Raw genomic sequence first — 72089 nt, forward strand, 5'->3', positions numbered from 1 at the left:
AATAAAATAATTGAACCCTAATATAGTCTATATTTAGCTTTGATCTAAATAAAGTTGAAATATTATGTATTAAAACATTCATCATAATTAACATAATTGACAAATTTTGTGTTTTATATTTAGCAATATAGAGTTGGATTCACAAGGGGGGACTTGGCTGAGTGCTGCAGCACCTAACCTCTAGGCACCCCTGCCACTAAATGGAATCCACAGTCCTGATTTAGGCACTCCGGCTTCTTATACAATGCATAGGGAGAGAAAGTTACTTGAAAAGGGATTCAGAGAATCCATCAAATTGAGCAAGGAGCCACATGAGCTAGTTAGTAGGAATGCCATGCCACGGAGGGGGATGTGGCTTATGATCCATCCACCCAAAAGACTCAGGCATAGGGTGACATAGTCCCATTTTGGCTGGGTCAGTCCCCTTTTTAATCCTTGACCTAGATGTCCTGACTTTTTCTTGCCAACTGATGAATGCCCAATTTTGCCAAAAAAGTGGGGTGTGCCCCCATAGAGGGCGTAGAGGAACATTGGGGGGGAGTGGCAACATGAGGTACCAGGTGGTGGGGCTTGGGCTGTCACCCCCGGATGGCATGGGACTAGGGCGGTCAGCCCCAGCTCCAGCCCTGGGCAGCATGGGGCTCGGGTGGTCAGCTTGAGCAGTCAGGCCTGGGCGGTGTGGGGCTTGGACGAGCAGCGTTGCCAGGTGGCCAGGGTCAGCCCCACACAGGGGTGGGGCAGGGCTCAAGCCAGCCCAGCGCAATGTCCCATTTTTACTTTGGGAAATATGGTCATGCTACTTAGGCACCTAAATCCAGTCCAGAGGAAGGCACCTCCCTCCACTTGGGATTCATAGCTACGAACCCTGTCCTGGAGTTAGGCACCTAAGCCAGGTTAGTTCTTTCTCAAGAAAAACTGAGGAGGGGGTACCTGGTTTATACCCAATTGCCAAGTAACTAGAGTATTCCCCAAGAATGTGGGAGACCCAGGTTCACACCTGCACTTGGCTTGAACCCACTTCTCTCCACGTGTGCTCTAACCACTGGGTTATGGGGCATTCTGAGGTGGCGCTCTTTCAGTCTCTCCTGTTGAATCTGTTCCACTTTTCCTGAAATACTTAACTATTTAACTAAAATACATAACTTGGGTCTCCCACATCCTAGGGTAGCACCCACACCACCAGCTTGTAGCATTAATCTTGCTCTACCCCACTAACTATTTAATTATGTTATACAAAGTGGAATGCTTTGAACAGGAGAAATTGAGAGAGACTCATGTTAGAATACCTCAGATCCTAGTGATCAGGGCATGCTCCTGGGAGGTCTGAGATCTGGATTCAGATCCTTGCTTGTTTCAGACCTAGTGGGGATTTGAACCTGGGTCTCTCACAGTCTGGGTAAGTGTGCTAACTATCGGGCTGTGGAGTATAAGGGGCCCCTAATCCTCTGCATCTGTTTTGTGTGGTAGCCAGGCCATTTGTCCTGTTTTAAGTTGGACAGTCCTTCTTTTCTAAAGCTTATCCCCCATCCAATACTGAGACAAAACCAGACCTGGTATCATACAGGGGACGCCATTTTGAAGGCTGTGCCACCTTGCCCACAGTGTGCTCTTCAAAATGGTGTCCCCCATATGCTGTGCAAGATCATGCCAGTGGGGCGAGGTCACACAGGTGGGGGCGGGCCCAATCCATGCCCAGAAGTACTGGAATGTCGAGTATTTTGGGGATGCATGAGTGGCCACCTTATTGTGTGGCATCTGATCCAGTAGACATACTCTGTGGCAGCCTCTGGTGCATCTACTAGAATGGGCCCCACGAATGTGATAGACAGATATTAGGCTCTGAGCTGCTTGGTGGTGTCAGGGCTAAGCTGGCTGTGCACATGCCCACCAGCAGAAATGTTGGCACATGGCATGCATTACTATTTATTTATTTATTGTCATTTACTAGCTATAATATCAGGGCTCTGAGTTCTATTGTGCATTCTGTAATGGAAAACTCTCATTGGTCAATCCAGTATTCCTTGTACAGCCAAGATTTCCAGTGAGATAAATGGAAGTTATGGTGTATAAAGAATGAAGGGGCCAAATCCTGTTTGCCTTATTGTCAACAAGATGAGCAAAGTCTAGCTCGGGACTGGGCCAATTGATTTCAATATTATATTCTTTTGTATGTAGTGTCTCGGAACCCCAATCAAGCCTCAGGTTCCCATTGTACTAGTCACTGTGCAGATAAGTAACAATGGGCTGGCCTCCAGATAGTTTTCATCTGCATCTTGAACAGGATAAAAGAGGCTGACAAATGGGGTGGAGGCATGGTGGAAGGATGAGGTTACACAAGAAAACAATCAGGATGTAGCAGGAAAGCTCAGTATTTGCTTAACATCAATCTGTAGGCATCTTGGCAGTGCTAGGTTTTAGGAAGAAACTTAAAAAAGAAGGAGGTGGCAGCCTTACAAATTGTGCCAAGGAATTTTTCCCATGCATAGAGGGCAGCCTGAGAGAAAGCACATAGAGGTTGAGGGAAGAAATGGAGTAACTTTTATGTGGATTTTTGGAACGTTCTTTCCAGACTCACATTTTAGAGGGAAGAATTCAGCTTTTAGTTGCAACTGAAGGATTGTTTCAACATCAAAACACAACGTTTGTATAAAAAACACTGAGATAAAAAATGTGTAAAACTTGAATTGTAATGATGGAGGTTGGGTGAAACATTGAAGTTGGTGGGCACAACGGTCACCCTTCGGTGAGGACAAATGAAGTGGTTAAGCTCCTTCTGGACAGAAGACAGCTCAAAGAGCCACCACCCCAGCACAGGCCACATGCAAGGCTGGTCAAGTGGAGCTATGTGGGCAGAGGGGTTTCAATGGGATCTGAATGTAAATGCAGGGGCTGGGTATTATTTTGTCTGTGGGTGGCGGCAGCAGACAGCAAGAGAAGCATTGGTAATGCAGCTGTCACAGGGAGACTGGCCCCTTTATGGGGAGATGGGGTCAGCCACACCTGTGCCATAATTAATTATCTGCTTCCCAGCCTGAGTGGGTGGGGCTAAGATAGTCAGGTGATAGTTTAATGGACACTTGAACCTTTTAAAAGGGCTGAAAGAAATCTGTCTGCTGGTGCTGATCCTACAGGAAAGGCCCTGAGCAGGGTCTGCAGGAGGCTGGGTACTTGAAGGGAACCACACTGGGGGTTCAGTGCTCCATACTAGAGGAGGGAAGGACACAAGGAACAGAACCCAGCAGGGGCTGAGAATGGTATTCCAAGGGAACCAGACTGGGGCCCTATTCCTCTATACCAGAATCAGAAAGACCAACACAGGTACCTCAGAAAGGAGCTGGGAACAGACCCAAAGGGCAGGCTGAAAAGAAGTCCCCAAAGAGCAGAAGAACCTTTTTGTTTGTTGGGACATTTTAGTTTTGACTCTTGCTACCTGGCAGGGGTTAGGTTTGTTTGTAACTTGGCCAGCAGGCTACGCCATACCTTCAACACAGACCGGTGTGTGGGACTGAGGCAACCTGACTTGGGGAAGGAAACTAAGGCAGGTGGTACCAGCAATGCCATGCTTGGCCAGCAGAGGCAAGCACTTCGCAGTCATGCCCCAGGACAGTAGCCCTGAGAGAAAGGAAGAGAGGGAGTTTTTTGGGCATAGTGCAGACTGGAAAGACGCTCGGAACGGTGAGAAAGAAACTGCCTTGCTTCCTGCTGTGTTCACAGAAACAGGACTTTGTACATTCTTTGTAAGTAAATGAGATGGCATCAAAGAAATGTAATGACTCCCTCATCAATTTCTCCTCCTAATCAAAACAACCCTCAGGACCTCAAATACTGCATAGCAGCTCAAGTGCAAAGGGGTAACAATATTAATTTCCAAGGTCTGTGGATATTGTATTTATTTTTGTATAAAAGTATGTAATGTTTAAAATTATTCTTTGGTATTGAAACATTCCTGCTGACTTTAATGGATGCATGATCATGTCCTAAATATAAGAAATTTCAATTAACCAGAATTTTCTTTGAGAAGAGTAATTTGTTAACACTTTTCAATGTATGGATATCTAGCTCTTCATAAATACTATAAGGGATAAACAGAGGCTAATCTCTTTCCCCTGCTCCCATCTCTCCTCTGTATATGCATGTCTAGTTTACAAAAATGTATATTAAGAAATGGACTTTATTACACCCAATCACACTTGTACTAGTTGGAAGGACTCCTGTAAATAAAGAGTGTTGAATCTGGGCTTTTGGGAGACTCATTGCCGGGTGGTGACAGCATTCACAAAGGTGGCTCAGATTTCCTCTGTTATCTTCACGCCAAGTTAGAAGAACAACTCTAGAAAACAGCTACTTCCTACAACATGCCTGGGAACTCCACGTGAACACCTACCGAGCAGTTAAAGGTTTCCTGCTACCTCCAGCCCACTTCAATTACACACAGCGCGGCATCTGTCAAGAGGCAAGAGGACGCATGTCCTGCTCTTTACTTTATCCACACTGACGCTGGGCGAACCGGGGGCGGGCAGGATGATCGTGATCAGACAGAAAAGAGGAGGCGGTGCGCCAAAAGCAGTTCCCACCTTCCACTAGCAATCACCGCTGCTTCTCTTATGCCCCCTTAGCCGCAGGCACAGCTAGCTGCATGTTACGTCGGAGGCGTATTTGCTTTCGTGTGATGACAATCTGCAATTTGAGGGGCTGGCGGATACTATTTTGGGCGGAACCGCCACACAGCCAGTTTGAAAGGCAGCAGCAGCGGCGGCACAGACGGCATCCAGGCGGTTATGTAAGACAGACGTGAGCATATTCAATTACAGCGCGGACGTGTGTTCAAAAAGGAAGATGTTCCAGGAAGAAAATCCTGGTGTTACGATGAACTGACGTAGATCAGGCTCCGGTGTGTAAGTTTCACATCGGTCCTGCAGGAGCTGGAGTGGGAACAGGTCCTTGCCAGCCCAGCCGCATACGAAGAGCGCTTTCGTCGCTCTGTTTGTTAAGGTTTTCACGCACGTACTTAAAAGTGGACGCCAGTGGGTCTCTTTGTCCTGTGGTTTGTTTGCTTTCCTGTCTTGTTCTCGGAGCCTGCGAATTTCCTTAGGTCAATTACACTTTGCTTTATTTTTGAAAACAAACCAATCAAAATCCTCCGCGGAAGATTATCAAATGAATTCTTTACACAAGAGACTGAAGCTGCACTGAACTGAGACAATAAATACGTATTTTTAGATGATACTGTTTGTCCTTTCCAATATCTGTCCTGTAACACGTAATATCTATTCCCCTTATAGAATACAACCACAGGCATCAATTCAGACAAATTCTGAGAGGGGCAAAGTTGTGTCAGCTGATAGAACATTGTATGTGATTACCCTGTGAGGGAGGGGGCAAAAAAGTGGAAGATATAATGAAGCATATAGACCTATGAAAAGGAGAAGAGGAGGGCAAACCAAGCTGTGTGTGGGGGGACAATTGACCCCCATAGCAAATGACCCCCTTCCCTCCAAACAACAGCTCCTTGCACGAGTGGCCTGATCCAAACCCTATTTAAGTCAATGAGAGTCTTTCCATTGATTTAACAGGTTTTGGATGAAGTCTTGTGTGCATATGTATTTATGTATACTAATTTTGAGAATGGTCATGTGTCAAATAAAAATATATTCTCAGGACATTCTTGTCCTGTACAAATTCACACACACACCCCACCATTGCATCAATTATGTATACTAATTTTGAGAATGGTCATGTGTCAAATAAAAATATATTCTCAGGACATTCTTGTCCTGTACAAATTCACACACACACCCCACCATTGCATCAAAATTGTATTGCTGTAACGCATGTAAACTATATTCTTTTTAATTTTCTTCAGAATACTCAAATGCATCCCCTTATGGACTACTGAGTTATGAACCATTTAAAAAAAATAAAACTGTTTGTTGAAAATACACAAATACAGAACAGTATCAACATCCCTACGCACAAAAAGTAATAAACAAGAAAGAAATAATGCATACTCATGATTTTCTCAATTGTGTTACCTTTTTCCAATATGGATTTTCTGTATGAGAAATTCAGACATGTATTTTTACCTAATTTGTTGATTATTTTTATAATTTTACAAAAGTATTAATTAAAAAGGCGCAGTGGGTTCCCGGAGGAATTGCTGAGCATGATCTTGCTAACTTTTACTCAGGCGCATAATCTATACTCATGCAAAAAAGTGTTTGCAGGATGAGGTCCTCTGATTTTAGGGTCTCTTTGCTTACAGTACAAAGCCACCTAGTAATTGTTATCACTGGAGCAGGAAGAAAGAACTGCCACACACACATGTGCGATCTCTTCTGTGTGAGGAAGATTACAAATGTAAGACTTATTACAAGAAAAGCACTAAGTAGAAAGAAGTGGAAATAAACTTATGAATGGAGAGTTGAAGTTGACTTCTTCACCCATTTATACAGAAGTTCAAGGACATCAAAATAAAAATCAGTTTGTTCTTTTGTTGGAACAGATAACAGTGGTCGTGGTAGTATAAGTGAATGTCACTGATGCACATCATAATTCTCTGCCCTTTTTCTCATAGCTTGGCTACCATCAGCTTTAAGATCCTGGCAACAGCCAAGCCAACATCCCTCACAATGGTTGTTCCTTATCCTTGAACACACAAGTATTTAAAAATGAGACCTAGTTGGACTGAAATTCAACATGTATGTGCATTCAGTCTTTCAGAAAGTGTTTGCAATAGCCTGGCTGGGACCCTTGGGTAATATTTAAATGTAGTTACATCTACTTATGGCCTGGACCTACAAGCCCCCTTTGGTGGAACTCCAATCAAAGTTAAGCTCTGCTGCAGTGGCCTTGCAGAATCAAGCTCTCATAGATAGGCCGATGTAGCTGCATATACCAGGGGTGGCCAAACTTACTGATCCTCTAAGCTGCATACAACAATCTTCAGAAGTTGGAGAGCCGGGGCATGCCTGCTGGGCCTCAGCCCTGTGGCAGGGTGATGGGGCTTGGGACTTCTGCCCCACAGGTCATGCTTGCCAAAGCTCCGAGCCCCAGCAGGCACTTCCCATAGGGCAGAAGTCCCGAGACTCCCTTTCCTTGCAGGGCTGAAGTCCCAGGAGGTGCACTCCATGGAGCAGAAGCTCTGAGCCCCTCCCTGCTGGGCAGAAGCCTCTAGCCCTACCACCCTACTGTAGGGCAGAAGCCCTAAACTCTCCACCCCAGTCTGAGAAGCGGAGTATGAGGCGGGGGCATAGAGGGCTCTGCGAGTTGCACTTTAACTGTAAAAGAGCCACATGCGGTTCCTGAGCCACAGTTCAGCCACGCCTGGCATATACTTTTAAAAAAAATTAAATAAAGCTAATGTCATTTACCTGATTAAATACGTGTCAATATTTAATTACTATGCAGTTAAACAATCTGCAGAGGCAAAATTCACCACTCACTTCAGAAGGAATTTTGCCTGAAAAATGAGATGTTGCTGACCCTTTTGTCATTATTTATTTTCAATAGCTATGACTGAACAGGTGCAATAGTTGTATTTGGAGTCCAAACAGATGTTTTTAAAATGGAATTGTCACGTCCTTACTTCTGGAATATCAGGTTGGTTCAGCAGCTATAGATGGACTAAGGAAATGTTGCTGCATCCTAATATGAGGGTCAGAATCCAGGAAGTAAACTACACATTTTTTTAAAAAATTCAGCACTAAGTTCATTGATTAGATTTGTTCACTATGAACAGTGCCTGGTATTCTACAAATATATAACAAGGCAAAAAGTGAAATCCTGGCCCCACTGAAGTCAATGGCAAAACATCCATTGACTTTAATGGAGTCAGGATTTCACCCAAAATCTCTGCTTTGAGGAGCTCACAATATATAAGGCCCCAATCCTGTACTGAGAACCAAAAATCCATGCCCCACAAAGAAGCCCACTGAAATCAATGGGATTCTGGGCAGCCACAAGGGTCTGGCTGCATGGATTATTTTAGCTAAGTCTGAACTAAACAAGACCACTTTTCTTATGCCAGGTCTACACTACAAACTGTTGCTAGCATAGCTATGTCAGTTAGATGTCAGACCAGAGGTGTGATTATGTCAGATCAGAAGTGTGATTTGTGACCGATAATATTTGTGCCAGCAAAAGCTTCTAGAGTTTCATACTGAGCTTTTGCTAGTATAACATTTCATTTGGGGTTAGTTAGAATAAGCTATGCCAACAAATGTGCAGTTTTGCTGGTATGAGCAGTGCACGCAGTAGGAGTGTTTTGCTGATAGTGTATACAGGGATAGCTATACCAGGCAAAGCATTCCTACTCTAGACCTGGTCTTGTTAAGTTTAGATTACATCATGGTGGGGTAAAGGGATGGTGCAGGAGTGACATGACCAGAAAAAAGGGGAAAGGAAGAGGTGAAATGAGGAGTGTGATTTTTCTTTCTCATTGCATTACTGTGACTCAGTTGCCTTGCTCACAGATTTTTTTTCTTATTTAAATGTAAGTAACATGCAATTAAAATACATGGGAGCAGCACTGCCAATCATGCTGATCAATACTGACTCAATATTGCCTTGTGTTCCCAAGTCTGTCTGTCTTCTCCTGTGTTATACTTACATTGTAAGCTCGTTGGGGTGGGATGGTCTTTTTTTCTGGGTTTTTGCAGTGCCTGGGGCTCTTAGGCAGCACCATAGTACAAATAATAGTGAATTACTGGTTGACAGCTAGATGAAATCAGTGAGTTTTGAGTAGATATTGGATATTTTTGAAATTTCAATAGACAACAAATTCAGGGAAATTTTCTTACATTTGAATAAGCTCCTGTTGTGAGGGCAGACAGAGAGGTCACATAATATTTACAGTTTTTCTACATGGGAAAGTTACATGGTATAATGTATGGTGTGAATTTTAACTGCCATAGTTATCGTACACACTGTTATTCTGATATGAGTGCCTTTTTCTGGTCTAGCTTATATCGCTTTGGCAAAAAAAAGACTTTGGTGGGACTACACTACAAAGTTTTGCCGGCATAACTGTGTCAGCTAGTAGTGTGGAAAAACAATTACCCCTTCTGGAAGACATAACTATTCTGGCAAGACCCCCAGCATAGATGTAACTATACCAACAGAAGAGTGCTTCTGCTGGCAAAGCTAATGTCGTTTGGAGAGGTGGGGTAACTACGCCAGCAGAGCTCCTCCTTCTATTTTACACTGCTTTTATACCAAGGGGTGCTGCCAGTATAGCTACACCAGCCAAGGCTCTGTAGCATAGACAAGTTCTTATAGTGTCCACACAGGGAGCTATACTATAGCAGTTTAACTACCTGTATAATTATACCTTCCCATATAGACAAGACCACAGGAGCAAAGAAGCTATAGGAAGACAAGACCACGGCAGAGAAGCTAAATGAATTATTTGCATCAGTCGTCACTGCAGAGGATGTGGGGGAGATCCCCATATATTAGCCATTCTTTTTAGGTGACATATCTGAGGAACTGTTGCAGATTGAAGTGTCAAAAGAGAAGGTTTTGGAACAAGCTGACAAACAACACATATTCACCAAAACCACCCAAGAGTTCTGAAAAAACTCAAATATGAAATTACAGAACTACTTACTGTAGTACGTAACCTATCAGTTAAAGCAGCCTCTGTCCTAGAGGGTAGCTAATGTAATACCGGTTTGTAAAAAAGGCTCCAGAGGCAATCCTGGCAGTTATAGACTGGTAAGCCAAACTTCAATACCAGGCAAATTGGTTGAAATTATAGTAAAGAACAAAATTATCAAACACACAGATAAACATGGTGTCACACTGGCTGGATTGGGGAGGGGGGTGGGAGGGGACATTTATTATATTGTTTGACATCCGTATGTCAAAATCATAGTAATTCATGTAAGATATGCCATGTCAGGTACTGTTAGAAAGGCTATAATGTGCTAAGTATGATGATAATGTTTATGTTCATGTGTTATATGTGTAATGGAAGTTATGGATATGTTTGATATATCAGTTTTTCAAATTGTGCTCTCTGGGTAACACCTCAGACAGGATGGCTGCAGAACAATAGCCTGCTTAATGGACCATTGAGACATTCACAGGTGCAAGGGGCCCAGGGGGAGAAGCCAGGGATATACCTGATGGGTCACCAGGACTTGCTCATGTGACTCTGGACTCCATTTTGGTTCCTGTGAAATTCCACAAGCAGCAAGTTAAGGGCCAGAGGACATAAAAGGCAGAAGACTGGGATCCATTTCAGCCACCTATCTACCTCTGGATCAAGTCATCCGCAAATGAAGCTGTAAAATGAAGGACTGAGACCCATCCAGGTACTGGATGTTCACCAGAGGGACTATACAAGCCTGAAAACTCCACAATTCTTCTAGAAACCTGATATATATGGACTTTCAAATAATTTGTATGTATCTGATTGCTTTAATCCTTTAACATTTCTCTTATAGTTTGTGTCTTTCTTTGTATAATAAACCTTTAGTTTTAGTTACTAAAGGATTGGCTGGCAGTATGGTATTTTGGGTAAGATCCAAACTTATATTGATCTGGTACTGTGGCTGACAGACACCTTTTTGGTAAAGAGCATAGAGTTTTAAATAACTGGTCTCTTTACTGGACCTAGTGGCTGATTGGGAGCCAGAGACTGAAATGCAGTAAAGGGGGCTGTGTGTATTTGTATACTGGCTTCTTGATAACCAGTGTGGGGAATCAGAAGCACAGTTTGTGGCTGGTTGGGAAGTCTGACTTCAGCGTCACCCACAAGTGTTGGGAGAATCTGCTCTCCTTTTGCAGCCTGCCCTAACCTTGGCATTTTCAGGTGGCTACCCTAGGCACGGAAGGGTTACACTTGGTATGTTCGAGAAGTGTCAATGCAGCTTTTGTAAAAGAAAATCATGCCTCGCCATTCTATTAAAATTCTTTGAGGGTGTCAACAAATAGGTGGACAAGGGTGATCAGAGGGATATAGTGTGCTTGGATTCTCAGAAAGCTTTTGCCAAGATCCCACACCAAAGGCTCTTAAGCAAACTAAGCAGTAATGGGATAAGAAGAAAGATCCTTCCTAGATTGGTAACTGGTTAAAGGACAGGAAACAAAGGGCAGAAATAAATGGTCAGTTTTCACAACGGAGACTGGTAAATAGTGGTATCCCACAAGAATCTGTACTGGGACCGGTACTGTTAAAAACTTTCATAAATGATCTGAAAAAGAAGGGGGGTGGTGAACTATGAGATGGCAAAGTTTGTAGATGATACAAAATTACTGAAGATACTTAAGTCCAAAGCTGACTGCAAAGAATTACTAAAGGATCTTACTAAACTGAGTGACTGGACAACGAAACATAAGATTAAATACAATGTTAATAAGTGCAAACAAATGGATGTTGGAAAAAATAATCCCAATTATACATACGGAATCATGGGTTCTAAATTAGCTGTTACCACTCAAAAGAGATATTGGAATCATCATGGATAGTTCTCTGAAAATATCCGCTCAATGTGCAGCAGCAGTCAAAGAAACTATCAATGTTAGGAAACTACCAGGAAAGGGATAGATAATAAAACAGAAACAATCACAATCCCACTATATGAATCCATGGTATGCCCACACCTTGAATTGTGTGTGTGGTTCTGGTCATTCCATCTTTAAAAAGATACATTAGAATTGGAAAAGGTACAGAGAAAGGCAACAAAAATGTTTAGGATATGGAACAGCTTCCATATGAGAAGAGATTAAAAAAACAGGGACTGTTCATCTAAGAAAAGAGATGACTAATGGAGAATATGATAGAAGTGTATAAAATCATGAATGGTGTGGAGAAAGTGAACACGGAAGTGTTATTTACCCCTTCACATAACACAAGATCTAGGGGTCATCCAAATAAATTACTAGACTGCAAGTTTAAAACAGATAAAAGGAAGTGCTTCTTTGCACAGTGCAGTCAACCTGTGGAACTCATTGCTATAGAATGTTGTGAAGGCCAGAAGTATAACTGGGTTAAAAAAAGAATTTGATAATTTGATGGCACATAGGTCCATCAATGGCTATTAACCAAGATGGTGAGAGATGCCACATCATGTTCCAGGTGTTCCTAAACCTTCAACTTCCAGAAACTGGGACTGGACGACAGGGGATGGATCATTCAAAATTACCTTGATCTGTTCATTCCCTCTGATGCCCTGGAACTGCCCATTGTCAGAAGACAGGACAGTAGGCTAGAGGGACCATTGGCCTGACCCAGTATAGTTGTTCTTGTGTTCTTAAGATGTAAAGTGTGGCATGAAGAAAAGGCTTAGAGTCCTTCAGAAAGAGACGAAGGGGGAAGACCATCCATGTAATTTTAAAGCAGAGATGTTTGCTGCTAGAGTTTGAGCCTTGAAGCCAGTATCAATTATATCATCTCCTCCCCCCACCGCCCAAATGCTCATGGACTCTTGGACCAATGCTTTCTGAACCCTGCACCAAAGATAGACATTGCTGTTTTTAGGTAACCCCCTAAATTAAAAAACAAAGCAAAAATAATTAAATAGAAAAAAGATCAATATTTGTTGCATGTGTCACAAATCAATCAGTACCAGGAAATTAAAAGTTACCACTGATATCTCCCACTTACATAACTGTGAAACAATGCAAAAAAAGTATCAATATGTAACAGAGAAGTGTGAGCTAAAAGGAAATTTCCTTTTTGTTATTGTTTTTATCGCACCAAAATTGTTTATTAAACTTTGAGTCTGCTGCTACAGTTACAATGAAAATTTCCATTATGAACCATAAATCAGTGAATAACATACATGAAAATATGTTCATAAGTATTAATCTTTTACAAGTGCCAATTCTAAAAAGATTTGCCTCAGACCCCAAATTAGTAATATTTCATAACTTTCTGGAAAAACATTTCTAAAGTTTCACTAAGTTCCAGAGAAATAGTCTGTGTGTTTATAGGTTTACATTGTGAATCCCTCATTTCTATTGGTAAGGAGTTACTCAGCTAAATACCAGCTTGAATAAAGATTAAGATTAGAACACCAGCCATTCCTGACTTTGTATAAGAAACTTTCCTCATTAAGGACTGTAATACATAGAAAACAAGTTAAGTTTTGAAAAATACCTTACCCACCCTTGCAAAATAATTTGAGATCTGTGGTTCAAAAATGCTGTAGAAGTGTAAGTGTTGTTATCTCCATTTTCCAAACAGGGTAGTTGAAGCACAGAGGTTAGTGGTTCTTGCCCATGGTCATATGGTGAGTCAGTAGCAGATACTTCAGGGCCCCCCTCCCCCTGAAGGTAATACCTCAGGTCACCAGCAGTTGCCTTTACCTTTTTATTTTTACACATGTATTATTTTAAATAAAACAAACAAACAAAACAAAAACCAGGTAAGCACCTTACTACTTAAAATGTGAACACCCAGTCTCCGGGGATAGAGGGAGTTCTTTTAAAAAAGCTCTCTACTGCAACCTATTGATATTTATAGCTCAGTCTCCCCTTTTCAGGTACAGCTGTTGATTTCTAAATGAGTTATTATGACCCAAACCAATAAGAATTTAAAGAAGGGCAGAGACTCAACCTTAACTTTCTCTGGCGTGTGTATGGAATAGCTGTATGCACTCGTGTGTGTACGTGTAGGATGGGGACTGGTGGAAGGGAACACAAGCTGCTAGCTAGGGGCAGACTGGATTGTTTTCGCTGCTTGCGCCCGCCCTCTGCCCTGTACTATGGAAACTGTATTTTTTTTCAGCTTTACATTCAAAACAGATGACTTCAGCTGCATAACGTACAGACACGTTAATGTCCCGATGATATTCCGAACAGAAAATTCAAAACAAGAATGTTTGTCTGATCCCCTGCCACCTCCGAAGCATATGCAAGAGAGAAGCTTTTGCGAGCGCGTCTAGGAAGAGAGAAGATATGGCTGTGATTAAAACCAGCCTGGGCTGGAGATTTGCAACAAATACTTTTTCCTTTATCCCAAGACTCTTATTATAACTTTCCCTTTTCCCACCACGGTGTGTTATATGCTGCATGCTTTAGAACGAGCAATTATTTTGAAGTCCTCTGTCACAGGGGCTATACATACACCCACCACCACGGAGTTTGTCTGGTCCCCCTCCCCACCTCCAGAGGCCGTACAGCTCATCAAACCCCCTCTTCCGCACCCACCGCTCCCTCCCCATAGTTACACACACACCGTCGTCTTTGGTGGTTCCCACTCAGTTCCCCACTGCCTCCTCCCCCAGACACGCACATCACAGATCATCTCCGGTTCCCACTCTTTCTCCACCCCCTACACACACACGCTACAGCTCGCCAGGTCCCTCTGTTCCCGACCGCCCCCTCCCCACCCACACGCATCATAGACCTTGTCTGGTTCCCAACTTCCCCCTCTGTTGAATCCCCACGCATAGAAGAGAACAGAGAGCTTTGCTGGGCTCCGTGCTGCTCCTGCTCCCCCACGGAGTGCCATGGGACGCGGACATCAGAGGGTAAATCACCTCCCGCTTCTGTAATTCCGCCCCTACACCTTCCGGCGTCAGTAAAAACAAGGGGCGTATTGCTCGCGCCGTTTGTTGTTAGCTGTGTGTGTAAATCCAGGGAGATGCCTAATTCGGATTCTCGTAAACAAGCAGTTTCATTGAAAGCTGGTCATCAGCTGGGGCTTTGCACAAGGGTGAGTAGGGGCCGGCGTTATCCCCTCGCCCAAAGCTCGACCGTAGCCGTGGAAAACAGAGCCACGGAACACACAAATCGGCGCTGAGAATGGTCGGAAAAACATGGACTCGTCGTGTGCGCCGCGCACCTTCGTCACAACGAGGAAAGGAAAACAGCCTGCAAAGCAAACACACTGCGGCCGGCACATTTCCAGCGTGTAAACACGGCGGGGGGAGGTGAAGGCTACACCCCCCCCCCTTCACAACTCATTACTTAATTGCCTCTGTGTGCCCTAATCCCCCAGTGCGGCTGGTTTTGTTTCGCAGGGAAACACGAACGCCAGCCAGTGTAAAACCCGGCGATCAATTGATGGCTTTAATTAAAAATGAACAACGTGCTGCCCCTCCTCCCCCCGGCCTCCACTCTCCGGGTGGCATTGCCTCGCTACACGGCCACAGCGACTGTGCAAAACAAGCCCCTGAGCAGTGACAAACTGCAGCAGCGCCCCCAATTCTCCTCTGCTTTGCGTAAGGGGGGGAAGCCACGAGGAAAGGCGTGAAAGGGGGAGCGAGAGACTAAAGGTTTGGGCGCAGCTGTATGGGCCGGGTTCAGGGAGGGCTGGAGGAGGACTGGGATGGGCAGGGAACGCCTACCTACTAGTGATTTGGGGCGGCTAAGGAAGCTCTGGATTCGGGGAGGGGAAGCCCAGGTGGCCAGTGCAGTGGGGGAAGAACTAGCAAGCTCCAGTGTGTGTGTAGGGGGGCCCTCCCAAGGGGACGGGGCAGGCACTCTCTAGCGTGGAGGCAAGACAAGGAGGGAGACCAGACAAGCTCTGATGTGTACGGGGGGCTCGGGCAAGCTGTGGTGTGTGGGTGTGAGACGACCCCCCCCCCAGAGGTGGATGGTGACCGCATGATGTGGGGGAGAGAGGGAGGCGTGTGGCCGTGGACACGGAGGGACCAAACAGGCTTGGAGAGGTGCGTGGAGCTGGAGAAGCACGAGGACGGCAAACTTTGGTGTGTGCAGTGGGTGGGGAGGACTCGGCAGACAGACGGAGGGCAGCTCTGTTGCCTGGGGATACACGGGAGGACCAGGCAATGCAGTAAGGCTTTATTGCCATGACAAGCTACACAAACGTGACCAAAGCATGAATGATAGTCTTCTCAGGTATCTGTCCGTCTGTCCAGGGCAGGACTTCCCCCTGTCTGGGTTTCGATCCCCCTGCCCATCATCATTAACCGCATTCAGGCTTGATGTGGGCGGCAGAGCCGGGGTGGGGGAGGCCCACAAGAAGGTGGCTGGTTAGATGGCTACATGGCCATCTCCGCCACCTTTGGCCCATGCTCCTTCTTGCTTTTGAAGAAAATGGTCCATCATTCTCGAGAGCGGGCGGAAACCTCCCCTCCGCTCCCAGCCCTGGAGTAGTAAACATCAGCCCGCCCCAGTCTCCTCTGTCACGGCTACACACACACACACACACACACACACACGGAAATCCTTGTGTCCCCCTCTCCTTTTTTCACCTCTCGTGTATGGTCAAGTCACTGATGATCCTGCATTGGGTGGGTGAGAATCAGCTGGCGCCTGCACCCCCCCCCCTTTCCCGCCCGGCGAGATGGTCTGCGAACGTGATCTTTCGCTGACAGCGGGCTCCGCAGCCCCGCGCCCAGCTCGCCTTTTTCATTTGGGCTTCACGGTAGATAGATCGGGGGTTTTTTTTAGGCAAGCTCCTGGGTGCGTGTCTGTCCGCGCGGCTCTCTCTCGGGGGGGGAGGAAGGGGCCAGGCGACCAGCTAGCGTGCGTGGAAGAGGAGGGAGGAAGTGGGGTGGGCGGGAAAAGAAGCAGAGGCTGAGAGGGGAGGATGGGACGCGCAAACAAGCCAATGACAACCCGCCTCTCTCGGCTCGGCGTCCTCCCCCCACCCCGTATTGGCGCACGGCGCCGTCCTTTCCCCGGCGCGGCGCCCAATGCCGTAGGAAGCTGGCGGCGGATTGATGGCCTCTCCCCCTTCCCCCCGGGTTGTCTCGGTGTGTGTGAGCGTCTCGGTAACTCAGCGGGTCACGTGTTGTTTTGCTCTTTAGTTCAGCCCTTGGTGCGCAATGTGTTACTTACTGTTAAACTGTTACCGAGACAAGCGGCAGCGGCGAGCGCAGAGCAGCCGGAGAGCAGCGGCGGCGGCGGCGGCAGCAGCAGCAGCAGCAGCAGCAGCAGCGCCCGGGATCTAGAGGACCTTGGGCAGCAGCAAACACCGGCAGCACGGGGAAGCCAGGGCGGCAGCAGCAGCACCAGCAGCAGCACCATCACCCCCGAGCTTTAGAGAGGAGCCAGGGTCGCAGCAGCTCCGGGGGGACCCGGGGAATAACTCCCCCCTCCGCCCTGTCCCGGGGCGCTAAGAGCTCGGTCACCCCTGCCCCACGCCCTGGGCTGGGGATGGCGAGCCCCACGCTGCTGGGGCTGCTGCCCCCCCTGCATTCCCCTCCGGGTCCCAACCTCAACAACAACAACAACCACCAGAGCGTGAGGAAATGCGGCTACCTGCGCAAGCAGAAGCACGGGCACAAGCGCTTCTTCGTGCTGCGGGGACCCGGCGGCAGCGGCGAGGAGCAGCCCGGGGCGGGGGGCGCCCGGCTGGAGTACTACGAGAACGAGAAGAAATGGAAGAACAAGTCCGGGGCTCCCAAGCGGGTGATCGCGCTGGATTCCTGCCTCAACATCAACAAGCGGGCGGACGCCAAGCACAAGTACCTGATCGCCCTCTACACCAAGGACGAGTATTTCGCCGTGGCGGCCGAGAACGAGCAGGAGCAGGAGGGCTGGTACCGGGCCCTGACCGATCTGCTCAACGAGGGCAAAAACGCCTGCCAGGGCTCGCCGCTTCGCCACCTCTCCTCGCCCTTCTCTTCCCCCGGCAGCGCCGCCGCCTCCTCCTCCCTGGCCGGCGCCTGCGAGGACCTCAACTACGGGCTGATCACCCCGGCCAGCGCTGCCTACCGGGAGGTCTGGCAGGTGACGCTCAAGCCGAAGGGCCTGGGCCAGAGTAAGAACCTGACCGGGGTGCACCGGCTCTGCCTCTCCGCTCGCACCATCGGCTTCGTGCGCCTCAACTGCGAGCTGCCCTCGGTCACGCTGCAGCTGATGAACATCCGCCGCTGCGGCCACTCCGACAGCTTCTTCTTCATGGAGGTGGGGCGGTCGGCGGCCACCGGGCCCGGCGAGCTCTGGATGCAGGCGGACGACTCGGTGGTGGCGCAGAACATCCACGAGACCATCCTGGAGGCCATGAAGGCTCTGAAGGAGCTGTCCGAGTTCCGGCCCCGCAGCAAGAGCCAGTCGTCCTCCTCCTCCTCCTCCGGGGGCGCCGCCGGGCCCGGCGGCCTCGGAACCTCCTCCACCCACCCCATCACCGTGCCCGGCCGCCGGCACCACCACCTGGTCAACCTGCCGCCCAGCCAGACCGGCTTGCTGCGCCGCTCCCGCACGGACAGCCTGGCGGCCGGGGCCAACGCCGGCACCAAAGGCAGCCCGGGCCGGGTGCGGACGGCCAGCGAAGGGGATGGCTGCAGAGCGGGCTCGGTCGCCGGCAGCCCCATGAGCCCCGTCCCGGTGCGGACCGCCTTGAGCCGCTCGCACACTCTCAGTAGCAGCGCCAGGCCGGGGGGGAAGCTGGGACCGGTGCCCCCCGGGGGCGGCCTGCAGAATAGCCGCTCCATGTCCATGCCCGTCTCTCACTCGCCCCCCTCCGCCACCAGCCCCATCAGCCTCTCCTCCAGCAGCGGCCTCGGCTCCGAGCCCCCCCACCCGCACCAGCCGCAGCGCCTGTCCAGCGGCAGCGCCTCCGTGTCCGGCTCCCCCAGCGACCCGGGCTTCATGTCCTTCGACGAATACGGCTCCAGCCCGGGTGGCGACCTGCGGCCCTTCTCCACCGCCAGCAACCGCAGCAACACGCCCGAGTCCATCGCCGAGACCCCCCCGGTGCGGGACCTCGGGGCCGGCGCGGAGCTGTACGGCTACATGGCCATGGAGCGGCCCCACAGCGGCCGGCTCTGCTACCGGCCCTGCCCGGAGTCGGCGGGGGACAAGGGCCCCAGGAAGCGGACTTACTCGCTGACCACGCCGTGCCGCCAGCGGGCCGCCCCCCCGCAGGTCTCCTCCGCCTCCCTGGACGAGTACACCCTGATGCGGGCCACCTTCGCCGGCAGCTCTGGCCGCCTCTTCCCCTCGTGCCACGCAGCGGCCTCCCCCAAAGTGACCTACACCCCCTACCCCGAGGACTACGGGGACATCGAGATCGGCTCCCACCGCAGCTCCGGCAGCAGCAGCACCAACTTGGGGCCGCCGGCAGGGGGCGGCGGCGGCGGCAGCAACGGAGGGGACGACTGCTACATGCCCATGACGCCCGGGGTGGCCGCGGCGTTGGGGCCGGGCAGCCGGGCCGGTGACGACTACATGCCCATGAGCCCCACCAGCGTGTCGGCTCCCAAGCAGATCCTGCAGCCGCGGGTCGGGGCGGGCAGCGGCGGCTACAAGACCAGCTCCCCCGGGGAGAGCTCCCCGGACGACAGCGGCTACATGCGCATGTGGGGCGGCTCCCGCCTGTCGGTGGAGAGCTCGGACGGGAGGCTGAGCAGCGGGGACTACATCAGCATGTCCCCGCGGGAGCCCCAGCACGGGCCGCCCGCCGCCTCGCCCGCCGACTTCTTCGCCCCGGGGCCCGGCGGCAGCGACCCCTCGAAGGCCGCCTACGCCAGCAGCTCCCTGCCCCGCTCCTGCCCCTGCCCCAGCCAAGAGCCGGCCAAGGACAGCGACCAGTACGTGTTCATGAGCTCCCCGGGCAGGCTGATCCCGGAGGAGCCGGCCTGCGGCGTGCGCCCCGCCGCCCCCTCCAGCCACACGGTGCCTTCCCCGCTACGGCACAGCCGGACCGAGAGCTTCCTGAGCCAGCGGGGCCCGCGGGCGGTGCGGCCCAGCCGCCTCTCCCTGGACACTCTGCGGACGCTGCTGCCCAGCATGCACGAGCACCCCTTGCCGCCCGAGCCCCAGAGCCCCGGCGAGTACATCAACATCGACTTCGGGGAGGCGGCCGCCGACTCGCCGCCCTCGCTGCCGGCCGACAGCCCGGCCTCCTCGCTGGGCTCGGGCGCCGGGCGGAGGCGTTCGCCCCTCTCCGACTACATGAACATCGACTTCGGCTCGCAGGCGGGGCCGGTCTCGGTGGGCTCCCTGGAAGCGATCTCCCCGGACTCTTGCTCCAGCAGCGGCCGGCCCGACGGGCGCTACCTGCAGGCGGCGGTGGGGGTGGCCTGCCTGTCCAGCCCGCCCGACGGGGGGGATTACACCGAGATGACCTTCGGCATGGCCACCACCCCGCCCCAGCCCATCTCCCAGAAGCCAGAAAGTGCCCGGGTCACCAGCCCCACGGGCGGGGTGAAGAGACTCACCCTGGTCGGGGTGGAGGCTTTCATCCTCTCCAGCCCGCCCCCGGACCCCAACCGCGGGGCCAAGGTCATCCGGGCGGATCCCCAGGGGCGCCGGCGGCACAGCTCGGAGACCTTCTCCTCCACCACCACTGTGACCCCCGTGTCCCCTTCCTTTGCACATAACCCCAAAAGGCACAACTCGGCCTCGGTGGAGAACGTGTCTCTCAGGAAAAGCGAAGGCCTGGAGGAGGAGCACGGCAGCCCCATGTGCCGGGAGACCTCCGCCGGCTTCCAGAACGGCCTCAACTACATCGCCATAGACGTGGTGGATGGGAGCCTGGCAAACTGTGACAAAGCCAGACCCAAAGGCAGGCACGCCCTGAATGGGGACAGCAATGGAGTGGAGAGGAACGCCTATGCCAGCATAGACTTCCTCTCCCACAACCTGAAAGAAGCAACAGCTGTGAAAGGTGAGTGTAGGTCGCTCTCACAGTGAGCTATATTATTTGTATTTCTAACTATGGTATGTTGCCGTGCAGGGCATGGTTTCTCTCTCTTTCTCAGCTCTGTAAACTTTCCAAGTAAAACATCAAGTAGTAAATTATCCCTGAGGGACCTCATGGTATCTGTATACAAGGAAACACTTAAATGTTCAGTGTTTCCTCCTCCCTCTTAAATCCTGTTGCATTGAGTGCACTTCTTGGCATAGGAACAGAAACCAATAAGTACACAATTCTGTATTTTGGACATGCTACAGAGCTGCAGTTAAATAAGAATTTTGCAAAGTGTTTGGTATCCAAAAAGTAGGTAGTCTTAATGCAGCTTCAAAAGAATGCTTAAGGGTTCATAAAACTTGAGTTAAAAGACAGGGAGAGGGGGCTCATCAGATTACCAACAGATCCTTGGCCCTCTCAGTTATTTTGACCTGTTGTGAAAGTTTTGGCATACATCTGTAGTGACCATGTAAAAACATTGATCTTTTCAGAAGTCACTGTGTGTATGACTGTTACATAGTGTTTTGCAAATTTTGTTTAAAAGCCTATCTTGGAGTGATGTGTAACTAATGGGCTGCTGGCAGCTGAATCACAGTTAATGGCCAGTTGGTTGGTTTGCTTTTTAAATGGATCTCAAATGCAGGGTGCTTGAATATAAAAACTCCTCTAAACAATCTAAAGCTTAATTTGAGAGAGATTTTCTGTTTTAATGGTGTATCTGTTCCTTTACAGAGGTGCTAGCCGGGCTATAAAAAACTTCCTAACAAGAGGGAAAGTCTATGCTACAATTGAGGAGATCGGGAACAGACAATATGCCAAGGATTAAAAGTTAATGATTGAGACACCATAGGGATCCTCTTTATTATTGCACCAGGGCATTTTTAACCTATAAGCTGTAATGTGTCCTTATAGGCCTAAGGAGCTGAAATGATAGGGGTGAATAACCTTTCTAGGTTTTGCTTTCAAAACATTTATAGTTTTGATACAGGTAATCAGTTATAAGTAAAAAGTGGCCATTTCTGACAGCCCCTTGTATGGGTTTTTGTTCCGTTGATCATTGACTGGTTGATTTTGAAGAAGAAAATGATTTATTTTGATAGGAAGTGCACAAATATGGAAGAGATGAAAGTGGAGACTCTCACCATTTGTAGAGCAAGCTTTGAACCTAATTGAGAGGATTGTTGATTAAAATGTCAACATTTTACAAGATGAACATGAACACTTACACTGAATGGGAGAGTTAAGGACAGAGACAGACTTGTCCGTTATCTGTAGTTTTCTTAAGTTGGTTTCAGGATTTACATGCTTTGTCATAATCAGTGTGAATACTGCAATTACATTACATGGTTACATTGCCTTATATATATATATATATATATATATAAAAATAAAAGTTTGGCTGTGGTTTGTACATTGGAATTTGTTTAATAAAATGAGCTCTCTTGTATTTAGTTGTAAATTGAGTTTAACAATAATGGAGTTTTGCTTGACCCACCCATAGCCCCCAACTGCATAACAAACCCTTGCTGGGGAATCACCACTTGTCTTGCACATTATCCTCTAACTGCTGACCAGAAGGGAACTCGATGGGGTGAAGAGGGGGAAGTTGGGAGCATTTTAATCCAGTCCAGGTTTCCAACATCCAGATTGGATTAAACTGGAAATTCCATTCAATTAGCTAAGGGAGAAACTGTAGCTGCAGCTCTGATAAAGTTAACAAAAAGATAATATAATAAATGTAGCAACATGAATTTAGAGAATGATGAATGGTGGGGAGAGTTTTTAAGTTTTTTCTTTTGTGTGTGGGCTTCCTTTTCCTGTTTCTTATATGCATGTGAATGTGCAGTGAAGATCAGCATCTTTGAGTGCTGAGCTGACTGTAGGAGGCACAGCTGATGACTATTTCTGCCATTCTGTTTCCCTGAAAAATGTGTGTCTGTTGCCTGTAGATACACTCATTCTATTCAGGAAGAAGTGTGGCCAATTTCAGGACAAATAAGTAAGAAACAGTTTGCATAACTGTTGATTAGTGTTCCAGGTCATATTTTGAAGTGGGGGTTTTATGTTGCAGGTATTTGTAGTGAGCTAATTTGAAACAGAAAGAGCAGTTTGATTAGGAAAGTGCAAATATATTACCTTAGTAACTTAATGCATAAGTACAGCAGTGGGCTATTGAGCCAAGCTATTAACATTTACAACTCCTGAGCTTCTATTTTGGTTTTGTTTACATAACCACATTGAAGTTTGTTTACAGTACTACTACTGCTACTTCTTAAAGATCACCAGTACTATTCACAGTGGAATTTAAAGTTCTCAGAATCTTGATTTGTAAGATTAACAGGATTTTCATATTTCACATACAAATTATAGAAAAAATAAATATATATATATATATATTAAGGATACCTGGTACTGGTTTAACTCTTGTTTGTTATTTTAACACAGTGGCAGTTCAGAATGATTTGGCTACATTTTACTGATGAGTTAAATAAACTGATATTACTATATACAGTTCACCATGGAGGTAGCCTACATTATATGTGATGAGCATTGTTTACTTTGTTGTTTGTACTAATTTTTTACTGAAGCACTAAAGCTATTGAGTGGGAATTAGCTTTATCCTTTCAAACAAAGCTAAGAAGAAGTTAAGTTTTGTTTGAAGTAATTTTAAAACAAATGTATGCTTCTTTAAAAAGAAGCAACATGAAGAGCTCCTTAATACATATCTTTAGAAAAACAAGTTCATTCTATTGGTTTATCAGGACATTAATATTTCAGTTACTGTTTAAAAAAAAAAAAAGGTAAAACCATAGTCAGTTCATATACTTCTCCATATCTATAGATAAAGATACATATTTTATTATGTAGCTAAACATTGTGTTTGAGTTTTTTGTCCTTTTAAACAAAGAAATTTAATCATGTGCCTTTGGTGTTCATTAGTAACTTGCCTGTCTGTTTTAAGGAATAATGTGCTTTTTGAATTTTGAACCAATGTCATCCTGTTATGATGAGAGCAAGCTAACAAAACCAAAATAGCTGAAAACAACAATAAAAAGATTATTCAGAATTTATTAGTTAATTTAGTTCTGCTGCACTCTGAAAGTGTGCAGGCATCTGACAATCTTAACAAGTATTTGCCTTTTTCTGAAATACAAATAAAATAGTGCCTTTACTAAATAGCTGGAAACTCTCTTTTGTTATATGCTGATTATCAGTTAGCATTCAGCTTTCTATGTATGAAATAACAACCCTTTTGTAAAAGAAATTGTGTGAGCTACTGTATGTATTTCCTTATTTATGGAAACATTTTCACCCAGTTCTTCATTTAGTGTAAATTGTTCATTACATTGGAGTTCTGCCAAATTACACCAACTGAAGATCTGACCTTTTGAATGAAATCCTAACTCTATTAAAGCCAAAATTACTAAAGACCTCAATGGAGTCAGGATTTCACCCTTTAATTTTTATTCCTGCAATCCTTCAGCAAAATTCCCATTAAGTTCATAGACCTGCATAGTAATTATGCTTGAGTATTGACTTACTTGGAAGTTTTTTGCCTGTAAGGATATTAAAATTAGGACCATTATCTTTGTTTTTTCCAGAAGCCACATGTTCTCTGAAAAAATTTGAAGTTTTTTCCACTAATGCTGGAAGTTTGTCTTCCAAAGTGTGATAGCAAGCACCTACCTATTGAGATCAATTGATTGTTTTTTCCCTTCTTGTCTTTCATTTTTTTAAAAAGGTTGTCAAGTAAGGTAGTGTTCTTTGAAAATAGGTAACTAACTGTATGACTAGCTCATAATTGTTGTAAGGGTTTTATGTTTTATACTGTTTAAGAGTGTTCATATCTAGAAAAAAATTTCACTTAGTTAAAACTGAAACTCTGATTTACTTTTTTCCTTTGTGCTCAGTTTGGACAATAAAACTAGAGAAGTCAGTTTCATTTTTTGGTTCTTATATACTGATTGCCACAATGTTTGTTTCAGAAACTGCAGGGAAATATTTTAATTGCCTTTATCAAAGAAAAATACATCTTTTCATCAAAATGTCTTGTTAATTTTATGTAAACATTCAAATATAGCTTTGTAAATCTTTTTAGAAGCCTAATTTTTTTTTTCAGTATAAATTAGTATTAAATGTATTTTCTCTTATTGATTGAGTGCCATGCAATGGGTTATACACCTCAGAATTAATAGATTCAAAGACTGGTTAACCTATTATATCTGATATGGCTGTGATTATAAATCAGTTAAAATTTAAAAGTTCCAGTTTCACCTTACATGCTTGTTGGAAAATAAGCTGCTGCTCTTTCAGATTGCATTGTACTAGAGGTAAAATGGAATGGCTAGGTATCAAATCTGCCAGTGTAACCCATAAAATACAAACTGCAAACTATAAGTTTTGTAAAATTAAATGAGACCGCTGACTTCTTTAAAATTTCATTTTCAATTGTTTTAATTATACGGATGTCAGATTTTTAAAAATGAGATTAAAATACCAAAACTCATAAATGTATTTGACATTTATTTCTCATTATGGTTTAAATTATATTTAGTTGTACTAAACATTTAAAGATTGTCATGGTTACTTTGAATCATTTAAGATAAATAGTTATAGGCTAAGTTGAATGGTGGGTTTTGTTCTAAAGTGAACCAGGACAGTCATTGCTCAAGGCAGAGGAAATGCTTAGGTTGATGATTGTTTCTGACAACTTGATTTCTTTCAAGATAGCTGCAGAGACTAACATTCACTTGTGTTGTAAGTAAAATATATAAAGGCATGTATGAACAGAAAGAGCATTAGGACGTACTTTGCATGAATTCCCCTTCTCCCCTACAAGGAGGAAATAATGTTGGATTCTTTGTGCTGGTTTTACTATTATTTTTATTTCAATATAACTAATGATATTTATTGCAGCTGGTCTAAAAATTGAAACATGGCATGTGTATACAGAAAAATTACACTGTAGTCAATTTAAGTAGTGGATCTCTTTCCATGTTAGGAAGTTAAAGTATTGTATATACAATCCAGGTATTTTCAGTTTAAACCAAATCTTCTCAAAAGCAGCAACAACACTTAACAAAATGTCTGTCTTTTCTATCTAGCAAACAAATCCTTAAGAAATGTTTGAAAAGATCTTCATGTGGCGTAATGTCTATTTGTGCATATGCATACTTCAGTTATGGACTGTGTTTGTGTCCATGAATGCATTTATTTTGTGTTTTGAAATTGTGAAGACAGCGTTTTGCTGAAAGTTGTTAATTTTTCAATATAATATTAGCAAAGTGCATAAAATCATCTAAAACAAATATAGACAACTTATCAAATAGACTTTTTTCTATGTAGATACATCCACGAAAGCTTACCCCTGCTGAAATTAAATTTGTTAGTCTTTAAAGTGCTATAGAACTCCCATTGGTTTTGCTGTATACAGACTAACACGGCTACCTCTCTGAAAATTTACTATTTTGTTCCTCATAGCATTTGCTTGAAAATGAACTCTTGAACAACTCTTATCTCTGGGTCTGAGCCTGTGCTCATTGAAGTCAATAGTACTCACTGATTTCAGTAGCTGCAGTATCAAGCTCTAGGTTCTCATTTTGGTGCCTACAACCCTGGTATCTGAGAGCTTTGTTGTTCTGAGTTTCACATTGCTTCTCTGAATTAAAAACGCTAGCTATTTATTTTTTATATCTGCTTCTCTGCATATGTTTGTAAGGAGGTCCCCAGGGGCAGACTTGCACTAGGTGAAACCAAATTCACGTGAGTAGACCGTTAGCAAGGGTTGCATTGTCAGGCCCAGTCTTTGTAAAACAAAATTCCCATTGAATTTAGTGTCATGTTTTCTGTGAGCGAGAGTTGCAGGATTAGGTTCTAAGGGCCTGATCTAAAACTCATTGAGATAAATGGAAATTCCCTCCTCTCTCCCTCTCCCCCACCACTTCTTTATTGAGTCTGCATAAGGATAAAAATACTTAACTGATAGCATGTATAGCAACTTACTTTTTAGGGAAAGGTAGAAGTGCATCCTGCCCTAATGTGTAAGCAGCTAGACACTGATGCTTAGCATGTTATTGGATGTTTTCTAAACAATATGCATTATGTGGAGACTAGTCTGCTAAGTTACATATTCATTCATGTACATGCAAATGTGTTTACAGTTGGTACTGTAGATGAAAACCTGCTGCTAAAAATAACTTGATTTTATCAAAAGTGGAGAAGTTTGTTTTAAACTTGTTGTGCATTAAATGCAGTCTGTTTGGAAATACCTTTAAAGAAACACAGCACCAGGAAAACAGGCCCAGAGTTTCTCTCCTGTTTTTTCCCCACATCAGTATGTAAAGTCCATATAATTCTTTTTCCAAAACAAATGTTTAAAATTTTTCTAGCATAATGGCAGCGGTTCTGCACTGTGTGGAAATATACACACACAAAAAAGTCAGTGTTTGAATGCAGTGAGGGGTAAATGTGTTCTTATAAGGTTCAGTATCTTCTGTTGTTTGTAGTGTTATTATAGCCATGTTGGTCCTAGGATATTCGAAAGACAAGGTGGGTGAGTTAATATCTTTTGTCAGACCAACAGAAGTTGGTCCAATAAAAGATATTGCCTCAACCACCTTGTCTTTCTTTTAAAGAAGCAGATTATGATTTCAAGCTTTTGAATGAGGAAATATTTTCCAAATGAATATAAATATCTCTGTGAATTTTTAAAAAACTATTGATAAATTATCTTCTTTTCCAGTTGCAGATGTTGTCACTAATATGTTTTGCTCTGAATTCAGATAGAGCTTTCACTGTCCTTCAAGATATTTTCTGTTAGATTATTATTTGTATTACAGTGGTGCCTAGAGGCTACAACTGAGATCAGAGTGCTATTGTGGTAGGCACTTCACATGCACATGGTAAGAGTTCCTATCCCAATGTGTGTACAATCAAATGGATTAGACAGACAAAGCATGGGGGCAAGATTTTGGTGAAATATCCATATTCTTCCCACATCCTGGCTAATTCCAATAACATGCCTAAGAAATAAACCATTCACTCAGTTGTAGATAAACTCATTAAATAGCTGATACTGAGATTTGCCTGTGCATAGGTAATTAACAGTTCAGTCACTGAAGCTATACTGTCTTTTCGGGAGTTCATAATTTAACATGCTCTACATTTTTTTAAAAAGGAGCTTGTGTGCGTAGAGGCGTACACTCCCTGTTATACAATAAACACAGAATAGCTGTCTGAGTTAGAACCCTGTGTAAATAAACTCTTAAGTGTATTTTATTCTAATAAACAGCATGTAGAAATAGTTAAAGAAATGAAGGAAAATCCATATAACGTCTACATTGCAAAATACCAAGTAATGTAGTAGCTTGATTTCCACAAATTAGGAGTGAGTCAGTGTTTTGTTTACATTATTTGTCACTCTCCTAGAAGAAAACACTTCCTTCCTGGCAGATGGCAGCCTCAGGGCCATGCACCTGCCATTATGCTGTAGTAACCTACCCCAGCCTCACTGTACACAATGGGCTCATAGCCTAAATAAAATAGGGAACATATTTGTCCTTCAACAAGGAGCTGAAAGATCTTAGAAAAGACAATAGAGGTGGTATACTAAAGAATTGTACTACAGTCTAAAGTAGCCTTCTTTTAGAAGAAGTGTGTAGTGAGCCACTTTAAGACAAATTATGATTGAAGAACGTGAACTGTGTCATCAGGGAGAGGATTTTCTGTTCCCTCATCCAATAGAGTGATAGCTTACGTTGGCTTTAATAGCTCTGTCTAGGTAGTAAGAACACTCTCATAATTTAGCTAGATGTGTCGTAGCAATGTCTGTCAGTAATCTGTATTACCTCACCCACCATGTCTCTCTAGTAACCTGTAGTGGAATTCTTTTCAAGTGGAGTTGGTTTTCTGTGTGGAACTCTTAACTTCTTGTGGCTGTGAGAAGGCTGAAATAGTTACACATAGTCCACTCTGATGCTGTTATGCAGATCCACCCAAAGGTGTACTAAAAAAGTAAGAACGTCTGTTTCGTTATACTGTTGTAAGCCTGTATTTATGGCTGCAGAATACAGTAGAATCTCTGGGTCTTTTGAGTTGCAACACCATCTGTTACCACCATGTCATTGGGGCTATTTTCTGTTAATTTGACCTTTATTTAACTTCTTATGCATTAAAGTTCTCTCTCTCTCTCTCTCTTTCTTTTTTTTCTTTTTCTTTTTCTTTTTTTTTTAAAAGATGGGGAGGGATATTTTTAGTGTGGGAGGAGAGGGTGTCCTTTAAGTAGGCTAGGAAGTTCTTTATTTTTTTTTTTTTAAATTTCACAAGAACAATCCAAATATTACCCTGAGTTTGTAGAGTATTAAGCAGGATTACATGACACACAGATTAGGCATTGTTGAACAGCTTGTTTTTGTTTGAAGGAGTCAGAAACGAAGGCTTTAGTGTAATGCCAAAATAGCAAACTTGCTGATACCAGAAATTTCTTAGAAACAGTAGAACATAATGGCAAACTTTCCATTTTGTATAACTTCGAGTGATACTTTAACAATACTTATGTGATTAAATGCTATGGTGATGGGTATAGAATATGAAACTCGTGTTTTGTTTTCCCGTGGTGTTGATTTCGAAATCTGTTTCAGAATATAGGCAATCTAAAGCTGAATTGCAATAACACTTGTAGATATGTTTTAGGACAGAAACTCATCAGTAAGACATTCCAGTAAATTGTAAAATCACGTCAATGAAAAATATTAAATTGGATAAAATAAAATCTAATTAATCTTAGCTTTGCTTCTCTGATTCAGTTCTCCAGGGAGTGTATTATTTAAAAATAATAGCTAGTGCAGTCTTTCTGTGCAGTTTAACATCTCTTTAAATTGGTACTTAAAAGATATTGTCAAACTATTTAAGGTGAGAATTCAGAGGACTTTTTTGACAAAGGGTTGTATGCCGCCTGGTAGGAAACACTTTCTAGGGCAGTTAAACTCAGTTGTTTGTGCCTTTTTCATTGAACTACTATTGTGCTATTGGGTGACCACCAGAAAGTAAGAGTGACTCATAGTGTCACTCATAGTGACTCATAGTACAAGCTTTCATAGTACAAGATGAGTGAAAATGTGAAAAGTAAGCAAGCACAATAACTGGCAACATGACACTTGAACGTTGTTTAAACAGCAAGAATAAACCCAAAATTCTCTTATTGGAAGCATATGATACGTGATATGATTTGTGTGGTTAACAGTGTATTGTGTAATACTTTCACAACAGTATTGGATTTATTCAAACTATTATGTTTTCAACAGTGCTTGAGTTATGTATATAAGTAATTCTAGAGCAGGGGCAGTGATGTTTCTTCCCATCACAATCTCTTCTTTCTTGTGACTTGAAACTTTTTCAAAAAGACCGGTGAGAAAGCTTTGCTTTTTTTTTTTTTTTTTTAATGATCGCACTAGTCAACATTTAAACAGTCCTAGAATACATTTCGGGGCAGACTGTTTAAATGGATTAACACTTCTTTTTGTTTGCAGTGTTGTTGTAGTTGTGTTGGTCCCAGGATACTGGAGAGACAATGTGGGTGAGGTAATATCTTTTATTCAGCCAGCTTCTGGTGATGAAAGAGACAAGCTTTTGAGCTTATATATAGCTCTTCTTCAAATCTGGGAAAGGTACTCAAGAGTGTCACAGCTAAATACAAGATGGAACAGATTGTTAAACGCATGTTGCAAGAGACCATTCAGGGTGAAGTGAGCAGTTAACATCTTTGCAGTCCTAGGACTTAGGAGCATTAGTGGGTTACAGATTGTTGCAGTGATCCAGTGTCTTTATTGAATCTATGATTTTTAGTGTCTAACAAAGTTACAAATTTAAGCTCCAAGCTTTGGAGGTGTTGACTCATTCTTTGAAGGTGTTGAGCAGGTTTTCTTTTGAAGAGGAGGACCAGTAGGTCAGATATAGAGTGATCATTTTGTGGAAAGTGTTTGCCTATGGATGAAGATGGTGTTTTTGTTTATCATTTTTCTGAGTTCTTGTTCACATATTTTAGGCTATGGACTCAAACTCCTTACACAAGCAGATTTTTTTCCACTGATAGTCAAAGGGGAACTTTTCCTGCATGAGAACTATGGGATTGGGCCACAGTGGATGCAGTAATCCTTATGAAAGGCAGTTATATTCAATTGTATTGTAGTAATCTATTTTTAACTTTGTACAACGTACAGATGACAATGACATAATGACAAAACTGCTATATTGGGGAGTAGACCTACATCTTTCATGCCAAGTTTCAGTCTTGAACAAATATTTCTGACCAAATTTTAACCCTCTAAAATACAGAGAATATAGATATACTGATTAAATATTAACTATAATGATTATAATCTCTTGACATGACAAGAAGGAAAAGCTAGGGCTTTGTCATAGCACAACTGCAAAACTCAAATCATTTTACAAAAAAAGCCCTGGTGCTCTAGTTGTTTAATATTAATTTGTGTGTGAAATGGTGAGAGGTAAAAGAATTTTTATGATAAAATTGTTTAAATGTATTTAATATATACGGTAAGTAATAGTTTTGAACCATTTAAAACCTATATTTGGGCTTATAGAATCAAATTTGAACACGTCATGAGGGAATCTTAACTCAACAGTGAGCTGCCTGGACTTATGTAGGCCATGATTTTTTATGAAAAAAACTAAGTTGTGGGTGACATGGATTCCTCCCCTCCCCTTCCACTCCTCTCCTCCCCTCCCCCCAAAATAAAAATGTCTTCCTATTGAAGTCAATGGGGGAATTCCTCTTAAAAAACTGATAGAAGTTAAGTTTGTTACAAGCATACAATCTTAGTATTAGTGCTACCAGGTACCATAGAGAAATGCAAGGAAAAGTTTGTGAATTAACATAAATATGCTGCAGGGAGGCAAATACAGTCTCTACAATTGCTTTATGGAGTTATTTATAAACTTATAGTGACATTACTGTAGTAATTACACTCAAACAGCATTAAGTACTTTTTTTCAAGCATGTAGATATGAACTATAGGATGGTATTTCTTCCTTCTCTGCATTCACTTTTAAAAGGAAATTTGTAATTACGGTTTTGTTTGAATCATTAGCATCAAATTAAATGCCTGCCAAAGTAACTTTATATTTTAACAGAACCACAGCAGTGCCTTCAAATAGAAATTTTTTTGTGGCTTGATGTGAGATGTATAGTAGTGGGCTCCAATGAAAATGTTTAACTAAATAAAATTGCTCGTAATCAGTTGTTGAATGTTTTCCAATAGGATGCTTTCCAGATACACACATCACTAGTTTGATTCAACATTGCAAGTCATTTATGGATCAAGTCCCATTATAAACCAGTTGTTTATTAGCATGAACGCTGAAGTGACAATAAAAGGAAAGGTGCTTAATTCTAACCATTACCATACATTATGTCATGTCTGTTGTAAAAACAATGACCATACATTTGATAAGGGGTCAGAACCTGGTTGTAACAAAGTCAGTAGGAGTTGTGCCATTGACTTGAATATAGCCAGATTTTGGTCCCAAAGAAATAAATGGACAAAGTACAACACTTAAATAAATTTATACATGACATGGCATCTAGAGGGGAAAAAAACAGTGGACAAAATCCTGCAGCTTGAGAAAGAGCTATGAATTGAAAGATGCAACAACACCCTTGCAGCTTTTCTATATAGGGAGGGGAATGTGGTGGTGAGGCTGTGTATGGTGTTCCTGTGTCCTTGTGCTCTTCCATGACACTCTACACAATACTCGTGGCAAAGAGGAGAACGGGCAAAGGCCCTGCGGGGCAGTGTCCGATGAATCTAAGAGTAGATCTTAAGAGCAAGGCTGCATGCTGCATTAAGGATGTTATTGTAGCCTTTAGGTTGCAGTAAGTAGCTATACCAGTGCTCTGTACCCAAGTTGAGAGAGGTTCCAGAGGGGTAGCTGTGTTAGTCTGTATACAGCAAAAACAATGAGAATCTTGTAGCACCTTAAAGACTAACAAATTCCTGCGGGTATAAGCTTTTGTGGGCTGCAACCCACTTGGTCAGATGCATGAAATGGAAATCACAGATAGGAGGTATATACATACATACATCCAAGGGTAAGAAACAACAATGTGGAGGGCAAGTGCTAACAAAGTCAGTACAGTTAGGGTAGATGAGGCCTATTCACAACCGTTGATTAGAAGGTGAGAATGTGTGAACGGTGACAATTACTTGGCCAAACCGACTGTCACTATGCAAAAGAATAAATGGACACAAATCAGACATAAAAAATGGTAACATCCATAAACCAGTCGGAGAGCACTTCAATCTTCCAGGACACTCTGTAGCTGATTTGAAAGTTGCCATACTTCTACAAAAAAAACTTAAACAGACTTCAGTGAGAAACTGCAGAGCTGGAACTCATCTGCAAACTTGACACAATCAGACTGGATCTGAATAAGGACTTGGAATGGTTATCTCATTACAAGAAGTAATTGTCACTGTGCACACTTTCTCACCTTCTAATCAACTGTTGTGAATAGGCCTCATCTACTCTTAACTGAATGGACTTTGCTAACACCTACCCTCCCCATTGTTGTTTCTTACCCTTGGATGTATATATACCTCCTATCTGTGATTTCCATTTCATGCATCTGACAAAGTGGGTTGCAGCCCACCAAAGCTTATGCCTGCAGAAATTTGTTAGTCTTTAAAGTGCTACAGGACTCTCATTGTTTTTTTAGGTTAAGAGAGGATTCTGTTGTTTTTCCCACATCCACCCTTCATTACAATTCTTATTCACAGTCTCTTTGCTCTGGCTTAGCACAGTGATGAAGTTTTGACCCATAGTATTTTTAAAAACTTTTTGAATTACCTGTAAATTTTTCTTTTATTTTTCAAGACATGGGTTTGAATTACACTTATTGTCCTCCTGTAAAAGGATATGACTTCAGTGACTTCTTCTTACTAGAGTTCATATGATTACATATGAAGTGTACTGTCTGTCCTTAATTAGGCATAGAATAAGCAGAAGCCTTAATCTCTTCTTTGCATTCTCTTTTTTTTTTCCCTGAACATGTACAATAATTGCTTTTTCTTCAGTAGAAGAATAGCTGTATCTTACTCAGGTATTATGTATTCTAATTCTTATTGTAAAACTAGTTTTAAAAGACAAAGACTTCTAAGTATCTTTGACAGTTATTCTTTGCTTATCACATAAGTGATAGAGGTAAGCCTTGTATGACTTCTTTAAAAAAGGTGTGACAAGAACAAGGGCTAGATGAGAAAGCAGCTGTTTTTACATGGTTAAGAATGTGAACGGAAGGACTAAATGTGAAAAGAATGACAGCACTGGTGGTTTGGCCTTTAGGCACCACTAATAAAGAAGTTTTTCCTTTAGATTTCTTTTGGTATGTTACCCACCTTGCGGTAAACAAATAAAGGCTAAAAAGATTAATAATTATTTTACTAATATCTTTTCTCCAAGTCATGTTCTTTTATTTGTTGATCTGTTAGTTAGATTACCATTTCAATTTCTAGATTTGTATTACTGTTCAAATTGTTTTGCTTCCTTATTTTAAAATACATTCCACATGTAGCAGATCTGAAGAAGGTTATTGTGTTAACTTTTCTGATAATCGTTCACATTATATACAAACAAAGCAAATTTTTATCTAGGAACAATAAATGAAATATTGCCAATATATGAAAAAGTGTTCAATAATAAAAAAGATGAGTACAATGTCACAACGGTGAGATCAAATTGTGAAGTGATTGTCAGCTGGCAGGATACACTGGGCCAAATTCTAACCCTATTTACTCCATGGACGTCACCGAGAATATGTGGTATGTAAACCAATGCAGTATTTAGCATAATGAGAATAAGTATGAGGATGGACCACAAACCCATATGTCTTCTAATTTTAAGCCGGGAGTTATGCTAGCCACTTGGGTCAGATGCTATGCAGACAGCTGCCTCTGGAACTTTTCATCACTAACACGTGAATTACTCATGGATTGTGGGACCTTTCTTACACTCTTCCTTAATTTAAACTGTTATGCACAGTCTTTTTAATCCATCTAGGACAGGGTTTCTGTACTGTTCATAGCATGGGCTGCATGTTTGATAAAGAACACGGGCCATTTCCCCTCCTAGTCATGATTGATCAGACCATCTTTCATACCATTCGTGAGCACATACCATCCCTGTGGAACTATAGTAATGATTCACTTTCCTGACATTTATTTTTCCATTTGCTGTGTTGTTGTAGCCATGTTGTTCCCAGGAAATGAAAGAGACAACGTGGGTGAGGTAATATCTTTTATTGGACCGACTGCTGTTGGTGAAAGAGACAGGCTTTCGAGCTTACACCGAGCCCTTCTTCAGATCTTAAGCTCTGTGGAGCTCAAAAGCTTGTCTCTTTCACCAACAGAAATTCATCCAACCAAAGATATTACCTCACCCACCTTGTGACTCCATTATTTTCCCCGGTATTTTAATTACATTTAGCAACTGAAAATGAGGAGCACTATCTCCATGTGACCAGCCAGCTCTCAGCACGCTATGTGTGGTCTGGCCCATAAACATGAGAAATTGTGAGCTAGGGGAACTAGGTGTATCTGAAGCGTATTCATACATGATTTATATTGTGTGTGAGATTTTGAGGAATGTTTCCCCAAGATAGATTTCATCCAAGTTCTCTATCGGTTGTATTTGCAAAAAGTAAGAGAGCAGAAAGGTATTTCTCTAATGTGTTGCCCAAAATATAGCCTGATATTTTTTTTTTTTTTTTTGGTCTTGGTTGTTTTGGATGACCTGTCAGTCAGGTAGAGGCATCCCGTAGCTGTGGTCAGAATTGTTATGCCGTCTGTGTACGGAGAATTGGCCTGCCTCTTAGTGCTCCAGCTTTCTTCTCTGCTTGTGAACAGGCTTCTTGAGATGTCTGCTGATGTGTCTCGCTCTGGGGGAAAGTAGCAAGAGATGGGGTGGGCTTTTTACATATAAGATAGGAACGTTATTCACATTTTTTATAACAGGTTGTCTTTTGGAAGACAGCCCATATTTGGGATACCTAATGGCAGAAAACGCATATCTGGCCCTGTATTTGGGGCTCATGAACACAGAACACAGTTGGCTCAGAAAAGAAAATTTCCACCCATTTTCTGACTGACCAAGCGATCTTAATATCTTTGGGGGATCCTAATGTAGGCGTTTTACAAGTGAAACAGTGTTTATTACAGAACTGAATAAGATCACTTAATTCCTTCAATCTTAGTTAAGTCTTGAATTGTGAATCCAGAGAGAGACGGTGATTGTAATATCCATTAACTCACCTGGCCCAATATATTCCTATTTCAGATTTTAGTATAAATATATACATCTGTTTTATTAGCCTAAATAATATTCTGAAGAATACACTGTTACTGTGTTGGGATCAGATTCTGTGTAAATGTAAATGTTCAGTACCCTTAATTTTGCTCACTTTCAGCAGTGATAATAAGATTGTCTGGTTTAAACACAGTGTGTCTATTTTTGGCTAAAGGACATGAAATGGGTGTGATGCTTGTTGCCTATTTTCATCAGCTGGAGATTGCTAAGTACTTCTGCTTGACCTGGACTGTTCTAAGTCTAGTTTAGTATATGATATATTGTATTTCTTCAGCAAATGTGAAATTAAAAAGGATTTGAGTGTTCTTTAGCTGGTCAGCTGCCTGCACTGTTGATTGCATTCTTTTCAATAGATTTCCTGGTCAATGCAATACATGAAGTTTGCACGATGTCCTGCTCTTAGACCTTTGAAAGAATCTTATGCTGTAAAGACCTCCTGACACCTGGAAAAACTCTAGATATATGTATGTTGCAAGATATCCTTGCTCTATATTTTCAGTGTTTTTTATTCCTCTTTTTAGTGTTTTCTTGTCACCCTGAGCATTTATAAAACAGAACCCTTGCTTTTGTAAGATTTCATGTACTGCTTATTACCTCACATGAAGTTATAGTCCCTTGTTATTAGGATGTCACATCTTCACGGCAATCAGTTGTGATGCCCCAAACTGCTGTGACAGGTAGGATGTCTGCAAATGGATCCATTCTTATAAGATCTCTGTACTGGGAACTCCCACTGAAGTCTGAGGGAGTTCTGTGTGCTGAGTGGTTGTGGGATTGCATGTACTCTTAACAAAAAAAGGATCTTTGTTACTTCAGTTTTTTTATTGACAGGACGAGATCCATGAAATATAATGTTAAAAAGAAATACCTAGTTATAATCAAATTCGTTGCTAAATAGAATTTTCTCAAAGTTTTATATGAGGCATCAGTGGATCTTTTTAAGATAGTTGAAATTTACTTATATCTTACAAGCATGTTTACTCCGGAGCAAATCACAGCAACTAAAAAACAAAACAAAACTAGAAGCCCTTTTAAGTACAGAAAGAAAGGAACACTTGAAATAATACATTACAAGACCCTAGAGCTCTGTTTGAGGTTATACTTTAGATAAACATTCACTGACAATCCCGTCTTTACAGAAGAAAATGAACCGTTATGGGGTTTGTACTTTGGGACATAAATAATACTAGGTTCTTAAATGTTAGTAAAATGTTTTCCTCCTTTCCTAAATAACGTTAAAGTTTTGAGAGCATTGCTTGAGTCAGATAGGTATTTTCATAGTTAAACAAGTTTTTTTTTTTTTTTTAAGGAACTGGACTTTTCATGTACTGTAGATCTCAGAGCTGAAAACTAGCATGTAGAATATTTGCTGTTGTTTAAACTGAGATTCCTCACTTGACTCAGACATTCTTATTGCTCCTTGGAGTAGGTAGCTTGGCAACTTATATTCACATTCCTTAACTACCTTTGTAAAAGTGAAGCTTTGGCGTCTGTTCGGTCTAGCAGAGCTAATGAATAATGGTTTGCTTCACTTTATCCCTCCAGGAAGCTATTAGGTAAGAGGATTCGAGATGCATGTAGTGCAGCTAGGAATAATCTTCATTCATTCAATACAACTTGTGTATTTTTGCTTGAGATAGTGGACTGTGAATAAGACATTTTAATGATTTTAAAGATTGATATTACGTATTTAAACTACTTACCAAGTTTGTTGTCTCTGTTTTTAAAGGGTATATCAGTTTGTCTTCAGGTGTGACGTGCAGTGGGATATTTATGGTGTTAATGTGACAACCTTCCAACTCTTATTAAGATTAAGATATTAATCTTAAATACATTCAGATAATATGCAATTGGTTTTATTTATCCGTTCACAGGAAAAACCAGGACTAAAGACTACTTGGGAGTTTTATTGGAGGGTATGTGGGCAGGTGTTTTCAAATATTTTCATGGAGCCCGAAAGCATTGCTGAAGAGCGGTAAGCATTAGGCCAGTAACGCTGAGACAAAGTCTGCTCTTAGTTATAGGAGTGCAACCCTATTGAAGTAGAAATGAATGACATTGCAGACCTGTAACTGAGACTAGACTTTGTCCAGTTGTCTTCAGTTGTTCGGGTCAGGAGTGCTTTTATAAATATAAACATGCAGGATTGTATGAGCCCCAGGGTGCATCTGATGGCAGAAGAGAGATTTTAGGGTGAATTCAAACTGAAGGGGTATAGTAAGAGTCAATTAAATTGGATACTAGCATTTGAGGGGCAGAATCTGGCTCAGGTCCTCGTTTATGAGTACTTTGAAGTGACTAGTCTGTTTCCCAGTGGTTTAATACTAGAAATAGAACTAATTCTATTTTGATTGAATGATGTAGATCAGATTCAGCATTTGTAAGATCAATTTATTAGGATGATGTAGTCTCGGTAAACACACTAGGGCCTTTTCTATACTAAAAAAATAAGTCAACATAAGATAAGTTGACTTACAGCCACTGCTATAATTACTGTGTGGCTGATGTCCACACTGCTCTCCTTGGGTCAGTAGAGTGCATCCTTCCCACGAGCACTTCCACTGACCTAAGGGGCAATGTGCGGAGCTGAGAGACCCATATCAGGGAGCCCACAGATTCCTGGGCTCCCTGAGGACTGCCAGTGGTGGGCAGCCACAAGGGGACTTCTCCCCTTCCCGGTCCCAGCTGAGAGGTGAGGGCAGGCATGCGGGGACTTCTCCTCTCCCCATTGGCCGCGTCCCGGATCGCAGCCAGGAGCCAGGCTCCAGCTGCCCAGGGCTTGCAGCAGCTGGGGCTTCTCGCCCCACTCCCCGGTGGAGTGAGAGCCAGCCGCGCCCCTTGTCAATTTCACATTGGAGCAGCACAAAAAGTGGCAATGCGCTAATAAAGTTTGCGGACGACACAAAGTTGTGAGGTATTGCTAATACAGAGAAAGAATGACCTTGTAAACTGGAGTAATAGAAATAGGATGAAATTTAATAGTGGAAAGTGCAAAGTCATGCACTTAGGGACTAATAACCAGAACTTTTGCTATAAGCTGGGGATGCATCAGTTGGAAGTGACAGGAGGAGAAGGACCAGGGCGTATTGGTTGGTCACAGGATGACTATGAGTTGTCAATCTGATGTGGCTGTGAAAAAAGCTAATGCGATCCTAGGATGCACAGGTGAGGTACTTCCGGTAGAGACAGGGAGGTGTTAGTACTGTTATACAAGGCGTTGGTCAGACCTCACCTGGAATGCTGTGTGCAGTTCTGGTCTCCCATGTTTAAGAAAGATGAATTCAAACTGGAACAGGTGCAGACAAGGGCTACTAGGAATGGAAAACCTGCCTTATGAGAGGAGACTCAAAGAGGTTGGCTTGTTTAGCCTAACCAAAAGAAGGCTGAGGGGAGATATGATTGCTCTCTATAAATACATCAGAGGGATAAATACCAGCGAGAGGAGTTATTTTTCAGCACCCATGTGGGCACAAGAACTAATGGATATAAACTGGCCATCTGGAAGTTTAGACTTTGAAATTAGATGAAAGTTTCTAACCATCAGGGGAGTGAAGTTCTGGAACAGTCTTTCAGAGGGAGTGGGGGGTGGGCGGGCGGGGGGAAGGAAACCTAACTGGCTTCAAGACTGAGCTTGATAAGTTTATGGAGGGGATGGTGGATGGGACAGCCTAAATTGGCAATTGACTGAGCTTAGATTATTAGCGGTAAATATGCCCAATGGCCTGTGATGGGACGTTTGATGGGGTGGGTTCTGAGTTACTACAGAGAATTCTTTCTTGGGTGACTTGCCCACATACTCAGGGTTTAACTGATCACCATATTTGGGGTCAGGAAGGAATTTTCCCACTAGAGCAGATTGGTATGGGCCCTGGGGCTTTTTCGTCTTCCTCTGCAGCATGGAGCATGCACGGGTCGCTTGGTGGTGGATTCTCTTGAAGTCTTTAAACCATGATTTGAGAACTTCATTAACTCAGTCTTAGGTTAGGGATCTCTGACAGGAGTGGGTAGGTGAAGTTCTGTGGCCTGCATTGTGCAGGAGGTCAGATGATCATAATGGTCCCTTCTGACCTTAGTCTGTGAGACTGCCCCTTCACCACTGTAACTATGCCAACAAAAGCCCTAAGCCCCTCATCGAGATGCTTTTATTTTGTCGAAAAAACAGGGCAGTTTTGTCAGCATAGGGGGTTGGAGTGGTCATTGCAGTGTGTGCACCAGACCTTAAGGTATGGTCTACACTAAAAAGTTAATTCTTCCGTCAACCTAGCTACTCAGTTTTGGGAAAGTGGATTATCTGCGCTAACGGGAGAAACATTTGTGTAGGTAGCATCTACACTGAAGCGCTACAGGAGCCCAGTTGTAGCACTGCAGCTGTGCTGCTGTAGGATTTCAAGTTATAGGCAAAACTCTATATGTAGAAGATAGAGAACAACTTTAGCACTCCGGGCAGCTGACGGAGGTGAAGTTCTGAAAATTGACTTCACTAGCGATAAACTAAAATCCACTTATTTGACTGGGTGGTTTTAGTGCATTCTCAAAACGTAAAGAGACAGAACCATTTTTCCCCCACATATGTTTTTAAAGGCTTTACCAAACTTTAAATTTCTGCAGGTTCTCTTCTCTAATGGTGAGGTGATTGTCATTGAGAGCATCTTGAAGCCAGTGACTTCAAAAAGTGGCTAGTCAACATTGACATCCTCACAGCCATTTTGCAACTGAACCTAAAGAGCATGCTATATCAGGCTCAAAATAAGTAAGGGAAAACTCAGCCAGCCCTACTTAAGGGAGTGGAGCATCCACTGATCTATAACTTGGTTTCAGATGAATACTTGAATAACAAATTCACAAAAGAGCAACCACCCTAACTGGCATTGACTTGATGAACTCATACTCATTTTTTAAAATTCCTTTTTATCATGAAAGATTTAGAGGTGTATTGACCTGCAGCCAATCTATACAAGAAAGTTTACCTTGTTGAAAGACTTTATTTTAATGCCCTGACTTGCAGATTTAGGCAAGTATAAATATACAGTGCTTTCAGATTCTTTCTCTTTAAACCTGTCTCTTCTAACACATTCTTGGGATCTTTCCCTTTTAACTCCTAATTTAAATGTAGACAGCATAAAAAGTTTCCAATAATTAAACATTTTCCAGAAGAGCAATTACATTCAATTGCAATAATTTACTCTCATTAGAAAAATACATTGAAATTATTAGATACTTGATCAGCTGAATAAATTAATCTTTAAAATATAAGGCTATCTATTGTAGGTGTTTGAATTACACTGACTTTTAATCGTGGGGTAAAGTAATTAAGGCATTTTAAATGTTTTGCTGTAGTGCACATTTTATGAGCAGATAGTTTTCTGTCCTTTACATGGATTTTTTACAAAAGTAAAAAGCTAAGGAAATTAATCTTATTTGTAAAGTTGTATTAACAACTTTTAAGTATTCAGCTTGTTGGACTCATACATTTATACTTTTTTAAAGGAATTGGAGCAATATAATATATACAATGAGATTAACAAATAGATATTGAAATACAGTTTATACCAAATTTAGAACGAGATTATGCAAGAACCTAAGCATAGCACTTACTATGATGTGTAGTTCCATTGCAGGATCGACCCATTATACTGCAATAGAAAATTCAAGTGAAAATAATCACTCAGTGTTCTCAAAAAAGAGAGGTATATACATTTTTAATAGGAGAAAGTGCTATGTAGTTAAAGAAGTTAATGTTAAAAATTTCCAGTTTGTATTGAAAACAAAAATTAAACTAATACCCAGAATCTGTCCTCTGATTCTTATGTATACAATTCTTACTGACTATGGACAGAATTTGGGCCTAAGAGTGAAAGTGTGCATAATGTCAAAGAGTACTGGTACCTATCTTAGCCTCTAATGTATAGTGTTCGTTATTAAGTATCTGAAAAAAATTGTAGAGCACTTGCAGGTAGTAGCACACAGCAGCTTTTTCAAGTTATGTGGCAATATGTTTCCCACTTCAGAGGATAGAATCTCTTTTTGTGTTAATTAAATTCAAACAATTAGGCTTTTTGTTCTGATTATTGAACCCAAGTGTTAAGTACCATAACAGTCATTTTAAAGTAGATAACAATATCTACATAAACCCTGCTCGGCCTATTTAAAAGTCTATGATTACATGGTGTGCAGTTATTTATTTTGATTGGTGTATAGTTAGTTACTCGGAGCCTATATTCATCCAGTTCCCATTTTATCTAAATTTAAAAGTCCATATTTAAGTGACATTAATAGAACAACAAACCCAAAAAAAGCATATTCTTTTGATCAGCCTGCCTCAAATTAGGCCCAAATATAACTCGTTTGAACAAAAAGCATCACATCTTTCGTAATTAAATTGTTTTTCCTTTGAAATGTGTATATATATTGCATCAGATGGAAAGTAATTGTGGACGCTTTAATTATTTTGTTCTAGAGGAAATGCAGGTTGCTTTCGCAAATAGATAAACTCTGGTCTTAAACCTTTTCCTTTGATCAGGGGCAAAACTTTGCTTTTCTTACATGAGTAGTCCCATTAAATCCAACTTGCGGAGACCCCCTAATTAAGCACATGCATAACTTAAGCACATGAGTAGTCTTGCTGAATTCAGGCGGGCTACTCATTTAAAGTTAAACATGTTCCTAAGTAACTTCCTGAATAACTGATGGAATAAGGTCAGGATTTAGCTCCTGATCTATATCACTGTGGACTGATCAGAAAGTTTAGAGATTTGTTTTCATTCTGATCCTTTCCTTTCCTTTCCTTTCCTTTCCTTTCCTTTCCTTTCCTTTCCTTTCCCTTCCCTTCAAATAACGTAATTGCAATACAGTATATGTCCTTAATTTATTGGGTTTTTTAAAAATTTTGTATTACAGGACTGCTTGGAGGCTCCAGTTCAGGTCAGGGCCCTGCTGTGCTAGGCACCATGCAACTACAGAATAAGAGATCCTGTCCCCGAGAGTTTACAGTCTGTGGCTTGGTTCCTACACACACACACGTGTGCTTAACTTCACTATCATGAGGAATTCCTGTGATTTCACTGGGACCACGTGTTAGTGTGTTTTCAAGATACCTAAAGGTATCTTTAGGTACAAGATAGCTGCAGGATAGGAGGAAATTAATGGGAAAGCGAGGTGAAGTGACATGTCAAAGGTCACACAGTAAGCCAGTGGCAGAGTTGGAAATAGAACCCAGGTGTTCTAAGTCCCAATCTGCTGTCCTGTTCACTAGATCACACTGCCTCTGGAGTAAATGTCTTTGTTGTAAATGACCGACAATGTGTTTTGCATTGAGCCATATCAGTAACTGTTCCTTTGTATGTGTATCAGTAGATGAGAATTATATTTATTTTTAGGAATTAAGACCTATTACGCTTTTATTCACTACTTACTTACTGACTTTGCAAATTTAATAAGCAGACTGAATTTGTTTTAATTGCCTAATCATTATATATCTGTACACATGGTGTTGGATAAGTCACGGCTCTGAATAGTTTTCTAGCTAATTTTATTTGTTTCTTGCTTTGTGCACACAAGAGACGCATTCATGCAATTTGAATGAGTTTTACCTTTGGTAGTTTTGGAAACTATGGTCTTGTAATTGTGGCTCTCTTCTTCATATGCCCCAAAACCATTTGGAGTAAACAATTTAGATAGTAGAAATTATATCAGGTTTTGTATTTTGACAGATTTTTGTGAACCCTATAGCAGGGACCAATCAGATGCATACATCTCCCAAATATATAATATTTGTTTAACCCATGTGTTAACACACAGATTGGTTTGTTAAATATCCATGAATTTTTCCTCCATGCAATATGCTCTGGTTTGGCTTATTGTCACTGTTTATGATTTTTGATCTTTTTTTCCCAACTGGATACAACCAGCATAGTTAAATGGAAATTGCATTATCTGCAGCATCTCTTACTGTGTGTTACTTTGGAGGGCCCTATATATGATGCTTTGATTAAGGTATTGAACATTTTCTCTTTCTGGAAGCAGTCAGGAACCTATCTTGTAGCTTGCAAATTTTGGCCCCAGGCAAGCAGATCATTTGATCGTGCACTTAACTTCTAAGATCTAAAATCAATGGGACGTATGTAGTCTCATTGCAATCCATGGCATTTCTATAAATGCTTAAGTTAAGCACATAGTTAAATGCTGCTGAATTGGAGCCTATTTTTGCATACAAGATACTAATGTCCAAAGTGAAATTTAACAGATAGTACTTGTCAGGAACTAGCATCTTTATTTTGGGCAAGCAGGTAAATGGCTTCCTCTGAAGCTGCAACAAGAAGTTTGATGTGGATCTCATGGCACCACATGTAGCAGTATTTATTGCTCCTTTCCTCATTAAAAGCCTGATCCAGAGCCTATTGAAGTTAATGGAAACAATTTCACTGACATTATTGAGCTTTGGATCAGGCCTTAAGAGCCCAGTTGAAGAATGTATTTAAGCATGTGAGTAGAATCATTAGAGTCACACAGTTAAGTATCTTGTTGACTCGCGCTTCAAATCATTGTACAAGTACACTTTATTATGGGTCAGATTCCTAAATTATTCTTCTGAATAAGTGTCTCTAACAGGGCAGTAAGAGAGATGCTGTTTACTCACCATTTGCATTATGATATTCCTTAATACAACGGTTCCCAACGTTTTCGAGTGTGCAGATCCCTTTTCAACCTCCAAACGTTTTGCGGACCACCACATGCTACTAGTTGTAAAATATATTAGTCGTACATTTTTAGAAACTATATGAAATGATTTTTTATTCGAAATTGTACATTTTCTTGGTGAGGATGTTTTTATTTTTCTTTTCCGTGGACCCTCTGGGTCCCAAGGGTCCGCGGACCACAGGTTGGGAACTGCTGCCTTAATACATGTAAACTAAACTGTAGTTTACAGAGATTTCTTAAAATATTTCTTAAAATAGTACAAAATCTAGACTAGTGGTAACTTGTAGCTTTTATTAACAGCAGTTGCTGTATTAGATCAGACCACCTGGACTAGCATCCTATTTCTGGAAGCAGCTAGTTCTAGATGCTTCTGAGGAAGGTGCATGACAACTCACGGGAAGTTTTGGAATAATCTTCCCAAAGCAGAAGCTTCTTCATCGTGTGCTTATGTTCCTTTACATACAAAAGTCCTAATGACTGTAATCAGGGTTATTCTTATTATCCATATAGATAATAGACATTTGATCCCCTTTTAAATCCTATTAAAGTATTGGCTTCAGTTATATTATTGCCCTTTTGAGCAGTAGTGAAAATTGGAACTTTGCAGGATGATTTCTGCTCAGATAAGAGATCAGTGTTACAGAGGCCTGGTTTACACTACAGGTGGATTTCGGCAGCAGTCAACGGGAGATATGCAAGCTATGTAGAGTAGCTTGCGTATTTCCCGTCGACTTACTAACTTCTACTTACCATGGCGTCTCCACTGCACTGCGCCAATGGGAAATGCCCTCTGGTTGACGCAGCCTTACACTCCTTGCTGGGTTGGATTAACGGCGTCAACTTCCGGGATCGATTGAGCGGGTCTCCACTGCCACTCAATCGATTCCTGCAGAATTGATCCTGCACTGCTGACAGTGCCGCCGGCAGTGTAGACAAAACTAGAGTCAGGCTGTTTTTTAGTGTAGTCTGTTTATGTACAAACACTTCCTGCTTCCTTAAACCCAGCAGTAGGAACAAAACTGCATGCAAGACAGTCTCTTTGTAGAAGCAACTGACCAGGCCTTTGTGCCCTATCCTGAGAAGTGACTCTCTTGACTCTGTTTCTCCTCATAGACCCACACAGACGTGTAAGACAATGCAGCACACTCACGCTGACTGCCTACACTACAGGTTTGTTCCAGGCCCTGATTTTGAAAGGTAGGAAACCCCCAGTAGCTCCATGCTCTCACCTCTCTAAAGTGCTTGCCACATGGCCCTAGCTGTCAACCTCCTTGGCTGCAGCGGTTTTTACTACACAGAGGGAGCTTGAGGTGGGTGCTTAACATATCCATTTACTTTTCTTATAAGACCCTGAATGGTGGACCATTACACTTCTATCATAACAATTTCTTGTTTCTTATGAATTCCACAGGTTAATTATGCATTAAAAATCATTTTTATCTTTCAATTTAAATAAGAGCATCTCACTTACCATCCTGTATTGTACCAGTCACTAATTTGCATGTCCCTTCTGAAGTTTGTAATCCCCACCCAGATTAATAGGCTGTTGGTCTTCTTCCCGCATAGTCAAAATGTGTGTGGGTTTCTTTTATCTGTAACTAGAAGCTAGACTGCAGTAGGCTTTTTAGAGGTTAGAAGCAAAGGCCAAATTTTCAAAAATGGGTGCATAAATTTAGGCTCCAAGTCTGTATTTAGGCACCTAAATAAGTAGCCTGGCTTTCAAAAGTGCTGAACACTCAGTAGCTCCCATTGATTTCAACAAGTCACTTTTCTTGGATAAACTTGGTGTAGTAGGTTTTAGAATTAATGCGCATACAATGATTTTCGTGTAGTTTTGTAACAAGCCGTGGTGTTTGGTTAATCAGGAATCAATATGGGGAAAATCAATTATGTAAATACTATATTTACATTTTTGTTAATTATCCAAGTTTCATGTATAACTTATGTATCAGCTTTATATTTGTTTTTACATTTATTTTACATCCCAAAGTTAAGAAATACATGATAAAGTACACTGACAGTACATCCTTGATCTTATGTCCATACTCAGGCAAACTTCCACTCAAAGTTAACAGGGATTTTTGCCTTGGAGACTGCTGGATCCAGGCCTACATTTCTGAACAGATATATGATTTTTTTTTTCCCTGGCATTCCAAGCACCCTTTAATTTTGGCAAAAAGTTTGCAGTTCACCTTCAGATTCCTTGGAGCTTTTAAAACTAAGTTTTGCTGCAAAGATAAAATTAAACAAATCAGGCATCATGAGGAGTACCTAACATGAACATAATTTTGCATTCATATTATCTGATATTGTACTACGCATATGCTATTTTGTAAATTTACAAGGTCTCTGATTTCTGTTAATTGTTATGTATGCTCAACTGCTGTAAATAATAAGAAGCTAAAAGCAATCTATATTTAAAAAAGCCACACATCAAGGAAATTTGTTGTTTTTTTAATAGCCATCATAACAAATCCTCTTAAAGTTGTGAGTTAAGAACTATGACGGTGCAGCTGTATGTCAGTGGGACATATCTGTCATTATTTCTTTATAATAAAAGAACCTGATGCAGTTCAGCTGGGTTCTTTAAAACAGTGTGACTCTCTTAAAATAAAATGGGATTCAGAAAAATATACAGTATACTGTTGCTTGGCCCTTTGAGGCAGCTATTTAGGCAACAGCCATTATTCATTCTATACATTTATTGGATTGAAAGGTAAAGGAGAGGATAGCTGTTTTGGTTGGTTGGGCTTTTTGTTTGTTTGTTCTTTGGCCATTTTCCTTTCCAGCAGCAGAGTTTTTTAGGTCTTCATCTGGCACAGTAGATTTCTTAGTAACTGAAATAATTGTCAGATGATTATCCATTATATATACTCATTTATCTTTTGAGAAGACTTGCCCTTCATACAAAATATTGTCAGGATAATCTTGTTTTTCAATATCTAGAAGTAGACTCCACTAGATAGCTTCCAACTAGATTGAAAACTGTTGTTACTATATATTTTCTAGAACTTGTACCTTAATATTAATACAAACCAGTGCTGGTCAGAAAGGAATGGGGTTGGGGGAGGGGGGATTTTTTTCATTTCCTTTCCCATTTTCCTCCCCAAATCACGTTTGGTGATTTTGAACAGTTATCATTTACGGTCATGAAAACAAAATAGTATGAGGTTGGAAAATGCTCCTGATCCCCTTTTCCTCCATGTAATACCATGTGAGATATGTGAGCATATTTTTATAGGTAATTCTTATGTAGATACCTTTTTTTGGTCATTAAAGCCTGCCGTAAAGGTAAAATAATCTCTTTGTGGTTTTTAAATCAGCAACTTGATTTGTGTTGTATTTATTGACCTTGTTTCATTTTGTTCCCCCCCGCCAGAGTGAAGGAGTTATTTTTATCACCATGACCTCAAACAACAGAGTACAACATTGAAAGAAGCTGCTTGTCTTATGTTTTTTAAAATCTGAAGCTGCTTAAGGTTTACTTTATTTTTTGTTGTTGGTCTGGACGGTTACTTAATTTTCAAAACAGTTATGGACTATACTGGACAACAGATCAGCAAGGAAGGGAGAGCAACCTGCCTCACTCATTTCCTGTCATTGACATCTACAGTATCATTGTGCTGCTGTTTTGACAGACTTTATTAAAGATGTTTAGAAATGCGGAACTTTTCAACCGGCCTCTTTAACTTATGGCCAATGCCTTCATTTCTTTTTTCTGAAGAGACGCACTGTATTTATTCTTCAGCATATTAGGGGATTCTGCAAACACCTGCAAAAGCAGTAAAATCTGGTATTTACTGGCATAAATTCAAGCCTACCACAGTACTACCTCAGTTCGAAGTAAAGCCGGATTTGTATTGTTGGTGTATAACAGGACCTCCTTTATCTCTATGCTGAGTATCTCTCTAGAACAGTCTTCAGCCTTACTGAACTTTTTAAAGTATACCGCTCAGCTGCTGGTTGGTTCTAAATCACTAGCTGGAGTGTTTACTTATCAGACAAAGCCCAATGTGGGCACTGAAAAGTCTAAAATGAAATGAAACTTTGTGGATCGGACTTTGACGAAAGATTCAGAATAGTTATAAAATGTGTAACTGAAGCAAAGTAAGTTAAAAATAATCAAACTGCATTGGGGGGGTCTCTCTCTTTTTACCTTTGACGCACTTGTTTAATCCTCTCTTAAGTAGGTGTTTATGTAGGTACTTCAAATTGCAAACGCTTTTTCTGCTATTTACAAGCTCGTATTTGTCAATTGACCCTGATTTTAGCTGCATTTCTCGTAACCAAAAGTCCACCCAGGCATTCTAGAAATGCCAGGATGGTGGTAAGTATTGGACAGATTGAAATGTTAATTCTAATGCCATCCAGAAAGTACTAATATTTGCCTCTTACCAGAAAGTAACATTCCAGCTAAAGGCATCATTAAATAAGGGAAAAATAAAAATTGCAGCCACTTATCTAGAGTTCTTTACAAGGATGCCCATTTATTTTAAATTTTCAGTATTCTGAAAATACCAGTGACGTGGTGGCTATTATCACAAATGTCACCTACAATATTTGCACCAGACTAACAGAATGTTGTATCACCTTGTTGCTTCCTTGATAAATTTAACAAAGAGTTCATATAAAATTATTTTTAAGGGTACCTCCCCAGTGCCTGCTCAGATAGTCATGTAAGTATTACACTAAGTCATTTGAGTTGTGTGTGATTTTTTTTTTTTTTTCAAATTCTCTGTGATAAGTGGAGAACCTATACATCACTATAAACAGACTGCATTATATAAACATTTTTTTTGAGGAAGACAAAAGTCAATGTCTTACAAATACAATGGCAATGCAAAGTCTTCCTGCTTACATGCTGAACTTCTAGAACAGAGGATTGTATTACAAGACAAAGATGAATGTAAACTAATCCCTTTTCCACCCTGCGACACACTTTTTTTTTTCTGTGTAATTTTCTGGGGTCTTGCAACACAGCAGTGCATAAACTGTACAATATGGATCTAAGATCAATTCAAATGAGCTTACATCTGGTTTTTTAAAGCCTGATAAATGTTTCTAAAATGTTTGAAGTTAGTACTTGTTCAGTTATGGACCTGAAACAAATACAATTGTTGACATTTGCTATATAACCCCTCCCTCCCCCCACCCTAACAATAGCACTGAATGTGGTACCTGCTGAATGCAATGTTTTAACTTCTACTTCAAAGAAGCCCTCTGTACCAATTGTAAGATCATGCCACTATAACAAAATGGTTAATATTCATACAGCAACTTAAAAAGAAAACTTGATGATGTACTCAGTTCTCTTCTATCCTGTATATTTCACAAAAGGCATATGCAATATTTACATTCTTGATTTAGTTTACAGAATGGAACCAAAATGTATAAATGTTATGTTTGCTAAAACTTCACAATGTATATTGGGTCTTTGTACATTTTGCCTGACTTACCTTAAATTTAAAATATTTTTTTGCTATATAACCTTAATAGTTATTAAGCAGTGTTTTCTTTTTGGGTACGTATTGTTTCTGGATATCAAGATATTAAATATATTTCTTGCTATTGTGATATGACAAGAGACTTAACTTATCTTGCTGTGTCTTCCAATGTACACGCTGTATATAAGGATAAATGTGATGCTGCTGGAGACAAGAATAAATGGAACTAGAGTAGTGTATTGTATTTAGTCTGTATTGATCATGGATGCTCTCCTTAATAGCCATATGCAATAAAATACATTATTTATTAAAGGAATAAAGTCTTTGAGGGCATGCTTTCTGTAGGATTTTTGTTTGTTTGTTGTTGACATGAAACCACTTTATTCCTGTTTCTTTAAGGTGAATCAGGCTTTCTATGAATAAATCTTACTGTTCTACAGTCATCTGCATTTCTGTTAACAGAAACAATAATTAAAATCAGTAAATGACTTTTAGTATTTCTTTTGGAATTGTACAGGGTTTTGTTTTTTTAAATCAGTATCTTTTTTTAAGGAACAAATTTTGCCCTCAGCAAAGGTGTAAGTGAGGGGCAGGATTTGGCCCTTAGTGTTTAACTCCTGTTATAATCTGATTAAATTTTTAAACATTTTCAAAGCAACTGAACACATGCTAATTTGCAAGAAGGAAATATTTTAACTTTGCATTTAGCCCTTATGCTTTCCGTTAATGCTCAAAGAGCCTGAGCCGCACGGGGAGGTGGTGCACGATGGGAGCCTTTGCCCGTTTCCTTATAGGAGCAGACATAGGCTGATTATCCCTTGCCATACCCCTCATGTGGTTGTCTACACGTGTGCCAAGTGAACTTAAAACATTATCCAGAGTTGGTCTGTTTGCTGGCTTGCGTGCAGGGGCTTTGGGACACAGTAAGAGACAACCCCTCTGGAGTGTCAGGCAGTACTGGTTGGCCTACTTGGTTGGTGTTCTCCAGTACTATGTAGCCAAATAATGACTGGCCCTCTGTGTGGTTTCTTATGCTATGCAGGCTGGTGTGGAGGAAGCAGACTTGGGGACTGCACCTGGCACTTGTTTGGGGGCATGTGGGAGCATGAAGGATTGGAAAGATTCCTGCTGTCTCGAGCTGACCCATAATTAGCAGGGGGCTAGTGGCAGAGCATTCTTGGTTATTATTTGTATTATAGTAGTGCCTAGAGGACCTAATAGAGATCAGGGCTCTGTGGTGCTGGGCACTCTACATACACTTACTAGAACGCTCTTCCTAGTTGGAGACAGAGTTCTAATACAGTATTCAACAAGGAATCTATCTCTGTTTGCCTTTGACATAGTTATAAAAAATGTCAATCAAGTCAAGCGCGCTGCTTTAAAACATAGCAGCTAACCCACCAGCAAACCAAAACTCTCCTCCCTGACAAACATCAGTTCCCCTCCTTCCCCCAAGGTCTAAGTTAATAGAACATGCCCTGAAAGTCAAACATGGGCTGCTTCACGCTAAGGGTGGGAGGAAGGGTCCAAAGCCTGAGGGCCCATCTCAGAGAACACTTCACTGATAGCTGCCTTTCTTAAACTGATGAGACTCCAAGGTTGTGACAGCATGGCATGGGGGGACAGACTGTCTCCCAAGCAAGCAGGTCCCAAGCCATTTTGGGCTTTATATGTTTAAAAAAAATATAAACAGTAGAAGCACCATCTGAAAATCACTAGACAGCAATGCAGATCCCGGAGTACTGCTGTCATGTACTCCTGGCGAGATATGCCACTTACCAAATGGGCATTAACCTTCTCCACCACCTTCAATACAGCATTTGAGTTGGCTTAAGCTGCAGCCTCAGCTAGAGTGTGTTACAGCAAAAGCATTTTAGAAGCGACTAAGGCAGGGATCACGATAGGAAGGTCTGCCAACAAAAGACACGATTTTCCAGCAGCACCTGGAGTTTCAATACAACCCCGAACAAGAGTTACAAATAGTGGGCATGCTCTCCGAAAGCTAACCTGCTATAACTTCAGGTCACTTCTTACCACCTACAAGCATCATCTCAGCCTTATGTGGATTGAGGGGTCAGCCAGCTAGTGCTGAGCCATGCCCCAGCCTCCCCCAACTGCTGGCCCAGGTATTCAGTAGCACTGGCGGAGTCACGTGAGAGAGAGAGAGAGAGCTGGATATCATTAGAATACTGTAAAGCACCGCAGCCTGTCCTGTTAACCCTTCTAATGTTACCATGTGCATGGAATCCAAAGGGAGACCAGATGGAGACCTGTGAAACTCACCAGGCAGCATCCTTGAAAAGAAAGAGCTACTATAGCCTCTGAGAACACTCAGCAAGAAAGAAGCGGAGCCATCTAAGAGCAGCCCCCATCCATTTCTATGGTCTGTGGGTGAGTCAACAATACATCATGATAAATAGCATTGAGACTGGTGCAACAAAATCAGTATAGACACCAAGGGGCAGATTCTCCGCTGTACTTCATTTACACTGAGTGCATCAGAGTGGGAATTTGTCAGTGAGCTGGTTATGGGTCCTTGATTCTCTAACCCAGTGAGTTCAGAGCTGCTTAGGGACCACTCTAAATTGCACTACATGACAACAGTCCCTAAGGGACTACTTGCCAACTGGGTGTAACTGAAGAGAACTGCACTCTGGCCACAAATCTTCTCTGCTTCCCTTCACACTCAACATTTTCTCTGTCCTGAGGACTTATGGCTCCCTTACGCCAAAGTTATCCCCAGCTGGGGAGTTACACCCGGTCTTCACTCCGTTTGAGCTATCTGAGTGGCATGAAGAGAGAGTAGCAGGCCTGAGAATCTGGCCCCAGTCTTCATCAACTTCATTCACTAGATCACCTAGAAATGTCTTCAATGCAGTTTTTCTCATTCCCAGGTGTGAGCTGAAGTTGGGACACAAAGGGATTTTATGACACTGCAAGAATGACCTTTTCTTCAGATTTTTCATGGCTGGTGAAGGGGTGTATGTGGGCTGGAGGTTATTCTCAGTGGATGGATTGTTGTGTAGGAGCTTTGGCCTACATTTTCAAAAAGTACTGATTTTTTTGGGGTGCCTCAATTTTTTGGGTGTCCAACTTGAGACACCTTACAGTGAACCTGGTTTCTGGAAATCAGACCCCTTCCAAGATGTCTCAGCCTGGGTATCCAAGCAATGGAGGCAACCAAAATCGCTAGCCACTTTTGAAAATGTGGGCCGTTGGTCTTTTTTTCCCTTTTAAATGATGTGTTTATATATAGTGATTAAACGTGTTTTAAATTGTTTAAAGAATCCAGAACAAGGGATAGGCATAACTATAAGAATGAAGTAAATATTAAACTGAGTTATGTCTAAAATATTTGGACTCCCACAGGGTCAGCCAAAAATATTGGCTCTTACAAAGAAAAAAAAAAAGGAGACTAAACATCAGTCTGTATTTATATATTTTAAATGGGAGGAGAGAAAGGAATTAGAACTACACACCCTAGAGATCCATACATGCAAATATCAGGGAGTCTAGATAAAAGAAAACTGTCTTAGCAACATGATTCACATATTCAGCACAACCATAGGAACCATATGAGCTGCAGATGGTCTGGTGAAAGTAAATCTACACACCAGGTTCTACACATTTTTAAAGGTCCTGCTTCCAAATCTAGGATTAGCCTGTGAGACCACTAATATTACCCCTTTTCTAAGCATTCATTAGTATAGGTGAGCTCAGCTGCTGAAGTGAATGTCCAGTCTACAGTTCTTACTTTTGCAAAGTTGTGATTGGATGTTTTGCCTGTGTAAGAAGTGCAGGATCAGACCTAATAACGTTACCTATATTTTACTAAAGCAAGTGTAATTAAACCCATCATAATAAAAAACATTTTTAAAAAGTGCATCTCGAGAGGAATTTAATACACTCTAAAACTATTTATGTACAAAGCCTGGCATTAAATCAGCAGAGTTAAAAGTTAACATTTGTCCAAATCCTCCTAATTCTTTTTAAAAATAATATTCCATCATCAAGTGCTGTACTGGCTTTCTTGACAATGTTTTCAACTAAATTACAATGGTAAAGCCTCCCCAGACATTTTCTGGAATGCCTTAAAGGTACACAGAAAAGGTACGATAATGCATTACATTACATGATCAAAAAATCCTTTTTGATAGAGCAGCTATTATTGGAAAAGAGAGACTCTGCAACATCAGTCTTTGACAGCTTGAGTTGGAAGCAGATATAGTATTTAAGAGAATTGAATTCAGTTACATTGCTTATTCCCAACTAAAGTTCCGCTCCTATGTTCAACCACCCTTCTCTGAATTTGGTAATTGAAGTAAGCAACGTTAGCCAGATAAAGCTGACCATTCCATACTCCTAATTCAACATCAGCGATTATAATTTATAACAAAAAGGGTAAGATTTCGCTCAGATTTTTAACAGTCATTCCACAATAGGAAATTCCAACATATAGCACAAATACTTTTTTTTTTTTTTTTTTTAAAGGAAATCCAGGCCGACAAATTACAGAAGAACACAAATTCCAGTTCAAAGATGAAATGCGAGTAGATGACATGGAAACTAATAGTAGGATATCCTAAGTTCCACTGGTCTTAATGGTGAATTTTATAAAACTTTCAGGGGGGTCCTTTTTCATTGAATCCTCCAGATGTTTCAGGATTTTCCAGGACAAGGCAAAATTCCAAATGCATGTCAAGAGAAAGGTAAAGCATACTACCTAATTTTGCAGAATAACCTGGACAGCGAAATACTTGTGAAAGTTCTTGCCAAGCACCTATTATTGATCTTGTTGTCATTCATTCATTTATTCATATTCATATTCATATGTAGCAAATGAACAAAGCACAGGTCAGGAGAACTCTAAATATCATACATCAGTGTAAAAGGATAAACCCACAGAGCCATATCCTCAGCTGGTGTAAATCAGTAAAGGTCCACTGGAGTTCTGCTAATTTATCCTAACTGAAGATCTGACCCGGAAGAATTTTTATTTTTAATCCATAGATGAAGAAAAGGCTTTGGATTGTGTGCTATGGGATGATCTTTTTGCATTACATGAGAAAATTAACTTCAGCCAGTTATTTATTTCCTCTGTCAAACATTTCTATTACTCATCAGAAGTATCCAAGTATCCTTATCCTAAATGGGATATACTCTGAACCTTTTGAGTTCAGATGCAAAACCTGACATGGTTACCCATTGTCCCCAAATCTGCACTGCTTGTATATGATACTCTGAGTAAAACTGACATTTCTGTTCAATGTATCAGTGCCGCAATCAAGGAATTGCCATGTCAGCATGGCCAAATTTGCAGGAGTGCCTTTATCCAATGAATCAGTAAAGCAATCCAATAGTAACTTCTACGGTAGGTGGGCCTTTAAAGATTTTAGATATATGGGAGTTCACATTTTTTCTAAAGTGAAATGTTGAAGGTAATCTACTTTGAATTTTAGGATTCCTTAAGGAATCCATTTTAAGGCACTTGGAAGAGAGGAAGGTGATCAGGAACAGTCAACACGGATTCACCAAGGGAAAGTCATGCCTGACCAACCTGATTGCTTTCTATGATGAGGTGACTGGCTCTGTGGATGTGGGGAAGGCGGTGGATGTGATATACCTTGACTTTAGCAAAGCTTTTGATACAGTCTCTCACAGTATTCTTATCAGCAAGTTAAAGAAGTATGGGTTGGATGAATGGACTATAAAATGGATAGTGAACTGGCTAGAGCATAGGGCTCAACGAGTAGTGATCAATGGCTCCATGTCTAGCTGGCAACCGGTCACAAGCGGAGTTCCCCAGGGGTCGGTCCTGGGGCCGGTTTTGTTCAACATCTTTATTAATGATCTGGAGGATGGGGTAGATTGCACCCTCAGCAAGTTTGCGGACGACACTAAGCTGGGGGGAGTGGTAGATACCCTGCAAGGTAGGGATAGGATACAGAGTGACCTAAACAAACTGGAGGATTGGGCCAAAAGAAATCTAATGAGGTTCAACAAAGAAAAGTGCAGAGTCCTCCACTTAGGAAGAAAGAATCCCATGCACAGCTATAGACTGGGGACCGACGAGCTGGGCAGCAGCTCTGCAGAAAAGGACCTGGGGGTAACAGTGGATAAAAAGCTGGATATGAGTCAGCAGTGTGCCCTGGTTGGCAAGAAGGCCAATGGCATATTGGGCTGCATTAGGAGGGGCATTGCTAGCAGGTCACAGGAAGTGATTATTCCCCTCTATTCGGCATTGGTGAGGCCGCATTTAGAATATTGTGTCCAGTTTTGGGCCCCCCAATACAAAAAGGATGTGGACAAGTTGGAGAGAGTCCAGCGGAGGGCAACAAAAATGATTAGGGGGCTGGAGCATAGGACTTATGAGGAGAGGCTGAGGGAACTGGGCTTGTTTAGTCTGCAAAAGAGAAGAGTGAGGGGGGATTTGATAGCGGCCTTTAACTACCTGAAAGGGGGTTCTAGGGAGGATGGGGCTAGGCTGTTCTCGGTGGTGGCAGATGACAGAACAAGGAGCAACGGTCTCAAGTTGCAGGGAGGGAGGTCTAGGTTGGACATTAGGAAAAAGTTTTTTACTAGGAGGGTGGTGAAGCACTGGAATGGGTTACCTAGGGAGGTGGTGGAATCTCCATCCTTAGAGGTTTTTAAGCTGCGGCTTGACAAAGCCCTGGTTGGGATGATATAGCAGAGGTTAGTCCTGCTTTGAGCAGGGGGTTGGACTAGATGACCTCCTGAGGTCCCTTCCAACTCTAATATTCTATGATTCTATGATTAAGCCTTCAAAAGTGGCATAACCTCTCTTTTATCTCTGTTGATTGCATTAACTCCCTTCAAGTTTTACCAATAGTGGTTCTACCCTGGTATAGGAAAGACTTGGACCATATCTGTACTTCATTTAATCTCGCAAAGCAACAAAACCCAGGATCCGTCAATTCTGAAGAAATAAGGACAATGGAGGATTCAGCTTCCCTAGCTAGAAATTTTAGGATTCGGCAGATATGACAAGGTACATTTAAGAATATTTATACTTCAAATAAACACAAGATAACCTCATCGTCACCATGGTAAAACATGTATGCTTTATTCTTTGAACTAGTTGTTGTTGCTTGTTGTGGACAGTAAAAGGAGTATCCCACTGCCCATTTATACCTGCATTCCTCGCTGTCCATGCTACAGGATTACAGATTGGTGATAATGTTCAGAAAGCATATATCTGTTGGATTTTCCTTCGATGCTCTATTGCCATAGAGTAACCAGTATTGCTAGTGATTATTAGCCCCAATAATTCTATATTTTAATGACAGTAGTTTATTTTCCTAATCTTGGTATATAAAGTAGCAAGGTGCCTTGTCAGTGTATGAGATGTTCTTAGAGAGATGAGTGCTCTGTTGGTAAAATTCTTCCCAACTGTTGTTAAAATAAGTAGTTCCTGTCTTCTCCACAATGACAGAGACTCCTTCTTTGTTGGTGAATATTATGTAAAGTGCCTAATTAGACTAATTAGACTGCACATGACATCTATAGTTATATGCAGCCAGGTATGTCTTGGCAGGGTCAGTGTAGAGATTGTCGTATATTTTAGATATATTTTTTTTTTTTTTGCCAATCCCAGTGTAGCTCTTGTACTTATTCTCATAAACAGAAGATCCACAGGGAAAAAAATAACCTGTGTACATAAATAACACACAAATTCAGAACAGACCCCTAAGTCTTGACACTAGAGTACAGTACTTATCTTCATGCCTTACACTCCTTGTTGTGACACCTCTATAGTATATTCTTTAGTGCATCACATAGTTCGTTTGAATGAGATTTAGTATTGTATGTAGGTGGGAATATTCTGTAAAGGTCTTTTTCAACTGCTAACTGCATTAATTTGCACGGTAGTACTATTGTGTGAATGATTTGGGAAAAGAAAGTGTGTGTGTATTAACCCCCTATTGTATTTTAGATTTTTCCTGACCCTTTCCATAGAGGAAATAAAAACATCCAGCTAAGAATAGAGTGGAATGCATCATTATACAAGAAACCCCTGAAGCCTTTACTTTGGTGGATACAGAAGCATAATATAAACAAACGCTGTGCTTTCCAGCCACTGAGAATCAAGAGCTAATGGTATGCATCATCTGTTTGTTTCAGCTAAAGATGCTTGCTCTTAAATGAGCTGTATTAGTAGGGTTTGTCACAAAACATCAAACTCAACCTTGGCTGATTCTTTCTGCCATTGTGCTCTACCCATTGAAAGGGCAAGAAAAGAATCCATGAGGTATTTTAGTCCATTTCTCAAAGGAAACTGCTAAAGTAAACCAGCCACCTACAGTTCTACTCTAGCTCAGAGAAAAGACCAGGCTGCGTATATAGCTTCCCCTGCTGCGTGTAGCTCCAAGGCAGGTCACTTGCTACTAATGTATGTCACACAGCAATCATTTAGATTGTGTCTGCCTCATTTACAGCACTAAAGCGGCTTCATCAGCGGGTTTGCTGTGCTTTCTAGGAACCCTTGCTTGATTTCAATGTATTCCTCCTTGGCAAGAAGCCAATGGTCTGTTTACCTCTTCAAAGAAAATGTATTACTTTTTTTCCCCCTAGTTTATTTTGGTGTCATTTATTCTGTGTAAGCAATTTTGCTTTACTAGTACATGGGAGGTAGGTGGTGTGTCGGTTGTATCACTATTAAGTCAGTGACTTTTTGATTGTTCTCAAAAGAAGTAACTTATTGCTTGTATGCAGTGTTGTTGTAGCCACGTCAGTCCCAGGATATTAGAGATATAAGGTGGATGGAAGTCTTTTATTAGACCAACTTCTTTTAATGAGAGAGACAAGCTTCTTCTTCAAGTGCTTGCTCATGTCCATTCCCAATTTAGGTGAGTGCACGCGCCACATGCACCAGGGCTGGAAAACTTTTTCCCCTAGTGGTACCTGTAGGAGCTGACAGTAGCACCCCCTGCAGCGGCGTGCACATGCACCCGCATATAGGCGCCATTGGCTCCCCCTCCTTCTCAGTTCCTTCTTGCTGCAGGTGATGGTGCTGGAACATCTTTTGCCTTCGCAAGTTCTCTCGCTAAACCTAGTGGTTTATTCATTGCTGCAATCCTAGGGTCTCCATTCAGAGATCCAGCAGTCAATTCAGGACCTCCCCTTCGATGGCATGGCCCTCTTTGCCGAACAGATGGACTCCAGGCTGCATGGCATGAAAGACTCGAGGGCAACACTGAGGTCCCTCGGCCTCTATATCGTCTTCTTCTGGGAGACACTTCAAGCCTCAGCATCAGCAGTGATTCGGGGAGCACTTCCGCAGGAATTCGTATAAGAGGAAGAGCAAAGGATATAAAAAACACCAGGGCTGCTCGTCATCTGCCGGCCCTCAACTGAGCTCTAGCCACCATAATCGGGGTGGAAAGCAGTCCTTTTGAAGGTGCGCCCAAGAGCGATCTACCAGTTCTGCCCGTGGATCCAGCCTCCCATTGATTTTCTTCTTGCCTGGGCCGCCATAACGTCAGACTAAGGGGTGCTCAGCATAGTGGCTATTGGTTTTACCCTCCAATTTGCCTCACTCCTGCCTTCCCACCCTCCCTCCCCAGCCCTCTTCAGTGACCCCTCTCATGACCAACTCCTCGAGCAAGAGGTGCGAACACTTTTGCAGTGGAAGAGGTTCCCTGGGACCTACAGGGCCGATGTTTTTACTCCCGTTATTCCTTGATTCCAAAGGCAGAGGGAGGACTGAGGCCTATCCTGAACTTAAGGCGCCTCAACAAGGACCTCAGAAAGCTAAAGTTTCGTATGGTTTCCTTAGGCACCATCGTTCCCTCTCTGGATCTGAGTGACTGGTACACCATTGTCGATTTAAAGGATGCCTTCTTTCACATTGCAGTCTTCCCTGGTCACAGGAGATTTCTACGGTTTATGATAGGAGACCGCCATTACCAATTCGTGGTGCTCCCTTTTCATCTCTCAAATACACCGAGGGTCTTCACCAAGTGCATGTCGGTGGCGGCGGCATACCACCGAAGGAGATGAGTGTAGGTGTTCCATTACCTGGACGATTGGCTCATCAGGGGCAGGTCAAGGTCTCAGGTTCAGGCCAGCATCATGATTACCCGAAACATTTGCCAGACGCTAGGTCTCCTAATAAATGAGCAAAAATCAACATTAGTCCCTGTGCCGGAGATAGAATTAATTGGGGCGATGCTGGACTCATCCAGGGCCAGAGCATTCCTTCCAGAGGAAAGGCTCTTAGCAGTGACAGATATTATAACCTGCATTTCATCCCACCTCCTCACGACAGCGAGGATCTGCCTCAGCCTTCTGGGCCACATGGCGGCCTGCACCTACGTGGTTCCCCATGCCAGACTGCACCTCAGACCCCTGCAGATGTGGTTGGTGTCAGTGTATTCTCCAGTCAGGCACCACCTGGACAGGATACTTATGGTTCCTCTGGAAATATTTACCTCCCTGGTGTGGTGGACGGTTCTGCATCGGGTGCTCTAAGGAATGCCCTTCGAAGTGCCCCAGCCATCGGTAACACTGATTTCCGATGCCTCAGACCTGGGATGGGGAGCTCACTTGGGTTCCCTAAAGACCCAGGGCATGTGGACCTCAGGAGAACTGTGGCTACACATAAGTATCAAGGAGCTCAGGGCAATTCGTCTAGCCTTTATGATCTTCCTGCCACATCTTACCAACAAAGTGGTGCAGATTCTCATGGACAATACAGCCTCCGTTTACTATATCAACAGACAGGGTGGGGCCCAGTCCCCGGCCCTGAGCAAGGAGGCCATGAATTTCTGGGACTTTTGCGTCACTCACAACATTCACCCAATAGCAGTACGTCTCCCGGGAGTCAACAACTCTTTGGCGGACTGTCTCAGCAGGTCCTTCTGCTCTCACCACAAGTGGTCCCTCCATCCGGAGGTAGCGACTCGCATCTTCCAAAGGTGGGGCAATCCTCAAGTGGACCTCTTTGCCACCAGGGCCAACAGGAAGTGCCATCGTTTCTGTTCCTGTCAAGGACTCAGTGCAGGCTCCATCACAGATGCTTTTCTCCTCTCCTGGTTGGGGAGCTTCTTGTACACCTTCCCACCAATACCTTTAATCCACAAAGTCCTCCTGAAAATAAAGAGAGACAAGGCATGGATCACCCTCGTAGTGCCATCATGGCTCCAACAGCATTGGTTTGGGATGCTTTTAGAGCTGGCGGGACCCAGGCAATGGACCATACCACTGCGAATGGACCTCCTGTCCCAGGATCAAGGTAGCCTGCTCCACCCAGAGCTGGCCTCCCTACATCTGATGGCATGGATGCGCCGTGGCTAAGTCAGGAGGAGCAGGCCTGCTCAACCCAGGTCCAACGTGTGCTCTTGAAGAACAGGAAACTATCTACCAGATTGGCCTACAGGGCTAAGTTGAAGCGCTTCACCTGCTGGATGGCCGAGCGTGGCACTTCCCCGACACAGGTGTCGATCCCAACAATCTTGGAGTCTCTGCTCCACTTGAAACAAGGGTAATTGGCCTTCTCGTAAACCAAGGTTCATCTAGCGGCCATATCTGCTTTCCACCCTTTGGTAGAAGGTAGAACAGTTTTTTTCACACTAAATTATGTTTAGGTTTCTTAAGGGATTAAAAAGGCTTTTCCTGCCGAAAATAGACCTTCCTCAGTGGGATTTGAACTTGGTCCTCTCCAGACTCACTGGGGCATCCTTTGAACCCATGGCTTCTTGCCCCCTTACGTATCTGTCCTGAAAAATTGTCTTCCTGGTGGCTATTACATCTGCCAGGTGAGTGTCGGAGATCAGGGCATTAACATCAGAGCCGCCCTACACAGTGTTTTATAAGGACATGGTCCAACTACGCCCACACCCAGCCTTTTTGCCTATGGTTGTCTCCCATTTTCACCTTAATCAGGAGATTTTCCTACTTGTCTTTTGCCCCAAACTGCACAACTCCAGTGAAGAGAGGCACCTGCATTCTCTCAATATGAGAAGGGCCCTGACTTTTTACATCAACAGAACCAAACCCTTTCGTCGTTCTCCACAGCTCTTCGTGGTGGTTGCGGACCGGATGGAGGGTCTGCCGCTTTCCTCGAAGCGTATTTTGAAGTGGATCATGGCCTGCATCTGAACCTGTTATGAGCAGGCTGGAGTTGCATCTCCAGTGTTGTTGACAGCCCATTCAACGAGAGTGCAGGTGTCATCTGCGGCCTTCCAAGCACATGTCCACATACTGGACATCTGCAGGACAGCTACCTGGTCATTGGTACATAATTTCGCATCCCATACCTTGATGCAGCAAGCTCAGGATGATGCTGGCTTTGGTAGAGTGTTGCATCAAGTGTCACATCCATGAACTCCTTCCCGCCACTGGAGACACTGCTGGGAATGGACATGAGCCAGCACTCGAAGAAGAAAGAACGGTTACTTACCCTGTAACTGTTGTTCTTTGAGATGTGTTGCTCATGTCCATTCCACACCCGCCTTCCTTCCCTCAGTCGGAGTTCCAGCAAAAGGGAACTGAGAGGGAGGGGGAGTCAATGGCGCCTATATGTGTATGCATGTGCGCGCTGCTGCAGTGGGTGCTAGAGTTGGCTCCTATGGGTACCACTAGGGGAAAAAGTTTTCCAGCACCGGTGCATGTGGTGCGCACACACACCTAAATTGGAAATGGACATGAGCAACACGTCTTGAAGAACAGTTACAAGATAAGTAACCATTCTTTTTCAGCTACTCAGAGCTTTTCTTCAGGTCTGGGAAAGTTACTCAGAGCGTCACAGCTAAATACAAGATGGAACAGATAGTTTAGCATAAGTAGTTAGCACATATTATAAGGGACCATTCAAGGTGAAGGTGCCTGTTAACATCCTTGTAGTCACAGGACAGGAAGGGGGTTAGTGAGTTACAGATTGTTATAATAAGCCATAAATCCATTGTTTTTATTAAGACCATGATTTTTACTGTCTAGCAAAGTTATGAATTTAAGCTCCCAGGCTCATCTTTTGAATATGTTGTTCAGGTTTCCTTTGAGGATGAGGACTGATAGCTCAGATATATGATTGCTTTGTGGCTTTGAGTTCTTGTGTCCTCCCTCTTCAAGCTCATCATCAGAAGCAAGCTCCCCACAGATCAGGACACACAAACTCAAAGTGGCACCAGAATGTACCAGAACAACAGATGCAAAACCTGTAGAAATATCTCCACTACTACAATGATCAACATCCCTCAGCACACCTTTCAAGATCCACGGGTCCTATACATGCCTATCACAACCTGTGGTGTACCTCATCCAATGCACAAAATGTCCCAATAACAATTTTATGTGGGTGAAACCAGATAATCACTATACTCTTGAATGAACTCACACAGGCAAATGATAAGATTAAAACACCATATCACGTGTGGATGAACACTGTTCACAAAGCGATCATTCTGTATCTGACCTATCAGTCATCATCCTCAGCAGAAACCTGCACAACACTTTCAACAGATGAGCCTGGGAGCTTAAATTCATAACTGCTAGACACTAAAAATCTTGGAGTTAATAAGGACACTGGATTTATGGCTTATTACATCAATCTATAACCCACTAATCTCCCTTTCTTCTTAGAGTGGTGTCCCTATGGGTGCGCCACTGTAAGTATGTCTGTTCCCCTGGGCTGATGATCGGAGATTTTTGGTAGCAGTCCGTACCGCTAACGGATGTGCTGCTCCCCATCAGACACAAGTCTAGCTAGCATGTGCAGGCATTCCCTCCTCAGTACTTTTTCAACTGCCCCGGCTAGAGACTGAGCTAATAGTTGTCTGTTTGCAGATCGTTCATTCTCTGAAATGTGTTAATTTTAGCATCTTCCGAAGCTCCCTTTTCTTTCTTACTCATTTATATTTGTTTTGGCCATGCCTTAAAAAAAAAAAAAAGAAGAAGAAATAAAAGAAGAGCAGAAAAGGACTCTGTCTTCCACTACTCCTGTGGGAGAGGGACCCGCCTCGACATGGGTATGTCTGGGCTTCAAAAAGTGACTCAGTTGCAAGGAATCAGTCCTGGTGACTGACAGACACAGCGCATTTGCTGTCTGGGCGAAGAACACATTAAGTGTGTAATGTGTCAGCAACGGAAGCCCAGGTCAACGAAAGATAGAGAACTGAGGCTCAATCTCATACTCGTGGAGTCAGCCTTTCAACCTCCAGAGCCCAAGCGAGAACCCTCTCTGCAACCCTCCACTTCGAGGGCAGATGATCTCAGGCAGACGCCTGCAAGCCACTCAACAAAGGGCCTCTAAGAAAAGGTTAGTGAGTCCCAGTGGCATGCCCTGATCTGGCCAAAAATAGTCCCTGGCTTGGTCAGTACCAACAGCACCTAAGCTGTCTAAATTGGGTACCCAGGGCACACACGGTACCCAATTGACAGAACAGGTCTGACAGCTTAAAGACCCAGTGGGCGCAGGCAAGAAGCATCATGAGAACCATAGAAGATCTGCTCCGGGGAAGGCTCTGTCAGTACAGTCATCAACATCAGCAGCACCACCAACATGTCAGGCAGTGACAGACCCTAACATCAGGTCTAACAGTACAAGCCTCTCAGCACCAACTGCCTTCGCTGGTACCATCATCTTCCACACCACCAGATTTCTGGTGCGAAACGGATCTGTCGGTGTCGAATGCACCGGTCTCTCCACTGCTCAGTACTTGGGCCCCTGTACTGAGTCCACCCGGAGCCCTGGGCTCACTTGCTGCACTCTGCCGGTATCATTGGCAGAATCTGAAAATGAGCAAGTTTCCTGTCGCTCATCTCACCCAGTACCACTACAAACAGAGGGAATACCACCCCTCCAAGCAGCTTCTGTGGTTTGGACACCCCTGGTTCCAACACTGGGCCCTTTTCCAGGTCAGTGGCTGCATTGGGACCCCTGGCAGGCCCAAAGGCAACAGACCTCATTTGCCCCTAGTGGGGCCTTCCATGAGTAGAGGAAATACTCCTTCAGCTGTTGCCTCGAGGGCCTCTAAGCCCCCGAACAGACCAGGGAGGAACCAGGAGGAAGAGGTCATGCCTCAGGCCCAATTATTGTCATTGTCGCGAGGTGAGACAGTGATGCCCCCTCCACCATCTATGGCAGATGACTTTAAACTATTCTGGGATGTGGCAGAGGCCTTTCTAATAACTCTCCAAGAAGTGGCCGAGTCGCATCATAAGCTGGTGGACATTTTACACTCCTCCACAGCTTCCAAAGACGCCCTCCCAATTCATGAAGTCTTATTGGACCCTGCCAAGGCGATATGGCAAACCCCCGCATCCGCCCCTCCAACTTGCAAGAGGAAGGACAAGAAATATTATGTACCAGCAAAGGACATGGAATTCCTATTTTCACATCCGTCCCCCAGTTCGATCATCGGGGATGCAGTGAATTGCAAGGGATGCCAGCCCCACTTTAAGTTCACCCCTTACGATCAGAACTGCAAGCGCCTGGACCTGTTTGGCAGGAAAGCTTATTCCTCAGCCACCCTCCAGTTTAGAGTGGCAAACTACCAAGCCTTGTGGGCAAAACTATGCAAAGTTAAGTTCATTTATTGAACAGCTCCCCCACTCCCACAAGGAGCAATTTAAGGCATTAGTTAATGAAGGCCAACTGGTGTCAAAGACGTCCCTCCAATCAGCACTCGATGCAGTCAATACAGTGGCTTATTCCATATTGACCGCAGTTGTGATGAGACGGACCTCAAGGCTTCATCTCTCGGCTTCCCCATGCAATGGTGGAGGACCTTCCGTTTGAAGGGGCAACATTGTTCGCTGAAAAGACTGATGCCTCCCTCCACACATTAAAGGATTCAAGGGCCACTCTTAGATCCCTCAGTATATACACAGTGGTATACAAAAGAAAATACAATCCTCAGCCACCATTTAAGTCTCATTCACAATATTTAGTTTCCTACCCATCTCAATACCCATCCCAATGCGTGCAGAGGCCATATGAGCCTCAGAGAAAGAAGCCCAGGTTCCTCAGATGACAGACATCAGGATCTCAACAAGCCTTTTCCCAACTCTCCACTTTGAAGAGACACTTTTGATGAACTGGTCAAGATGCCTGTAGAACACATTCTTCACTGCCATTCCATGCTGGAAAACACCCTTTGGGGATGGTCTTACTTAGTTCCGCAGCTCTTGGGAACAGATAACCTCTGACAAGTGGGTGCTGGAGATTGTCCAGACCAGTTATTCCATCCATTTCTTTTCTCTTCCACCTCTCAAACACCCTTCCCAATCCTTTTTCAGGGACTCTTCTCCCAAGAGCTAACTATGTCAAGAGGCAGACCATCTCCTCAGTGTAGAAGCAATAGAGCCAGTGCCTATGCATCTAAGAGGCAGAGGCGTCTATTCTTGTTACTTCCTGATACCAAAGAAAAAAGGGGTTTGGAGATCTATACTGGGCCTCAGAGCGCTCAACAAATTTGTCAAAGCCCAGAAGTTCAAGATGGTCACATTATCTATGATTATTTCAGTGTTAGAAAGAGGGGATTGGTTCTCAACTCTCGACCTCCAAGAGGCATATTTCCATATCTCAATCATACCAAGCCATAGGCGATTCCTCAGATTTACACTAAGCCAGGACCACTACCAGTATGGAGTACTCCCCTTCGGCATGTCATCATCCCCCGGAGTATTCTCTAAGGTCCTTTCAGTGGTGGCAGCCCACCTACACTCTCAGGTATTCATGATTTACCTTTACGAGATGATTGCCTTCTCAGGGCTCGGTCCTTCACAGACACCCAGACTACTTTGGATCTGTTTCAAAGGCTGGGCCTGCAAGTCAACAAACAAAAATCGACATTGACACCAGTACAGAAGCTAGAATTCATAGGAGCTGACCTCAACTCTGTCCGGGTGGGAGCTCTCCTCCCTCATCACAGATTTCTCAGTCTCTCCTCATTGATAGAGATAGTACAATCTAGCCCCCAAACTTCAGCTACAGACTGCCTCCAGTTCCTGGGACACATGGCTGCAGGATCGCCGGTGATAGCTTATGCCAGACTATGCATGAGATTCTCCCTAGCTCGATTCGATTTACAGACAGACACAGCATAAACAAATTACTATCGGTACCCATCAGGGGCAAACAATCCTTGCATTGGTGGAAAGATCCAGTGAATGTCTGTGTGGGAATCTGATTCGTTCAGCCTCCCCCATCATTACTCTTGACTACCAGTGCATCCCTCATTGGATATCATCCATATCAGACTTGACTCGGCAATCCCAGCCTCCAGTGGTAGGCACTGCTTAGGAGTCACCTACGGTGGAGCACCATAGGGACACTACTCGAAGAAGAAGAACTTACTCACCTTATGCAGTAACGATGGTTCTTCAAGACATGTGTCCCTCTGGGTACCCCACAACCCACCCTCCTCCCCTCTACTTTGGAGCTCAATTAGTTTGCTCTACGGAAGAGAAGGAACTGTAGAGGGAATGCCCATGCGTGCTAGCGAGCCTTGTGGCTGGTGGGAAGCAGCGCATGCGCGGGCAGATGGACTGCTACCAAAAATCTGCGATCAGCAGCATGGGGGCACAAACACACCTATAGAGGATCACACCAATAGGGGACACATCTCAAAGAACCATCATTATATTACTGCACAAAAGGTGAGTAACTTCTTCTTTTGTCTTCTGACTTACAGGGGTGTTAACGGGCCACTTCACCTGAAATGGTCCACTAGAATATGTGCTCACTATTTATGCTAAACTATCTGTTTGATTTTGTATTTAGCTTTGACACTCTCAGTAGTTTTCCCAGACCTGAAGAAGAGCTCTGTGTAGCTCGAAAGCTTGTCTTTCTCACCAATATTATCTCACCCACCTTGTGTCTCTAACTTATTGCTTGTTCTCTAAGGGTTTTTTATTTTTAAGTCACTGGGCCAGGTTTTGTTTACAGTTGTTGAAGTCAATGACATTGCATGATTGTTACTGAGAACAGGAGTAAACCCACTGAACACCGTCATTGATTCTACTCTCAAGCTTTCTGTAAAGCCCTGTTCATTTACCTGTAATAGTGACACTGCAGTAGGACTAGCAGTAGTGTAAGCACTAATGTGTAGACTGGGCCAAGGCATTTCTACACCGGGTCACGATAACCTGAGCAAGCTTAGACTGTTATAGTTGTAGAACATTTGAGCTCTGACTAAACTAATACTTACTCTGTTGCTATAACCAATGGAACTGATCTTGTGGAGAATTACAGGTCTGAGTTTTGCAGGTGTAAATAAGGCCTTAACAGCTAATCAAATACAGTAATAACCTATCATCTCGTAGTTTGCAAAACCTTTACCTATACTATCATTTTCCTCCCAGAGGGCACAAAACTGTTTTGTAATAATGATTTGGCAATAAAAATAGCAGGACTCTCTCTCTCTTTCTCTCTGTCTGTGTCGAGTGTTTTTCTGGAAAAATTTCTTCATGGTTTGTATACAAACTTCCCAGATGTGATTTAAAATGTGAATATCAAAAGGACTGCATTTGCCCACACTGGGTTATGGGTTTGTTTTAGAGCAGGGAGTAATGGCTTGTGCTGTGTGCAACGTATTAAAAAAACAACCTGTAGGTCTCTGTGTTTGATGAGTCAGTCAAGTTGGTAGAGATCTGTGAGGCCAGATGGTCAGCATATTGCAGAGATTTACAGTGGCTTTTATTTGATTGTTTAAGAAGAATAGGTTCACACACACAAAGGGGTGTAACACATGATATTCCATTCCTAAATTTTAGTGTTTAATTAAGTTGTTCCATAAGCTGTCATCTTGGGAAGATACTGTTTTAATTATTTTCACAAATACATTCAGCAGCATCAGACTGGGAGAGAGAGCAAATGAATACATGAAGAAAGAATTATATTTAAGTGCAGTGCACTATCAATAAAAAAAAAGTTCTGGGATAAAGTTCCTTCTGCTATAAAGCAATAGTATTCTGACTTCTAATATTTATATCAACAACATCCCCTCATGCAGGACAGAAAAATCCTAATTGAGTGGCTCCCTTGACAAGAAGAAAGGCTCGTCTAATTACCATGTCTATTTGCTTTATTTTTAAGGTAGCAAACCATTACTTGGTGACGTTTTGTGGTCTTTCATCATCTAATTTGATTTCTGTTTTACCAGATCACAGAGTCCAAAACAGTTTTTATGAATAAAAATATAAGATGATAAAGGTACTGTATTTTCCAATTTGTCCCACAACCAAGATGCTGAGCAAATTTATTTTATTTATCAAAAAAAATCCAGAATACTTTGATAAATAAAACATAAATGTTCCAAAAATATAAAAGTAGCTAGGTCTACCTGGTTGCCTATGGTTAACTTTTTTAAAGCTGCCTCCCAGGTAACTACACTCAGAGTCCTGTGAGTATGGTCCAAAGGTTACAGAGCAGTTTAGCAAAATATTAGACTTATCCAGATGTTGGTCCTTTTGTGAAGGCTTTCTGCGAAACAAAAGATATGCGGGAAGGGGAAGCAGCAGTGAAGCCTTATACCTAACCCAACAAGAAACAAATATTTATATATGATTATAGAAAGCATTATGGAGGAGCCAGTGACAGCTCCGTATTTATAGACGGCGTCCTCTCATCTGTTGGAATTCTTCATCTATTCTCCTTCACCTGTGTTTTGTTTTTCACCCTAAATTACTGAAACGTATTGTCAGTTTTAACACCATCTCAGTGTAGTTTTTCTATGAACATTTTTATTACTGAACATTTTATCTCATGTGAAAACAGACTGTTAATGGCATATCCCTGTATGTAGTGTGGTGAGGCGGGCCTGTTTGGCCTCGTGGGTCTGGTCTCCCTTTAGCTACGCTAGTGGTGTGGCTGGGTGAGAGCAGGGGGCGGTGCCCGGTCCCGCCCTCTACCCCGGGCCCCAACTCAGGGACCCTGCAAGGAGTAGCCTGAAACAGCTTAGTCCAGGGGCTACTACCTTCCCTGGGTCGCTCATCTGTAGCCCCCCCCAGCTTGTGGTCCTCCTTCAGGCTCTTTGGGGCCAGCATCCTCTGGTCTTGCCTGGACGGGCGCCTTCTTAACTCCCATGGCTGAATGCTCCCACAACACCCACACTAGCACCTCCACCGGCTCCAGATCCAGCAGCAGCAGCAGCCCTGCCCTGCCCGACAGGGAGGCTTTTAACTGCTGGGGCAAGCTCCTTGATTGGCCTCAGCTGGCCTAATTGCCCTTGAGTAGCCCCAGCTGGATCACCAGGGAACAGGGATTTGCTAAATCTGGGGCTGATATATATGCCTTCCAGAACTCTTCTATAGCTGTCAGGGCTGGCCCCGTCACAGTAATCACAGAAATTTGTGATGGGCAGCCATTTGGGTATTCCTGATATCAGTTCTGCTCTCCACATTCAGACAATACACATTCATAGTGTCTTGCTTACCTGCCATCATGTCCATCTGTTGGGCGGATTCTATGTCCATTTACAAATCAGTTAGATTAGGGCATAAGAACCAAGGGAAAGTGAGTTTAGAAGGGGATCCTGCATAACTTTTATGGCAGCATTTCTTCAGCAAGAAACCCAGATGCTTCTTTAGAGTGGATTAGAACTGCTGACTCTTACGTACTAAGAAAAGGCTACATTAAGCAGAAGAAAGGAAGTCATGGAGTTTTGGGGGATAACCCAGGCAATGTTTAAAACAAGGTGGGAGTTTGCAGGTATTCAACTTGAGAAATTCATTCCAAAAGGCAGGTACTACAAGGTTACTCTATATGAAGAAAAGCCTATAGCACAAGCACCAGGGTGAATCTCAGAGAACCTGAGACATACATTATATTTGCCCTGAGACCTGAGCTGTGAACTGAATGGACATAACCTGAATAGGCTAAGCATGGAGTTTACACTGCCTTTACATTTAAGTTCTATTGTATGTTTGTTCTGCCTGGGAAGCACGCCTGATTATGCAGGGTATAGTTTCAAAGATAAGAACACATAAAATAGATCCTTTCTCTCTTAGCTATAATCAGGCCGTTTAATGAAATAGATGAACACAGTGGGATTAACCATTATAATCCAGATCTTGAAAGGGCCAGGTACACGAATGCTGGCAATCCTATGCCATATGTATATGTTCTGCTCTAAGTTTGATCAGCTGTGGGGGTGTCTTATTGGGATGCCTACCTATTGCATCAGTTAATCAGTTACTGTTAACAGTTAATCAGTTAATTGCATCAGTTAATGTTCTTTATGAGCATGCTCCTTTAATTCAGTATAAGAAGCTTTGTATCTATGGCCGTTTACACAGTGGAGGATCCATCCTATTGTCATCATTCTGGGCTACCCTGTATATTTAGGTATCAGAAGAGAAGTGACTTCATGCTGGCTGGTGGGAATTTCTCAAAGAGAAGCCAAGAGCCAGAGAAACATTGCACTGCAGCCTAACACGGCCAGGTACTCACAACTCTCCTGGAAGTCAATGGCCATTGAGGATGTTCAGCATCTTTCCGAAGGTGCTCATGACCCTGAAAAAATTTCAAAAGTACCAAAGTGACTTAGGAGCCCAAGTTCCATTTTCAAAAGTGACTTAAGTAATAATGCATCTAAATCTTATTGAAAGTCAATGGGCTTAGGCACCTAAGTTTCTAAGTCATTTTTGAAAGTGACGTAGGCTATGTCATTCTGGCATTTTAAAAATTTTTTCCTCAGGTTTTCATTCTGGGCTACAGAAGACGAATTGTGGTCTTCTTGGCTCATGTATTATCTCTAGTAATAAAAACACTGCAGCTAGCATTTAGTCTAAATAATCAATTTTCTGATGCACAGCCCAAAAAAAAACCTGGTCACTCCTATAGCTATATTGGTTTTACAGTAGTCACAGAGGTACGAAGTAGTGACGTTTATTTTTGTCACTAAATGGCGCAGAAATGACCAGAAATAGATTATGAGCCTGATCTGTTGAGTTGAAAGGTACCATTTCTGCCCATAACTGCACTATAAGGATATGGGATAGTGCTTGTATGGGAAAGGAACCAGATGAAAGAGAAAGAGAGAGAGCAA

At 42.7% G+C, this 72089-nt stretch overlaps 1 protein-coding gene across 2 annotated transcripts; it reads left to right on the top strand.

Moving 5' to 3' along the window:
* The first annotated feature begins 16868 nt into the window (after window positions 1–16868).
* On the top strand, window positions 16869–50518 carry IRS2 (insulin receptor substrate 2). 2 transcript variants are annotated; one of them, XM_067563709.1, is made up of 2 exons: window positions 16869–20533; window positions 48015–50518. In XM_067563709.1, exons 1-2 carry the CDS (start codon window positions 17077–17079, stop codon window positions 48017–48019), a joined length of 3462 nt encoding a protein of 1153 aa, XP_067419810.1. In that variant the 5' UTR covers window positions 16869–17076; the 3' UTR covers window positions 48020–50518. The 2 variants fall into 2 exon arrangements, with proteins under 2 accessions (XP_067419810.1, XP_067419809.1); XM_067563708.1 differs by lacking the exon at window positions 48015–50518 and adding an exon at window positions 21290–23181.
* Window positions 50519–72089: the final 21571 nt, after the last annotated feature.

This window comes from Emydura macquarii, unplaced genomic scaffold, assembly GCF_026122565.2.
Source record: "Emydura macquarii macquarii isolate MOO-44397 ecotype Brisbane River unplaced genomic scaffold, CSIRO-AGI_Emac_v2 contig_2531, whole genome shotgun sequence".
Lineage (NCBI taxonomy): Eukaryota > Metazoa > Chordata > Testudines > Chelidae > Emydura > Emydura macquarii.

Bases quoted from the DNA above. Each gene is read 5' to 3' on its own strand.
- IRS2 (XM_067563708.1), top strand. From the start codon at position 17,077: ATGGCGAGCCCCACGCTGCTGGGGCTGCTGCCCCCCCTGCATTCCCCT. The intron at 20,534-21,289 runs GTGAGTGTAGGT...GTTCCTTTACAG, and splicing joins AGAAGCAACAGCTGTGAAAG to AGGTGCTAGCCGGGCTATAA.